Source organism: Salvelinus alpinus, chromosome 1 (genome assembly GCF_045679555.1).
Source record: "Salvelinus alpinus chromosome 1, SLU_Salpinus.1, whole genome shotgun sequence".
In the NCBI taxonomy this organism is placed as follows: domain Eukaryota; kingdom Metazoa; phylum Chordata; class Actinopteri; order Salmoniformes; family Salmonidae; genus Salvelinus; species Salvelinus alpinus.
In genome coordinates, this window is record NC_092086.1 from 51,523,851 (window position 1) to 51,593,469 (window position 69,619).

Sequence of the window (69,619 nt, forward strand, 5' to 3'; positions counted from 1 at the left end):
AGCACTCAAGGACATTCAGAGACTTGTCCCGAAGTCACTCCTGCATTGTCTTGGCTGTGTACTTAGGGTTGTCTGAGGTCCTGAGCGTTCTGGAGCAGGTTTTCATCAAGGATATCTCTGTACTTTGCTCCGTTCATCTTTGCCTCGATCCTGACTATTCTCCTAGTCCCTGCCGCTGAAAAACATCCCCACAGCATGATGCTGTGGGTTCACCATGCTTGACGCTTGGCATTCAGGCCAAAGAGTTCAATCTTGGTTTCATCAGACCAGAGAATCTTGTTTCTCATAGTCTGAGAGTCTTTATGTGCCTTTTGGAAAACTCTAAGTGGGCTGTAATGTGTATTTTACTGAGGAGTGGCTTCCGTCTGGCCACTCTACCATAAAGGCCTGATTGGTGGAGTGCTGCAGAGATGGTTGTCCTTCTGGAAGGTTCTCCCATCTCCACAGAGAACCTCTAGAGCTCTATCAGACTGACCATCGGGTTCTTGGTCACCTCCCTGACCAAGGCCCTTCTCCCCCGATTGTTCAGTTTGGCCAGGCTCTAGGAAGTGTCTTGGTGGTTCCAAACTTCCATTTAAGGATGATGGAGGACACTGTGTTCTTTGGGACCTTCAATGTTGCAGACATTTTTTGGGTACCCTTCCTCAGATCTATGCCTCAACACCATCCTGTCTCGGAGCTCTACCGACAATTCCTTCAACCTCATGGCTTGGTTTTTGCTCTAACATGCACTGTCAACTCTCTCAAGGATGATCAATGGAAACAGGATGCACCTGAGCTCAATTTCAAGTCTCATAGCAAAGGGTCTGAATACTTATGTAAATAAGGTATTTATGTTTTTTTATTGTTAATACATTTGCTAAAATGTCTAAACATTTTTTCAATTTGTCATCATGGGGTATTGTGTGTAGATTGCTGAGAATTTAAAAAAATGTAATCCATAATAGAATAAGGCTGTAATGTAATGACATTTGGAAAAAGTCAAGGGTCTGATTACTTTCCAAAGGCACTACACATACAAATAGACACACACACACGTGCCTCTCTTAGAAAAAAGGTGCTATCCGGAACCTAAAAGGGTTCTTCAGCTGTCCCCATTGGAGAATCCTTTGTAGAACCCTTTTTGGTACTAGGTAGAACCCTTTAGGTTCCAGGTAGAACCGTTTTGGGTTCCATGTAGAACCCTTTCCACAGAGGATCTACATGGAACCAAAAAGCGATCTACCTGGAACCAAAAAGGGATCTCCTATGGGGATAGCCGAAGAACCCTTTTGGTACCCTTTTTTCTAAGAGAGTGTACACACAAACCTCCACACATTTTTTTTTTATCTCTCTCTCTCTCTCTCTCTCACACACAAGCATATGCACACAGACCACAACCAAATATGACATCTTTCTATATCTCTCCCTGGGCTCTCTCCATCTCCTTTTAATAATGTGTGCTGACTAATCAAACATGATATCTCTGCCTCCCATCTCTCTTTGCCCATCTCGCTTTCTCAATGTTGTCCTATGTACCCCATTAGCATTTTGGGTACTCATCAGAACTGTCATAGCATAGAGGCAATGACAAACAACCTCTTGATATCTCTCTCTCCCTCCCTCCCTCACCCACCCCCTCTTTCTCCCACTCCCTCTTCCCATGTCTCCCCGCACCTCTCCCTCACAGCCACCTATGCAGCAGCCGTTCTCTTCCGTATCTCGGAGGACAAGAGTTCTGACTACAGGAAGCGTGTGTCCGTGGAGCTCACCCACTCACTGTTCAAACACGACCCTGCGGCCTGGGAGATGGTAAGCCTCTGCCTCTGACGCCGCCTATAGCCTGGGAGATGGTAAGCCTCTGCCTCTGACGCCGCCTATAGCCTGGGAGCGATCAGCACAAGGATCAGTGGTGGCTGGCCCTGTTTGAACACCTTTAAGGTTCATCTCAGTTGTCTATAAGGGCTTGACTGGCTTCCACCCTTGGATTGCTATAAACCAATCCAATATTTCTCAGATCAGTCATTGCTTCAGGGGAGAACTGTATCAAAATCCAAATACACGCAAGTGGACACGACACAATCGATACCACTCAGTAATCAATCTGTATGTTTACCTTTCATGCTTGCATTACCATACGAATGAATCCCCAATATCTAACTCTATCTAGTGTTTGTACATCATTTCAAAATCTACATGCCTAATGCGCTAAGTATCTCCGAGCCCCACACATCGCCACAGGCTCCCAAAGCTCATTGGATAATTACTGCCATCGAGGCTCACCGATTGGATTAGTGGCAGATCTGGCATAGATTTTAATCAATCACATCGAGCTGGGAACCTGCTGACTCATCAGGTTGTCAAGGGGAACAGAGACAGGGAGGCCCAAAGCAGACAGGTCTACTGTTTACACTACATCCACCATGAGGAAGTATTGAACTCCAAAGGGATAGATTTACTGACTGGGCGTCATTGGCACCAGATGTAAAGTTAACGTCTGCCTCTGTCGTTTTTTAGAAGGGCATTATCCAATAAAAGTATAGTATTGAAGTTAGAATGGTACATATTTACTTGAATATTTCTCAATCTCTCTCTTTCTCTCCAGGCCCACAATGCTGTACCCATGCAAGCTGCATACTTGGCGGATGGTGAGTGTGGACCAGTCCTATCCTACAGTACAGTACACCAATGTAACACCACTGTTGTATTCTATGCTAGATTATAAACCAGGTGGTTCAAGCCCTGAATGCTGATTGGCTGAAAGCCGTGGTATATCAGACCGTATACCATGGGTATAACAAAAAAATGACTATTTGCTGGTCTAATTGCGTTTGAAACCAGTTTATAATAGCAGTAAGGCACCTCAGGGGTGTGCGGTATATGGCCAATACACCACGGCTAAGGTCTGTATCCAGGCACTCCTCGTTGCGTCGTCTGTAAGAACAGCCCTTCACCATGGTATATCAGCCATATACCACACCTCCTCAGGCCTTAATGCTTAATTATACTACTGAAACTAACATCTTACATTACACTACTGCGTTTCACCAAAAAATGTCAAGAGAGAGATAGATCGACGAACCAGAAGAGAGAGAGGCAGAGATGATTTGACACACACGGATTGAAATGGATTGACACCCACACACACACCAGAGTCAGACCTCATTTAGGTTAAGTGCCACTTGATTGGTTTCCTGTCAGTGGCTTTGACGAGTGACAGTGGACTGTGTGTACCAGAGGGTGATCATTAAATCAACGTGCAAGCATTGTCACAGCAAAGTCTGCCCTCGTCTCACTAGTCACGCACACACACATACTTGTACATGATTGGGGGGGGGGGGGAAATCGCAAATAATTGAGTTTCTCTCTCATGTACACACATACAGACACAAGCACACACACACACACAATAGTGAGCATCAGAGAAGAGGAAAAGGAGAGGCACGTGTCTATAGAGAGCCGGAGTCAGATCTTGTCCTTTTCCCCTCAGCAGTCCTTCAAACCCCAGGGAGTGTGGGGGACCCCTGCTGTTTATATAATGCACTCGGCCCCCTGGCCGCACTCCAGAGAGTGTGTGTTTGTGTGTGGGTGTGTGTGCATTCATGTGCGTTCATGTGTGTGTTTGTCTCTGATGTGTCTGCTCCCGCCATGCCCTGGAGAGGGGGGAGGGTGTCAGGGGGGTGGTAATGGGGGGAGGAGGGGTGCACTGTAGGATGTCAGCGGGGATGTCATTAAATTCAGAGGTACCTGTCTATTTCCCCTCTGGTCACATTTCCATGTCATTTACATTTCCATTAACTGGCCATCTATCGTCGTCAAGCGATCTCCCGCACTCTATCCCGCTCTCTCTCTCACACACACACGCTGCTGAGTTGACACCCACACTCTCTTTTCCACTGCACGGCTAATGCTCCTTCCTGTGATTCTCTATAGAAAACACTGGCACTCTCTCTGGTGAATTTATATATTTTTTTTTTTCCCTAGCTCTATCGGTCACTACTATCTCTTTGCAGTCATACAGCGTCTTTCTCTAGCTAATCTTAGGTCTCAGTCATATGTCCTAGTTGTGAATCTCCACTCTGTCTTCCTCTCCTCTGGTCCATCCCTCTCTCATCCATCCCTCTCTCTGCATACAGTAAATCCTCCTCATTTCAATATCTTTAATTATAATTCTGAACTCTATCCCTCATATATCCCCCAGTGTGTGTGTGTGTGTGTGTGTGTGTGTGTGTGTGTGTGTGTGTGTGTGTGTGTGTGTGTGTGTGTGTGTGTGTGTGTGTGTGTGTGTGTGTGTGTGTGTGTGTGTGTGTGTGTGTGTGTGTGTGTGTGTGTGTGTGTGTGTGTGTGTGTGTGTGTGTGTGTGTGCATGCATGCGTGTGGTACACTAGTCACCATCCTTCCAGAGCACTGTGTGTCCTTTGATGCTGACGCTTAATCCATAGCGCAGTGCTCACATTATTAAACAGGGTATGAAATAGCATTATTGGAATAGAATAGAGGTGAAGGTGAAGAGATGATTATTCCTGTTCTTCTTTCCATCCGTCACAGGAAAACGTCTGCTGATGGGAGCAAAGCTCATTTCTGTCTGCCTGTCTAGTAATTTGGATGCTTGCACACTGTCTGTCAGTGTCAATACTCCAAATGAGCTTGCCTCTGTTTGCCTGGATATTCTATATTTGTCTCATTTCTCTCTCTTTCCCTCTCTATCTCTCATCTCTCTCTCCCTCCTTCCCTCAGAGCTGGATGGAGGCTACCCCCCTTATGGCTACTCTGACCTGGGCATGGGCGGGATGCCACTAGAAGCAGAGATGCATGAGCAGTACATGCCTGAGATGGCCTACGATCCCCGACAGGCCTACCCAGAGCCCCTTTAACACACAGGGCCAGGTCAGTGATGTAGATGCTACCCAGAGCACCCTTTAACACACAGGGCCAGGTCAGTGATGTAGATGCTACCCAGAGCCCCTTTAACACACAGGGCCAGGTCAGTGATGTAGATGCTACCCAGAGCACCCTTTAACACACAGGGCCAGGTCAGTGATGTAGATGCTACCCAGAGCCCCCTTTAACACACAGGGCCAGGTCAGTGATGTAGATGCTACCCAGAGCCCCCTTTAACACACAGGGCCAGGTCAGTGATGTAGATGCTACCCAGAGCCCCCTTTAACACACAGGGCCAGGTCAGTGATGTAGATGCTACCCAGAGCCCCCTTTAACACACAGGGCCAGGTCAGTGATGTAGATGCATACACACAGCTACACAGAGCTCCTCTAATGCACAGACACTCACACGCCCAGAATGGCTGTAAAACACAGCTCTGTAGTTATATAGAACACAAATGAATAACTCAACATACCATAATTGCAACGTTTTAAGACCACATGAAACATTGCATTATGTCTAAATAACTGCCTCTTCCATTGAAGGCACAAAATGGAAAGGGTGAAATTGGCGTGAACACCATGGAGGGACAGCTGAACGAGGATTTCACCACAAAGGGAAACTCCTATTTCATGGGGAGACATTGGCCAACCAGGGGCTGTTGTCAGAAAACACAAGAAAAATAAAATAAAAAAACAATAACAAGAATTTAGTGTTCCTCAAAATGAAAAGTTGCTTTGTTACAGTTAATGTGGAGGGAAATTGAACTTTAACTTGTAGATGCTGTGTTGGTTTTAGGCGTTTCCTTGCATATTTACATTGCAGATTATTATTATTTTTCTTCATGTGTATAATTTACATGGCGGTATGCAGAGCCACATACAGTAGTCCTCAACAATAACCAGTAACATTGAGTTCAGACAAGAAGTCTTGTTCGCCATGTTATGAGACCGGTGGCTAATTGGAACAGCAGCGGTCCCTGTGCTGCCTATAACTGTCTATCCCCGCAGTCCAGTCCATGATCCAGACTGCTGCTGGGTCTGAGGTTCCGAGACACGCACCCTCTCCCCTGAATGTGTGTACACAGCCACTCTCTCCCAGTCGAGTGGTCTCCCAGGCACACTAAACTATAACTTCAGCTGGTGCGGTTGGTTCACCTCTGTTCCTGTGGACCGGTCTTGCTCACCAACAGTTATAGACACTCAACCGACACAGTATACATATGCATCGCGGACTAATACATTGTGCTTCAACATAAAACGTGTGTATGATCCAAAACGTCATGTCTGGCAGGCCCGCACCCTTTTACAGCTACTACAACTGACGTTTCCTCAAAGTATGTACGTTGTTGTGGAGGAGGTGTTTTTTAATGTCTTGATTTTTGGGGGGGTTAGGGAGGCGGGTGGGGTGTTTTTCTGAGGTAAGAGGCAGGGGAAGAATGCCAAAGAGATTTATTTTGTGACGATGATAATCATATAGCTTTCTGTTTATTTTCTATTTTGATTGGGTGGGGGGTTGTGTGGGGGGAAGCAGTAATCGTGATCCTGTTGTTTGTAGAGTGTGTGTTCTATAGCGACCCCGCTGCACATTCCTACCTTCCAAACGATAGAAAAGGCAAAGAGAAACGAGGGATGATAGAAGGATGATGTTGATAAGCGATGAGTGTACCATACAAATGAAGGGGAAATTAACACTATGAATATGCATTTTTACAGAACATTTTTAGTTTGAAACTTTTTTTCAAATAAAACAAACTATATTAACTAGCCTGTCTCCTGTGTATTTGTATGGCTAATTGGATCCTATTTAGCCCTGAGGTCATTGTTGCTTTCACTCACTGTCAGTCAAGCAAGGTCCAAACCCCATACATACTATAAAAACCATTGCAGGCTGGTGGTGAAGAATCCAAAGGAAACTCTGTCTCACAGCGCCCTCATGTGTCCCTAAAAGGCAGGATATCTGCCCTCTCAGAGTACCACATTCGGGTTTCAAATAGTAATAACAACCCAAAGCTTATGATAAATATACTGATAACTAACCCCTATTCATCTGTGCATGTAACAGAGGGAGATCGTACCGAATAAACTCAACCACGGCTTGAAACGGTGCCATTGAATCGGATCTGGGTTACGGCTCCACTGTAACCTCCATTACTGTGCGTCACAAATGCCAAGTGAGAACCAGTATGAAATAAAGTGTATAAAGAGAAGGTAGAGATTCAGCATTAATTATAGGGATAGGATTTCCCGGACAACATAAGAGAAAGGAGGCAGTGTGTGTGTGTGTGTGTGTGTGTGTGTGTGTGTGTGTGTGTGTGTGTGTGTGTGTGTGTGTGTGTGTGTGTGTGTGTGTGTGTGTGTGTGTGTGTGTGTGTGTGTGTGTGTGTGTGTGTGTGTGTGGACTTCATACAGTATAGGCCTACTGCCACCAAGTGGTTATTGTGGTAATTCACAGCTGGGCAGGGTGTCTGACATTTCCATCTCACACCTGACTCCTCCACTATTTGGAAAGCATGAAATTGAAGGAAAAAGTCTACAGTGCACCCCAGAATATGAAGATAGGTACAACTAGAAGTTGCCCTCTTGCTTATTAAAGATAGTGTTTTAGTTACACATAATGCAGATGCTTAGATGATGTGTGGTGTAGTTTCTTCCAATCCTCCCCCAACCTTGCATTCAAGAACAAGATTTTCAGCCAGAATGATTGTTGCTGTCATAAGAATGTATAAATTGCCTCATGTAACACAGCATCAGTCGATACCATTACAGAGAAGTTATTCTAGCCTGCCTCCATTTTGATGTACACTCCAAGATCGTGGATAAATGAAGATGTCTCAGTCAGGCAGTTCACCAATGGAGGTGTCATAATACCCATTAAACCTAGCGGTATCATACATTTTTCCCATAGGGGATTTTAGAAACACTTAAAATAAGGGCTGTGTTTCATGTAGGCTTACCCAGGCCTGACGTTTTGATAACCATATAAATCTCTCTCAGACAAGGTGACTTTTATCAATATTTTCGGCTCTATTTACTCTCAGATTCCAAAATGCTAATTACTATCAAAGTAGACTACAAATCCCTGCAGGCTCCTGCGTGTCATCTCTAGCTGACACCTTTGCTAACAGGTATCGTGTCAATTTAAAACGTGCACAAGACACTTCACAGAATTGTCCAATTAAATATTTTTTTTGTGGTATCCAATTGGTAGTTACAGTCTTGTCTCATCGCTGTAGCTCCCGTACGGATTCATGAGAGGAGTCCTGTGGCGTGCCGGGCACATGCATGACACGGTCTCCAGGTTTACGGTGTGTTTCGGAGGACACACGGCTCTCGAGCGCGAAGGGACAAGGACATCCCTGCCGCCCAAACCCTCCCCTAACCAGGACGACGCTGAGACAATTGTGGGGGGCCCCATGGGTCTCCTGGTCGAGGCCGGCTGCGACAGAACCAGCTGCGACTCGAACCAGGATCTCTATTGGATTTATTACTACATTTAACTAACATTAGATAGCATATCCTTTTTGGTGTGTAAATACAGGCAAATAGATTGATTAAAGTCACCTTGTCCTAGAGAGATTTACAGTTATCAAAAAACTGTGAGAAAAAAAATGGGGAAAGCTTGCACAAAACACCCTTATTTTAAGTGTTTCTAAAAAATAAAATAAAAAAGGGAAAAATGAATGGTAAAAAAACGATTGGATCCATTTCCGTTTGACCGCTAGGTTTTATGGGTATTAAACTAATTGTACGCTGTACAGTAATATCACAGATAGATGAGACAGATATTTTCACCAGATGTATGTGAGACAGCCCGTTTGCCGGCAGTGGGAGAAGATTGAGCTCGATGGATTTTGGCCGACATTCTGCTAATTTTCTCATCAATGAAACATTTGATCTCCATAGTTTTCTGTTTCCAAAACCAGAATCTATAACAAACAGAGTGAACTAAGTTTGGTAGACTTGACTTACCTAATTGTTTATAGAGATTACTTTGTTTAGGACGAGTGCACTAGATAGTGGGCGTTTTCCTAATGACCGTCATGCAAATTCAGTAGCGCACAAATGGTCTTCATCCTCTTCTTGGCGGTAGCTAGCTAGCTTGTCCCAAGTAGATATCTAGCTGGCTAGCTAATTCACAAAACAAAAAAACACGTACTTGGCTTAAATAGCTAGAAATTGATTTCTTTGCAAGTTTTCCCACTGCTAGTACTCCTTCTGTGAATCAACTTTTATCATGATAAGAAACATATGTCATCAATAAATACCTTGTTTACTGTAAAATGGAAGGGAAGAAAATCCCCTTTCCAGTTTCCAACAGACGTTGAAAGGTATGTAATAAATAATAAAGACGCATTTGGAGTAATTATTGCATGGTGAGGCACACGTCCGTGGTTGTGTAATCAGTAGAGTGCTGTATCCATGACTACCCATCGAATCAATCAAAGCAATGTTCACTGATAGATAAAACATGCTAGCTACCAGTAATGAAACAAATCTATAGCTGGTTTTAATACAACTAGCATGAGGCAGCATGGCTAGCTAACATTACTGTAGTTTACCAACGTGCCTAGCCATATTACATTCAAGGCCATCCCAGGTTATGCTGCACAATCAATAGAAGCCATCTGTGACACTGGGTCATTGCAAAATAATTTATTGAGTTGTAGAACACCATTAAGTACCTCTTAAATTATGGTTGATGTCTGTAAAACATTGTATAGGCAACTACTTATGTTATGTTACCCTATGATCAGATTAAGTAAGAATACCACAAAATATAGTCTACTATAATTATATGCATCTTCAGAAAATAGACAAAATTCAAAAGGTTGTACATTTATTAAATGCCTGTTAACATGGTGAAAAATATAGAACATATCAAAACCATGAAAGTAGAGCATTTGATCACATTATGCATGCATCCCTTCAATAGGATAATGGTACAGAAAAAACATACACCATGTGAAGCATTAGCGCAGAGCTTAAACACATCTATCAGCTTTAAGATGGCAGCAACAGAAAATGTTTCATAGGATAAAGTGTGTGTCTTTATTCTAAAGTACTGTCGAGAGTACATTAATTCATACAAACGCTGTTCGTCCGTGCTCATCCATGTTCTAGCGATTTCTAGCTCTTCGAGTAAACAAATAACTTACGTCCTGTTCTCTCAGATGCGCGGTCCTGAATGATTAGCTAGCTGAACTAGCTAGTTACTCTGCCAACTTTCTGACACGTGCAGAGTCGGATTTATTGCGCCACAGTTAACGTTAGCTGAGAAATATATAATAGTGTATATATCGAGCTAGCTACTATTCCTCTCTTCTTGCCCATGAGAAATTATAACATGTAACGTATTAAGAGAAGAGCAACGGGTTAGCTATTATTTACCTCACTCAATTATATTTTACCAATAGTCTCCAGTATTGATTCGCAAAATGACAACTGTTAACTAAGTTAGTCGTCATCTAGTTTCTTGTATGTGCGGAGCCCAGCTAATTTAACGTTATTGATTTAGCTAACGTTAACTGTTAACTAACTTAACGTTACCGTTACTGTTCCTCAGCATGTTTTAACGGAAAATAGCTAGCCAAACAGTTAACGCCCACTACAAAACGTTTTAATATCTAATTTGTATAACATGTATAACATTGAACTATATAATTGTAACTTACTTTTCTATCTTGGTGGCGTTATAACAGTCTCAACAACGAATAGTTACTTAAAGTTAGCTACATCAACTCAAGTGTTTTTGTAAGTTTTTAAAAGTTTTTTAAATTAACAAATATCAACAAACAAAAGAGGAATAGTCACATGCAAACAAGCATACATACAAAATATTTACATTGCCAGGAATCCTACAAGCAAATCATATTCATTAATAAAACAACTGCTTTTTCATTTTTCATTTTAGTTAAAGTAGTGCCATATTGTTTAAATTAATTTATAAAGTGAAAAAAAGAGTCAACGTGGATTCAGATAGAAGCCCAATCCTGTGGTTCATACCTGGGCATTTCCTCCCAAATATGTTCTCACTCGCCTATAGTAGGCAACCTAGACTTGCCAAAAGCCCTGAGTGATGCCAACTTTAATCTTTGGCATACTCTAGGACCTCAGGACCTTTTCAGACCTATTTCATCAGAAAACCACCACACTGAAATCCTTTCAAGAGCTTTGCAGTGAATTCAATGTGCCAAGATCCCATAAAAAAATATATATCTTCAAATTAGACATGTAATTTCCTCATTTACTTCCAAGAGGAGGTTTAGAGCTCAGCTAAATGAAGTTGAAACCCTTCTGGTCACAGCACAATCCATTAAAGGCAAAACCTCCTATATCTATAGACTCCTTTCTGAGAAAGGAGGCTCCTCCTTTACTCCTTTGAAAATAATCTGGGAAAAGGACTTGGGTCTGACTATCAGTGATGAGTTATGGGCGGAGGTTTGCGACAGGGTATACTGCTCCTCTACTAATGTAAAACTGAAAGAATCTAATTACACATTTTTGTACAAATGTTATTACACTCCAATGAGACTCCATAGAATGAAAACAGACATTTCTCCTAACTGTAAAAGATGTACCGCTGAAAGTGGAACCTATATGCATGTATTTTGGAGCTGTAGAGAGATTGCCAGATTTTGGCAATCTATACATACTGCTGCACAGAAAATACTAGATGTTAAGTTTGATATGACCCCGTGTATCTATCTTCTTAATGCCCAGCAGGACTTTGTTCTTGATCCTGACAGAGAAAATTTGCTTATGACCATTACATACTTTGCTAAGAAATGTATTATTCTATTGTGGGCCTCTAATACTTCTCCTACATTTAAAATGTGGATTGACCAGATTGTTGACTTTCTCCCTCTTGAAAAGCTCACTTATGACCTCCGCAAGAGACAGCCCAAGTTTGATAGACTCTGGTCTCCACTACTCAACTATATTTCAAATTGGACAGAGTGAATCGGGTGATTAGGGAAATGAGCGGATACAGGTTGTGTTAGGTACTGTAAAAACGAAAAACGAATTATTTGCTTGTCGTCTCAGCTAAGGCTGGAAATAGCTAATAAGAACCTTGAACTTTAAATTGAAAAAAAATAAAGTGAAAAAAGTTAGGTTTTGATTTAGACCATTTGCATTTGTAGATATGAAATGTACCTAATATTATTAGCAGTTAAATTAAATATACTACATCTTTATCAATGTCATAATTTCTGAAATAAATCATTATATCAAAACCATTAAATTGTACAACCGGTGCTATTTTTTTGTTGTAACAAAGTTCTGTATGTCAATCCCAAAAATTCTACTATAAATACAGGCAAAAAACAAATGCAAAATGGTCTTCTCCAATCCACAGAAATCACAATTATAGTCAATATTCAGCTTGAATCTTTCCAAAACATGTTTCACAGGATAAATTCTATGTAACATTTTAAGTTAAACTTCCTTTACCTTGTTACTGATACAATATTTGTTAGCAATTTTCCCTGCTTTCCCCCACTGTATATCACCATAGATATTCGACCAAAAAAATCTGGCTGAGGGAATTGTAGTATCACAAACAATATTTCTAATCTGTTTACTACATTTATCTTTGATGTTAATATTGCCAATGAATATATTTTCATGTAAATCTATGTTACTTACATCAACCACAGAGGAATTAAAAAAAAAATACAACCCCCCTTGGAATCGCATAAAAAACAATTGCATATTCTTTCGGGGTTATTGGAATTCTTAACTTGTCAAGAAATTCCCCATATGAGAGTAGATATCCATCCTCATTCAATAACTGACCAACCAAAATAATTTTATTCTCAAACCAGTTACGAAAAAAATTGACTTATTTTTAAATCGTATGTCTTTGTTGTTCCATAGAAAGTATCTGTGAAGGGAAAAATTGTGTTTATATGCTAACATCCAAGCTAAAAGGGCCTGTTTATGGAATTTGGCCAATTTTACTGGGATTTTATCAACATCATAATTACATCGAAGCAAAAATCAAATGTTGAAGTCCCTCTTCTCCAAATCTCCAGTTCACTGTTATTTTTCACTGTCTTTTTTACTGTTGTTTTTATTTATTTACTTACCTATTGTTTAGATAATACATTTTTGCACTGTTGGTTAAAGCCTGTAAGTAAGCATTTCACTGTACCTGTTGTATTCGGCGCACGTGACAAATAAACTTTGATTTGATCGTCTGCATCTCATTTTGAACTTAATTTGAATATGATGACGATGTATTTTATTGACGCCACGAAGCCATCTGACTGACATCTGATAGACCAAATCAACGCGACTTTGAAAAACCCATCTCGACACTTGATCCCACCTACTCGGCTCATTTTCCTCCCATTGGAAACGACCGGATTTTTTTCCCGACAGGATGTGGTCTATCTTAGTAGAACATCTTTGGTAATATTGCTGTCGCTAATATTTATTATCACAACGGGTGATTGCATTGACAATTCACTTCCTGGAACCACTCGTTGGTGCCCTATTGTCCCCTCCCTGCTCTCCCCGCCCCGCAGATATTTCGCTTCTGCCCACCCCCCCCCTTCCCTCCGCGGGGCGGGGGCAATAGGTAGACCAGAGTGGCTCCGCTCCGAATAAATTAGGGAGTGAGGTGTCTCGCTTTCTTTACCATCTCTAGTACACTGCGGTGTACATTTTCCATCTGCACACTTCCATCTTCACTGCTTCAGCAAATCTGTGCTGCAAGTGAAGGGTGTGAGAGTGAATGCAGGAGTGAAATATCAATGGCCAGCTTGAAATTTATAATACACTTGAGATGAAGGAACTACCGAGAACGAAGAAACAAATATGAGTTAAAACGTCAAATATCAAACGAATGGGCTGCTAAGAAACTCAAGTAAGTGAAGCAATCTAGCTAGCCTAATTAAGCTAACTTGCAAGGGTTTCCAACTCTGGCAGGTTAACCCAGCTAGCTCGCTACAGATCCTGTAGTTAGCTAATATGACAGCCATTAACACATTAGCCGAACATGATAGCCATGATGCGCTCGCGCCATGTATGTAATTTATATAGCTGAGATTCATAGCTAACGTTACGTTTAGTTAGGATGTATCGTAGCCATGCTTTATTACAAGATGCTAGCTAGTTGAGCTGTTGTGTATGGTGCTAGCTAGTTATCCTTTTGCAGCAGGGCCTCCGCGATGGCTTCAAGTTTGTATGCTAATTGGTTAACTAGCTAACCTTAGTTTGTCAGCTTGCTAATTTACATAACGTTAGTCAACTAATTGTTATGCTAACTATTCGCTAATCTGACCTAGCTACCGATGACCAGGTTTATTTGGAGATTTCACACTATTGGATTACTTAACGCTATCTACAGTCGGCTCATTTACATTCCACAGCAGCACTGACCAAACGTTAGATATCTGCTGGCTAGATAGGCCAACTTGCTAATGAAATGAAGACGTCATCAATAACAATGTCACATGAGCCCAGAAGGTTAACATTTATTAGATGGCTATCTAGCTACGTGGTTTAAAATATACCTCTACTTAGCTAACTGTGCTAGTTGACAAATTCATACTAGATAACATTATCAATGGATGAGACTGAAATGTCACTGGATGACTCTGAAACATGTTTTAATGCGTTATTGCAGGTGGTGACAGTTTGTATCTGAGAACCCAGGCCATCCACAAGACTTGTTCAGTGGGTCAAGATGCCGATTCCTCCCCCTCCCCCTCCACCCCCTGGAGGCCCCCCTCCACCCCCCACCTTCAGCCAGGTAAGAACTTATTGAAGCATGGAAGGTGTCACCTGGATGCAAAATGCTTCCTGTGCAACTAACTGTGTGGGTCTAAGAGAGAACTGTATCAAACCTATGATAGGGACATATTTAATGGGTTTGAGCCATGATGAAGGCCTAGCTCCAGTGTAGTTCATATGAATTAGTTGTCCAACCAACTTGACAACTCATAGGTCCCTTTTTCAAAGGGATTTATATTCACTGGTGTTGTGTTGTGAATTTGTTTCACCTTGTGCGGAGAGCACTACTGAAATCTGAAAAAAGCTGTTCTCGTGGGCCCGTGATTGTGCGTGCTATCCTCTCCCTGCCAAGCCCAATCAGAGGATGTGTCTCAAATGGCACCCTATTTGCTTTTTATAGTGCACTGCTTTTGACCAGGGCCCATAGGACTCTGGTCAAAAGTAGTACACTATATAAGAATTAGGGTGCCATTTTGGGATGTACGCAGAGCCCTTCTGGTTTATTCAAGTGATTAGCGCTGCTCGCTCAAGTAATCATCCTCAACATCTAATTCACGCTAATTAATGACTTGATGCGAAAGATTCACGAAATAGAAAGTCCCCTATCAAGAACACGTTCTACCCGGCTAATTCCCTTGCACCAACTGTGACATGGCTTTTTGCAAGCCTGTCAGGCTATGTATAATCTCGGTTAGTTACGGGCAAGTCTATGGTCCAAATAACCCCCCCCCCCCCCCCATCCCAAATTTGAAAGACGCCTGTGAAATCGTGATTTATCCAAAGCACCCGATCTAATGCTGCTCGTTATCTCACGCATCCCATTGTATCATAAAAGATCTACTGTACTGTTTATGTAGTCTGTCCACGAGAAAGGAGGTTATGTACTCGGTCTGTTCTCCGGTAGCATAAAGTGTGCTGTGGTGAGCTAACTAGAGGACACACTCTCTCTCTCTTCCCCTCCCTTCGCAGGCCAACACCACCCCACCCAAGCTCAATCGAGATGAGGCCAAAGGCAGAGGAGCCCTGCTCGGTGACATCCACAAAGGGGCCAAGCTGAAGAAGGTCGGCGTGGTCAATGACAGGAGCGCACCCATCTTAGAAAGTAAGGCCACAGCACCACTAAGGTTCACCCTGGTGTCTCAGATCTACTATTCTGGTAGTGTTTTACTGACTAATCTGATTGGATGGAAGTAAGAAGCACAGAACTGATGAGGCTAGGGTAGTGCATGGAGCACACTCACTGGGGGTCAAGGTTTATTTCGCAGGAGTGAAATGGGAGACCACGAGGGTTATTATACATGTAATAGGTTACTATTGTAATGTATGTAATTTAACCTTGTTTTCCCTGTCCAGAGCCTAAAGGAGGTGGTGGTAGTAGTGGAGGCGGCTCGTCAGGGGCCATTCAGCCAATGGGAGGTATTTTCCAGGCAGGTGTGCCTAAATTACGACCAGTCGGAGGCAAGTATTTAATATCCTAACTGTTATGGTGTCATTTACAAAGATCTCCCAAAAAAATCTGGACCGCTGAAGGAGTGGTCCGTCAAACTTATATCGGGGGGAGGGTTTAGAACAGCAATTGAATTCCCTTCCATTATATTTATTGCTGGCAAGTTTGGGAGCGAGCTAGTTCGTCAAAGCACGATTGCAATAGGTGAAAAATGAGCACTGGTTTTTGACTGCGTAGGTAGGGCAGACTGTCAGGTTTCAGTGTTGTCATTGGACAGGGCTGTAATAGATCTGACACAGGCACTGCTGAAGGAGATTTGCTGATTCACAATAATGAGTTCCCTAACCTGCACGTCTGCATTGGTCTTAGATGTCATCATAGGAAGGGCAGGGCCTTACCATCTGTCAGGGAGAAAATATTAGAAAATGGATTATGATGACTAAAATAACCTAATAATACACTACCGTTCTGTAGTAACTCTGCACTGAGACATGTCCTCATGTTTCTCTGTTCATGTATAAATTCATCTTCATATAAATTGCTGGTGACATGACGTGACTTTTTCTTTTTGGTGCAGATGGCTCAGTTGGCAGGTCAGCCCTGACACCTCCTGGCACGCGCCCCGCTGCTCCTCGTCCTCCTGTTCGCCAGGACAGCACAGAATGCTCAGCCCAGCAGGCCTCTCCCCCGGAGCACTCCCGATCCCAGAGGCCCTCCCTCCCCGACCTCTCCCGCCCACTCAGCGGAGGCAGCCCAAACAGTGGCATGAAGCACAGCTCCTCCGCCCCTCCACCTCCTCCCCCTTTTTCTCGCCGGGGCAATGCACCCCCTGCCCCAACTCAGAAGGCGCCACCACCTACCCCCTCCTACAACCGGGAGAAGCCCCTCCCTCCCACGCCAGGACAGAGGGGGACTTCCCCGGTGCCGGCCCGCAACAGCGCCCCTCTGCCTCCTTCTCCCAACAACAACCGCCGGCCCCCGACATCAGGGGGCTCCTCAGCATCGTCCTCTTCCTCCTCTCTGGGTCCACCTCCTCCCCCGTACCGCCAGCCAATGACCAACGGCCCCTCCAGCCCGGTTAACGAAGCCGCCCCGGAGCTACCTCAGAGACACAACTCCCTCAGCAAGAAGCTGTCGCCCGGACCTGGACACACTCCAACCCGGGGGCAAGCTCCACCCCCGCCGCCCTCCCCCTCCCCGCCAGGCGGACGCCCACCCCCACCAGTCCGTGAGCCCCCCGGCAGAGGAGCAGGTATGTTCCTACTCGTGTGCTCTCCTTGTTCCTCTACCTGTAATGGAGCTGGGTTAGGGCCAGCTTTAATGCTTTCTACTGTTTGTGTTATGCGTAGTTCAGTTACATAATTCGGTCACATTCTCACTGCTGTGTCGCACTATATTTATATTTTAACCTCCATCTCCTCTTGTCAGTCACCTATCATAATGTGAGGCAAGCGAGGAGAGGAGATTTGTTTATTAGTGTAGAAATTAAATGAGTGTGGAAAAAGCTGTGGCAAGGTGTGGCACTACAGTCAGTATGGTGGCATGTCATGACAGGCCTACAGCGTTCCTGTCTTGCTGTTGTATTGTAATGACTGATGGTTAGCCAGTGTGGCTGTTCTGTTATTCCTTAATGACCATATCGTTTGTCTGTACAGCTCCACCCCCGCCTGGGTCGACTCAACGAAACGGTGGTCGGGATGCCCCCCCTCCACCACCCCCCTACAGAGGTAGCCCCTCAGAGCCTCATAGCCGTGGCAAGCCCCCCCCTCCACCCTCCCGTACCCCTGCCGGACCCCCGCCCCCTCCCCCACCTATCCGCAATGGACACCCCTCCATTTCCCGCTCCTTCGTAGGTGAGTCGTCTTCCTCATGCTGCATCACCTGACCTCAAATTCGTTTTCCCTCTACATTAACAACCAACTCTCATTTTGTTAGTCAATCTACTTCGGAGTCTTTTGAAATGTATAAAATGTTGCAGTCCTAGTAAGTATTGAATCTGTAAAAGTGAAGGGAAAACTATACATTTGAGTTGGGTAAAGGGTGAACTGGCTGTATTTTATTTGTCATATAATACATGTTGTATTGGCTCCTTCGGATGGATGACTTTGAATTGGATCAGTACAAAAGAGAGGGTTGAACTACCATCTCTTCCCTACAGTTCTTTCCGTCCTCTCCTCCCTCTTGCCCTTCGTTGACCTTCAATGGCCTTGACCACCAACCCTGACCTGAAACTGTCATCTTCCTAACCTTCTCTCCCTACAGATGACTTTGAGTCCAAGTATTCTTTCCACCCTCTGAATGACTTCCCTGCTCCAGAGGAGTACCGGCACTTCACCAAGATCTACCCCAGCAAAGCCAACAGAGGTGAGGGCTCATTTATCAGTGTGACACAATATGCCAATAAATAATATACACACATTTTCTGGTGCAGAGTACAACCTTTTTTTACATGAAAGGAATAGCAATATTTTCCCATAGGCCTATAGTTTATTGTAACAGCTTTTTTTTGTTTGGCTGTGTCTTTGGCAGTGATGAGGGGAGCTCCTCCTGCACCGCCTGTGGGAAGGTGAACACTGTGAGACCACTTCACTTCTACTGTACAGGAGACAAGGGTTATACACGCGCACACACACACACTACTTTCTCACATAGAACCTACAGCATATAACATATACCGACATGCTTCTCATTTGATAACATTCCATTTCACTTAAGCTCCATAACCATTCACTCACACGCTCGCCCTTGAGAATAGCCCAGGAATATTTGCTATGGCAGTCATGCTCCATTTTGAAGGTGGAGCTGGCAGCTTACTTATGCCATTCCCAGCCTGTGTCCGCGTGGGTGAACTTGCCCTGTTTTGTCAAAGGCATACTTACCCATTGATAGTGTTTCCAGGCTCGTGTGTGTGTGTGAATGGGGAACACTTTGACACTGGTATGAAAGACATCCACCCCCATACCACACAGACTGTTGCGATTTGTCAAAATGGGAGTAAAAAATGTCCTCCGCGTCATCGGAGTATGCGCTGTGAGAGCCCACATCACCATGCGACGGGAGAACACCAGTGACTCTACAGCCTGGTTCTAAGTGTCTAAAGGTGATTGACTTTTTGGGACCACTGTACCCCTTGCTGATGTAGGGAACTGCTACTGTTTGAAAGTTCTCTCCGGTATACAGTTTGTGGAACAGAGACCTGGAGATGATGATATTGGAAAGGCATTATTAGATGAGAGATTCTCTCCAAAAGTGCCAACTGAGTCGGACCTGAACTGGGAACAGCACATACCCCCCCCCCCCCCCCCCCCATCCTTTCTCCCTGCTGCAAGGCTGCCGTGGTTTCTCTTATGAATGGTGGAATGGACTGATCAAAGCAATAGTTTCATACGTTCTCTGTGATTGTTGGCAGTACCCAACACCTGTGACAGTGACGATCGTTGGTTTGTGAAAAAGTCTTCCTGTTTAGAATGATGATGCACATGTATGGGATCTTGCAGCAAGGAATCCCTCCCTCCCTCTCTACGCAGAAGAAAAGACTAACCAGATAGATGCATGTAGTCTTTCTTTTCAGTGTGTGTCTGTCTTGACAAAATGCGTGAGGGGTGAGCTTGTTGTCCTAAATGCACAGCAGAAGGTTTATTATGCCGTCTAACACTAGTCTGGGTCACTGAAACCATTTCACGACAACTAACTCATACCAACACTACAACCCTCACTAGTTCAATGACAGAGCCTTTCAAATGCATTGCATGCTACAGGATGCTGAACCAGTACATTGACACTAAAATACTCAACCTGAACCCAGGCAATGAGTCGGAAGCAATCCAAGAGTTTATTGTTCAAAATTGATAGAGAGAAATTATGTTGAGGGGTAAGTAAATGTATGCTTTCAAATACAAACCTTTTCCTAGAACTCGGCAGGATAAGGTTTGTTGATACCCACAATAGCCACGTGGTGGCAGTATTTTGTTTTTCCATAGGGAGACGTGGGACCTACAGTATATGCTTGTGATGCAGTACCCCTTCAATTTTTCTTTATTAAAAAAAAAACATACAAAGTTGTATTATGGATTTGGCCAGTGTTGAGCGAGAGGGCAGTACAGACCCGTATGTCTGTAACAATTTTGAGATCTTCTGCTGAGGGTCGAATGGACAAACTAATGACCACTTCCATGTTGTTCAACTCAATCCTAGTTGTCTACGTTCTGTCTTTGACAGAAAAAAATGTAATGTAGTCCTTACATTTCTTTGCTTAATGCACTTGTGACCACAAGACTGAAACAAATGCAGGTTGTTACACGGGGAGGTGAACCTTTAAGGCTGGTACCTGTGATTTCTGTTCCTATTGTTTATGTGTTGTGTGGGGTTAGTTTTGTTCCTTATTTTAAAACGGCCCTGCACCGTGACCGAACCCCCTTAAACTGTCACTCACTGTTTATTTCAACCCTTGCTGGTCTTTTGCCTTATTATTCGCTGTAAGAGTCAATTCAGGATTTGTAAAAAAAATAAACTAATCTAAGTTTATACACCTCATATGGTAGTCATGGCTATTGTTCTACTTTTAATATGTATAAAGCTTGTAATATAGTGAATAAAACGGGGATAGGTAACGCCAGGCTTTTGTCAGAATCCAGTGACAAACTGTTAGTCTTCTGCCTTCTGTCCCCCTTTAGATATTCCCTCTCTGTGTCACAGAGGGCCTGTGTGGCCATTCAACAGGAGCAGTATGTACTCACATTGAGAGAACCTCCTTGTTTGTGTCTTCTCATCCCCCATTTCATACTTTCATACTTAGCTTAATCCAGGCCCTGATTCCTTCTGTACATTTCACCCTTCTGCGTCAGACATGTTGTACCAATTCAATTAAAATGTCAGTGATGGAAGAAAAAAAAGTATACTTTTCCTGTCTCTGTCCAGTTCATTGTCATCTGTTATTAGTGACGTTATGCAATAACTTGCCACAGGTTTTGGTTAAAGGGATAGTTCACCCACATTACATATTTATTTTATTTTAGGGGGTAGATAGATTGACTGGAGCTACAATGTCATTGTCTGCATCATAAAAAAAATCCCTTTGTTCCCCTAATTGGAGTAACTAAATGGGCAAAAACCCTTAGCTTATACACTATATACACAAGTATGTGGACACCCCTTCAAATGAGTGGATTTGGCTATTTCAGCTATACCTGTTGCTGACGGGTGTCTAAAATCGAACGCACAGCCATGCAATCTCCATAGACAAACATTGACAGTAAAATAACCTTACTGAAGAGCTCGGTGACTTTCAACGTGGCACAGTCATAGGATGCCACCTTTCCAACAAGTTAGTTTGTCAAATTTCTGCCATGCTGGAGCTGCCTCGGTCAACTGTAAGTGCTGTTTATTGTGAAGTGGGAACTTATATGAGCAACAACGGCTTACCTGCGAAGTGGTAGGCCACACAAGCTCACACAATGGGATCGCCGAGGGCTGAAGCACGTAAAAATAGTCTATACTCAGTTGCAACACTCACTACCGAGTTCCAAACTGGCTCGGGAAGCAATGTCAGCACAAGAACTGTCTGTCGGGAACTTCATGAAATGTGTTTCCATTGCTGAGCAGCCGCACACAAGCCTAAGATCACCATGCGCACTGCCAAGCGTCGGCTGGAGTGGTGTAAAGCTCGCCGCCAGTGGACTCTGGAGCAGTGGAAACGCGTTCTCTGGAGTAATGCATAGTGCCAACTGTAAAGTTTGGTGGAGGAATAATGGTCTGGGGCTGTTTTTCATGGATCGGGCTAGGCCCCTTAGTTCCAGTGAAGGGAAATCTTACCGCTGTGCTTCCAACTTTTTGTGGCCACAGTTTGGGGAAGGCCCTTTCCTGTTTCAGCATGACCATGTCCCCGTGCACAAAGCGAGGTCCATACAGAAATGATTTGTCGAGATCGATGTGGCAGAACGTGGCTGGCCTGCACAGAGCCCTGACCTCAACCCCATTGAACACCTTTGGGATCAATTGGAACGTCTGTGAGCCAGGCCTAATCACCCAACATCAGTGCCCAAGTTCAGTAATGCTCTTGTGGCTGAATGGAAGCAAGTCCCCACCGCACTATTCCAACTTCTAATGGAAAGTCTTCCCAGAAGAGTGGAGGCTGTTATAGCAGCAAAGGAGGCCCAACTTCATATTAATGCCCATGATTTTGGAATGAGATGTTCAACGAGCTGGTGTCTACATACTTTTAGTCATGTAGTGTACATACTATATACAATTTACGGACACAATGTATTTTACAATAGTTATCTTGTTATTTTTAGTCCCACCCTTCAACCCCTCCCGGCTATCTCTTAACACCATCCAGTTTTGATTTCTATTTTCTATGTTTTTCAACTGTGCTGTGATGTTTCACAAAAGTTCTGAACCTTTCTCATTAGGTTCTACAGATTGTAAATTAAAGTTTTTTGGGGGCTAAAAGTATTATATTATTGATCGATTGACTATGACTTTTCAAGTCACCCATCAGTGCTATTTGCAGTTACCTGTAGGTAAATGTTGCAATTCTTCAGTTATTCCTGTAACCTGCATCCAGAAACAAGCTACAACACCAAAACAGTAAATCTGCAGAGCTGGGATGGTTGTATTCCCTATATACAGTGCATTTGAAAGTATTCAGACCCCTTGACTTTTTCCACATTTTGTTAGGTTAAAGCCTTATTTTAAAATTGATTTACATTACAGCCTTACGATTTATTTAACAAAATGTGGAAAATGTCAAGTGGTCTGAATACTTTCCTAATGCACTGTATATAATATCCTATTGGTTGCAAAAATGTTGTATAATTTAAATTGAAAAATTCTAAGTTTTGAATCTTTTTGTGTATATGCTCATAAACCATGTGCCATGGAATCGGTACATCGAAAATCTCTTCCCAACTATTTTGCCATCTTTTTGACACAGTTGTCACTTTTTTGATCCTTACATTAAATTGGTCAACTTTTTATTTAGCACTTTCCTTTAATCAATTTTGGTCTTTAATGCAGGGCCGACAGACATGTCCCTTTCTTTTTCCCAGTTCCACCTGCCTCTTCCATTTCTGCAATAATGCTGCAATGAATTAGTTGGTTGTAATTTTGGGTAGAGCAGACATTTCCATATATTTTTGTTAGCTGCATGTGTGACAACTCCATGCAATAAGTATATTTGAGTTTAGCCATAATGTTTTATTATTTGTTCTGTCTTTTCTCTTCGATTAAGCTGAAATTACAACCAACTTTCTACAGTTTTTAAAAAAAATAGTAATATTTTCGAGATAATTACATTTTCAAATAACTGAAAGTGAGAGGTTGTAATCTGAATAAAGGGAAAAAGGTCATTTCTTGAACAAGGGGTGAGACATTCTACTAATCTGTTAGAGAACCAGTTCAGATTTAAGTATAACTTTTGTATGACTGAAGCCTTTGGTGAGAGGTCTAATGCTTTAATATTTAATCATTTCTGCCCCCCGAACCATGCTGGTTAAGTGTACCTTGAATTCTAAATAAATCACAGACAGTGTCACCAGCAAAGCACACCCACACCACCTCCTCCATGCTTCACGGTGGGAACCACAGATTTCGGAGATCATCCGTTCACCTACTCTGCATCTCACAGACACGGCGGTTGGAACCAAAAATCTCAAATTTGGACTTATCAGACCAAAGGACAGATTTCCACCGGTCTAATGTCCATTGTTTGTGTTTCTTGGCCCAAGCAAGTCTCTTCTTATTGGTGTCCTTTAATAGTGGTTTCTTTGCAGCAATTCAACCATGAAGGCCTGATTCACGCAGTCTCCTCTGAACAGTTGTTGAGATGTGTCTGTGACTTGAACTCTGGAAAGCATTTATTTGGGCTGCAATGAGGTGCAGTTAACTCTAATGAACTTATCCTCTGCAGCAGAGGTAACTCTGGGTTTTCCTTTCCTGTGGCGGTCCTCATGAGAACCAGTTTCATCATAGCGCTTGATGGTTTTTTTCGACTGCACTTGAAGAAACTTTCAAAGTTCTTAAAATTCTGCATTGACTGATCTTCATGTCTTAATGATGGACTGTTGTTTCTCTTTGCTTATTTGAGCTGTTCTTGCCATAATATGGACTTGGGTCTTTTACCAAATATGACTATATTCTATATACCACCCCTACCTTGTCACAACACAACTGATTGGCTCAAATGCATTAAGGAAAGAAATTCCACAAATCACATTTTAACAAGGCACACCTGTTATTTGAAATGCATTGCAGGTAACTACCTCATGAAGCTGGTTGAGAGAATGCCAAGAGTGTGCAAAGCTGTCATCAAGGCAAAGGGTGGCTACTTGGAAAAATCTAAAATAAAATATATTTTGATTTAACACTTTTTTGGTTACTACATGACTCCATATGTGTTATTTCATAGTTTTGATGTCTTCACTAATATTCTACAATGAAGAAAATAGTAAAAAAAAAGGAAAACACTGGAATGTATAGGTGTGTCCAAAATGTTGACTGGTACTGTACATAACTTTAACCATTGTGTAAGAAATTCTCAAATTGATGTTCCAGGCATTTATAAATAAATTCCAGTCATACATTATCAAAAGCCTTTTCAAAGTCAGCTATGAATACCGGGGCCTGGTTTCCCAGATGTTGCATAGTGTTCTGTTGTGTCCAGTGCTTATATTATCTCCAATCTATCGTCCATGTAAAAAACCTGTCTAATTAGGATTAATTATATGCACTATGCATTTTGCCAGAATTTTTGCATCATAACACTGAAGTGTAAGGGGCCTCTGATTTTTTCAATGGACTGCATCTTTATTTTTACCACTAGGGTCATGTTTCAGTAGTAATGAAATCAGACTACCTTGTTAAGTATCTGATAACCACTCCTGTAAAAACGGTAGATTAAAACATACTAATAACGGTCCTCTGAGTACATAAAAAAAGGTTTGGTATATCTGAACTGCTATCCCATCCATCCCTGGAGTTTTCCCGGACTTAAAGGCTTTAATTGCATCAAGAAGTTCCTCCTCTATAATTTGGCCTTCACATGAGTCTTTCTGTACAGATGTTAATTTTACATTATTAATAGAAGAACATCCATACAATATTAAAGCTGATCCACCACCCCCCAAAAAAAAAATTTTATAATCTTTGGTTAGTGGAGATGGAAGAGACTGAAATGAAAACATATGCTTAAAGTACTTTGCTTCCTCTTTCAAAAAATATGGTTTGGTGAATCATGACTGACCATAATTTTTAACAAGTTTCATTGAATTATTTTTGGTAGCATTTCAACTATGTTGAAGATTAAAAAATAATTTGGTAAATTTTTCCCTATATTCTATCCAGTTCACTTTATTTTTTATAATATATTACACTTGATCTTTCTTGAATAAGTTTGTCCATTTCTTTTAGTTTGTCCTCTAACTTATTCTGTGCTTCTATGGTAGAGTTTCTATTGCTATCTATCTGTACTGTTTGTCCTATTTCCTTTGTTAATATTAACTCTTTTGACCTAAATTGCTTTTGTTTTAAAGATTAGTATTGAATTTCCTCCAAAAGGCACATTTAAAAGTGTCCCATTCAATAAGGCTGGCCTTGTTAAAAGTTAATATGTGGAAATTCTTTCCTTCTTCATGCGTTTCAGACAATCGGTTGTGTTGTGACAAGGTAGGGGTGGGATATAGAAGATAGCCCTATTTGGTAAAATACCAAGTCCATATTATGGCAAGAACAGCTCAATCATTCTATGTGTGGCCGCTCTGTGAGCCAATACTGTATGTTAAGTGAAAATTGAGAAAGAGGCAGTAGCCAAGGTTAAAATGACAGAATAACCCAACAGCACACAGGTGTCATCAGAAGAGGCTTTATTTAGGTGCGTAGTATCCGAGACCAGAGTGAAGGGCCTCCCCATGGTAAAAAGAGCAGATCGACTCCCAAACCCTCAGCCCCTACCTCCTAAACAAGTGATCAGTGTAAGCAATATAGTGATACTTCCATCTAGCCCATCACAATGGGCAAAGTGGAGGTCTTACTACATTACCACCTATCCAAATCTCCCAGACCTACACATTGCCTAGGGGTTAAGGGTTGATTTGACACAACTGCTCGGATATAACCTTGGACTACGTCTAATGACACATCTGAGTTTCGGGAGAGATGACTGTAAACACTGACTTCTGTACAAAAACAAACCCCCACGCGAGTCAAGATCCCTCACCCCAGGCCTCCCAGTCGCTTAAGAAAAAAAAAAAAAAAACTGAAGAAATATGCTGTACAATTCATCTCGACTACAGTAGCAGACTCCATTTCAGTCTCCATTTACACCCGTTCTCAGATTTACAAAACAAATAAAATAATCTCCTTGCATCTTACATAAAATAGAGTCTCCATATTATTTAGCTATTTACACATAGAATATTTACATTACAGCTTTATCGTACAGGCATTGCCAGGCAGCCCTCCGCGAAGGTCGCGACCCAGGGGTCCTGAGAGAGTTGCAGGCAAACAAGTGGTGTCAACGTCACTGGGTCCAGTTGTTCAACTCCATATACTTTCTATGAGAAAATTCATCAATCAGCATATTAGAAACTATGGTGCAGTACAACTGGCCATGATGATGGTACCATGCCTATAGAATAAAACGGGCCTTGGTTCTTTTGTTGAGAGTTCTGCGACAATGGCTTTGTTAAATTGCGATAAAAATGATATTGAACTGAACTATACTGAACATTTTATACAATCACAAACAATTCTCATGCTGAAAATGTGCCCTGAGGTCGGGCAAAAGTGCTTTGTTGTTACAAATTTTGTTGGCCTCCCATCATCTGTACATAAAGAAGGGTTTGTCTTGTGATGGTGAACCTGCGGCCTCAGTCTGAACCCCCCAAAAGGGTGGAACAACTGACTCAACAACTGACTCAACCAATGAGAGAGATCTTTGACGTGGGGAGCCAATAAGCCTGCAGCACATCATGGGGTTCAGAGACTTTTCATTCCACCATCACCCGAAATACCACGTCTTCTTGTGACACGGTGGAAGCTTTTGTTCAGAGGTATAAACTCTGGGTTTATTTTAGCCCAGAAGTACTAGTAGGAACTAGCATAGGAGTATATCTTCTATTATCCAACTGTCGCTGACTCGTTGAGGGCTGCCGCTGAGCTGTCGGTGGTAAGTGCCCATGTTGGCTGGAGGGGAGGGGTCAAGAGTTAGGTTAGAGGTCACGGAGTTAGATTGTCTCACATCTGAGTACTTCACAAAGAAAAGGTGGGACAACAGTAGGAATACAGTCTGTCTGGGGGTCAAATGTCAAAGAGACTTCAGTTCAACTGGTCTAGTAAAACAAAGCCGGCCTTTCCCCATTTGGGCTAACCATCCTGGTTTGGGTAAGTTCAGAAAGGTCCAGTTGGGGAAGGGGGTTTGGTGGCAGTGCAAACTGGACAGGCTTCACTTGGACGTGAAAGCAGAAGCATGACTTGGTGTTGGGGAAACAAAAACAAATCAAATAAAAGCTTACTATTCATTTATCCTCATTTTCTGTACAAAATGGCTGTCCAATCTGCTAGTCGAGTCAGTCCTGAAACCTCGTGCCCTCCTCACACAACATGCTCACAAAGTCACACGCACAAGGCTTCAAAGAAAAGAGTTCCAGTCATTTTTCTCAGCCGTTTCCAGCCGTCTGAGTATTGTACACAAAATCAGCAGTGGCTCGTGACAAGCAGACCGGGAAGGAGGCTGGAGGAAGCCAGGAAAACAACCAGCATAGGAAGGTTACAAAAATGGCTAGCTGATTCAGCCAATCAGGGTTGAGACCATTGAGGGCAGAGTTGCAATGGAGAAGGGGGGTAAGGTGGGTATGGGGGCAATCTCCCTCTTTCTCGTCCCTCTCCCACTCATTCGCACTTTCTCTCACATGTCTTTGGGCTCTAGCTTGCAGGACATTTCAAAGAGCAGGTTCTGATTGTCGATGACCTGCAGCTGGCGAACGTAGGCCTTGGTCTGGAGGTGAGAGGGGGAAGGCTCTGCATCCAGAGCTATGAAAGAGAAAGAGGTCGGTTCATTAGTTAAACATACCCCCAACAAAATAATTTATGCAGTAATCATATTCACCCCCCGGGTCAAATTTGGCATGCAGGTGGTTTTATTTGTACCCCCAATTTCTTAGCACAAATATATAGGTTGGAGCTGATTTCCTGGTGTTGTTAGACACACACACACACACACACACACACACACACACACACACACACACACACACACACACACACACACACACACACACACACACACACACACACACACACACACACACACACACACACACACACACACACACACACACACACACACACACACACACACACACACACACACACACACGTCTAAAACCACTAAGAAATCAGCTCCAAGTTATTTTAATTTAAGCAACTCTTTCGCAAGTATTCCCACTCATAACAGAGGCACGTGATTGTATTCAAATCAAGGTAAGGTTTTAGTCAAACATATATGTTTAAGATTCTTGAGGTCAATTTGCAGTCTACATATTATTTGTAATTATATTCCATCCCCCGACCACCCGCTCAATAAAAAAAAATGAGGCCCAAGGCTGAATCTAGTTGATGATCCCTGCTCTAGGTAGTGTTAAACCCACAGACCCACAGAGAAGCTGCTGTGGCGTGCAATGTCCTAATCTCACCACCGGATGGCGGCAGAAAGCCCTACTATTTCCACTTGACCTAACAAGAGGATAGCAGCAGCATCTGCTCACGACGAGCCCACACAACGCAGCAGGCAAAGAAACTGGTTTGATTCAGTTCTAACCAACAGCAAAACACTTTTTGTCAGGCAGGCTAACAATAGCCACAATTTGTCCTTTCCCATTCTGGGCGCAGAAAATCCTCCTTGGATGTGCCGTTATCCTCCTCTGTGCCACCATCACAACAGCAGCAGCAATCTATAGGATTAGATGGCCATTTACTCCAGAGCCCAAAGGGCCATTTTGAAGTCATTTCGTTTGGGGGGTTTTCAATGGGTTTGTGAATGTGGTGTATGCCTGAATGTAGCCTATAGCTGTCGGAGAACACAAGGTTAAACGTATCCCTGTGTGCTCTATCTCGCTAAGCAGAAGTAACCTATGCGTAATGGAATCAGATGACCATTGGCAAAAGTCACTCAGCTGGACAGAGGGAGAGAGAAAAAGAAAGGAGAGATGGGGAGAAAGAGAGGGATAGAAATGACGGGGTAATTCAAAAGAGCGACCCCTGGGTCACCCAACGAAGCACTCCATACAGTCCATTAGGGTACAGTGGTAATCTCAGACAATGTACCGCCGTAACTAAGCCCTCTAGGATTTACGCATCTAAGCACAGATTCATTATAGCACTGTGTACAATATAATACAGCCCTAAAAAGGGTTTCAGCACTTCCTGTAACTGGTCTGAGTATCCTGAATGAAGGCTATGGAATATTTCAGAGTGAAAATAAACCCCATTTTGAGAAACCCAGAGTGAAAATAAACTCTATTTTGCTGCTTTCAGGTAGAAGCTATTCAACTTCAGGTTCTACACGCCACAGTTACGTCAAGTCTTGTTTGTGTTCTTTACGTCACAAAGGAGCTTAAACCTTGGAAGCCAGGTGAATGAACGTGTCCTCTAATAGACAGAAGTTGTAACTAGATCTAAAGTAAAATACAACAACAACAAAAACATTAACCCAGCCCTGGCTTAGGTTCTGGTCTCATGTTTCGAGTTTCAAATGTCACGTACACTAGTACAGTGAAATGCCTTTCTTGCAAGCTCCAAACCCAACAATGCTTGAATCAATATCAATGTAGCTGTAAAAATAACATACGGTACAGTACCTTGTGTTATTTTAGTGGCGTTTAACATTGTGTGGCGTTTGTCATTAGCCAGTGCACTGTGTCAGTAGTGTTATCATGAGGAACATTCCGATTTTAAAAAAATATCTAGATTAGCATCTTTCTACATATAATATGCTTGTACAAGTGAAGAATCTTCAGCGGGTATAAACCTCTATGTGTTGTCTTGTATGTAGATAGGCCAAGTTGCTCATGTGCTGAGAAACCTCTCTTTGTGCCCCATGTCAATAAATATACAGGAATAAGAGGGCGGAGATGACCAATGTTCTACTGGGTTACTGAGTGTCTTTGCGTAGGGTCTTATATTATGTCAGCAATCTCTTGTGTGCGTCGATTGTGTAACAGCGTTAGCTGGATTTGTGCGAAACATCAATGGTCTTAGTGTGGCTAACAGTGCCGTGCTTTACTCAAACTAATGAGCGTAAGGCACGGCTTGCTAAATGCTTCTGAGTAGTGCACTAGCACGATACAAATTAATTACACTGACTCTTGGGGATGCTGCCTCTAAAAATAGTGGACCGGTCTGTGAGTTAAGTTACGTAACGCTAGACTACGCGATACCGACATTATCGAGTGTTTAGCATGTCATGCCACGTGATAATAATGATATTGAACATTTAACACGCTAGGTTGTGCGATAACCATATCACAGTGTTTTGAGCTGCACTCTGTGAGGTGATAATGTTAATGGGTGTTTATGCACACTAGGCTATGTAATGGATGATAATGTTCAAGTGTTTACCTCAACATAATGGCGTGGTTAGCACGCACGGCGGTTTGTCAGACAGTAATATCATTATGTGTTGAGAATGCCTGTGTGTGTGGCGGTGGTAGTGAATGGCGGTTGTGTGATTGAACGGCCCTGAGGGCTGTGCTGTTCTAAACAGATGGTAGGGTGGAGCTCGGCTCCTTCAAGACTATTCTTAACAGACAGGTGTGCCTGTGGCCATTAGTGCTTACCTAGTTGAGAGCTCCTGTATCGTCTGATGCTCCTCACCATCTCTGCAACTTTATGCTGGAAGAGGAGAGGAGACGCGTGTAGTTAAGACAGTACTCAGGGAAACCAGGGGTGGTTGACCAGGGAATCCCGCTGATTGTGCCGAATAGAAAATACATGTATTTCGCTGGCTATTATGTCAATGGCTGAACGTACACTCACCATCTTCTCAAAATTGACAAGCTCCCCATGAAACGACTTGCAACTCTCGTGGAGGAAGGTCAGATCTGAGAGAGAAAAAAGAGAGAGAGAGAACGAGAGAGAGAGAGAGAGAAAGGTAAACACACAGTGAAGGCAGGGAACAATTATGTAATGGCTTGTCGACACTCGCCCCAGCGGCTGCCCTTGTCTACCGGTGCTTTAGCCCACAGACGGAGGAGAGGTAGGACCGAGAGAGATGAGCCAAAGAGTCAATCTGTGATCCCTCAATAGGAACTGGAATATGCGGGTGCTGGGTGAAGGGGGGGGGGGGGGCATGTATAATCGGGACGCTACGCCCAGTCAGGAGGAATGTTCTGAATGCTGCTGATGGAGCTAGACCTGGGGAGGGAGGGTGCGTGGCGGAGGGAGGGAGGGAGGTGAGGCGATACGCTAATGTGACTTTTTTCACCCCTGGACTAAAGATGCTATGAGCGGAGCTTTATGAGCTGCACACTGGACAGCAGGCACACCTTCTCTTCCAAACCGACACACATATACAAAACACACACACAGAGCAGATGCACTTTGCTAACCAACTCTCTATCACACAAACACACAGCAAGCATATGCATATTCCTCCCTCACTCCCCCACCACACACAGAGAAGTCAGATGCACCTTACTCTTCAACACACACACGCCTGCTTGAACAGTTATTTAACCACAGAGATTAACGGCTAGCATTCTGAACTAGCGAGCAGGGTACCAGGAAGCCCTCACTGAGCTGTTAGGTTACGCACAATAATACACTCCTGCTATAACATAACATCCATAACATTTTGAACATACTTCACCTTGCCACCCAGGTTAGAGTGAAATATCATAGAGAAGAATGAGAGGTTGTACACGCATTTAAAAGGTGGTACGCCTAGAATTTCGCAGAATTTCTCCCCTATGTGGAAGCTAGGTGAATTGCTACAGCAATAGGCTGCATTCAAAACCAATCTCCCCCTCTTCCCAAAGTATTTTACTTTGGTTTTGGTCCACCAGGTTCAAACAGCTGTAAAAACGATGTTTTTTATTATTGAAAAGATATTTCACAGCGATTTAGATAGTACAATGATTCCCTACAGTATCCAGTGCTTGTTTTCTCAAACTGAAATTGAGCGAACAGTGTAGAATATTAGTAACCAGGACATGACGGAGCAATTTCTACATGGCCACTTGACCTGGTTTCCACTAGACAAAACACAGCCAAAATAAGCTTTCCCATTTTGACAACAGACGCCGCTCCTGCAGGAGATATCAATAGATGAACATCACAGAAAATCACAACACTGGTGGGTAAGTTACTGTGAAACACAAATCATTCCACTATTGCTGCAGACATATTATGGACATTTTCTGATGCAGATTTTTTTTAAATCCTATGTGTTGCACCATTAAGAAACATTCAGCAATACATATAGCAATGCTTATGCAGTATGCTAAGCTGCTATCCAGCAGTTATGTGTCCTATCCATAGAGAATGATAGAGTACTCTAGTGCCCAAAAGCCTGTTTTAGCATGGGCAGCGCCATTTTGTAGTCAACTGGGTGGGACTTGTTATGGTTTAAAGGGATAGTTCATGGATTGCTGTACCTTGTCCATAGACTGCTTACAGGGTAAGGAAACCAATGTGTTATTTCTTCATTTGGGTGAACTATCCCTTTAAGGGAGGATCACATACTTCTAACCAGGTCATCAGGATGGATCAGCCAATTAATTATACTTGTGCGTAAACATTCCATAACTGCAGGTGGCAGTAAAAAGCCAACCTTGGTTTTATACATGTTCAAACAACACACTCCAGATGGGAGTATGGACCCTTTCAGTTTGTTTACCAACTCATGAAAACAGTACAAGAAAATTGACTACAACAAAATGGAGATGGCCTCAATGGCGCTGCCTGTGCGCTCACAGACGCCATACTGGGACAGATACAAAGATGAGTCCTCTATCATTCTCTATGGTCATATTATGAAAATGTGGAAGCATCTAGCTGTGAAAGCAGTCGACCTGGTAGCCATAGAGGTTGGTTTTTACAGTATGTACATTGTCTTGAACATTTGTCTTGTTTAAGTTTATGGTCCTCTGTAGCTCAGTTGGTAGAGGGTTCGATTCCCGGGACCACCCAAACGTAAAAAGTGTATGCACACATGACTGTAAGTTGCTTTGGATAAAAGCCTTATTATTTTACATGAACATTTTAGTCATTGGGCAGACACGCTAAATGACTACATTATATTAGAGCCTGGTATACACAGCTTTCAAATAGAAAACATTCCACACGTTTTTGGTGTCTAAGTGACATTGACAAGAGATTTTATACCCAAGGGGGAGGAGAAATGTACAAAGAGAGCGAGATAACGAGAGGGAGCGACAACGAGACAAGCACACACTAAGTGTAATATACCACCCATTAAGGAAATTGCACACACACAGTGTTATGGTGTAGAATAATGTAAGTATATATTGTATGTAGTCTATAACCAATCTATTATCACAGTGATGAATACAGCTAGCCTATAGAATAACGGCAGTGGTATTTTGTTGATCCAATTTCTGAACAGATCCAATTCTTTGTTGATCTAAAAAGAAATATGAGAATTCCCTTGAAATGATTAGATTTGAAAAAGTGAGGAATGGAGAGAGAGAGAAAAAAATAGTTTACACTCAAAGCGGGGCACGTGGCAATGGAGGAGGGAGGTCAGGGGGGAGGGAGGTCATTATGGAGCTGATCACCTGTGGAGGAAGTGTGTGTTCTCAAAGCAGAGAAATGAATGCCACCTGGTTATGTTGAGACAGGATCCCATGTTGTGTTAAGAGGGTGTGAGAGCGGGAGAGAAAGGAAACGAAAGAGAGAGAAAACGTGCCTTTCTTCGATAATGAGGGACTTCTGTTAAGTCGGCGCGGTAGGTTATGAAGTGCCTCAATGCCGATGTGTCCCTCAAGTATGTGCTCATGTTGCATGTGTGTGTGTGTGTGAATATGCTGGATGTCTTTGTACGTCTATATATGTAAGTGTACGACTGTGAATGTACCGGAGTCTTTATTCATTCCTCAAGAGGATGTAGAAGTATGTTACATGTAGACTCCAGCATCGGCTACATCTAACATGAAACAAGTATGATCGTCGCATACTTGTGTTGCCCAGCAGGGAGACGGCATGCTGAGCTTTGTGTTTGTGCAGGGTTGAGGTAGCCTGAGTACCATTCTCTTCGGCTAACATTCCAATGCCATTCCAAATAACAAGGAGTAGCAAGGAGTGGAATGTTAGCTAAAAGAGACTGGTACCAGGCTAGGGTTGAGGGAGAGATTAACTATGGGTGTTAATTAGCAAGGCGGGGCTCAACGGCTGCCTTCTAGTCACACTACACAGCATTGTGTGTGTGTGTGTGTGTGTGTGTGTGTGTGTGTGTGTGTGTGTGTGTGTGTGTGTGTGTGTGTGTTAGAGATGTTATGAGCTCACATCTGGACAACATCTGGGGGGGGCGCTGTGTTTGGGGGGGGGGGGGGTTGTAGATGTTTGTGCCCCTGTTTTCACTTTTTGCCGATGAACATATGCATTTGGGTAGTGGAGAGAGAGAACTACAGTGTTTGTGTGTGTTTACTTGCTGTGTATATAGTGTATGTGTGTCACAGGAGGTTGGTGGCACCTTAATTGGGGAGGACGGGCTCGTGGTACTGGCTGGAACGGAATAGGTGGAATGGTATCAAATACATTAAACACGGTTTCCATGTGGTTGATGCCATTCCATTTGATGCCATTCCATTTTAACAGACATTATTATGAGCCATCCTCCCCTTAGCAGCCTCCACTGGTGTGTGTGTGTGTATGTCTGTCTCACCTTTGAGCAGCAGTGGTGTGAAGGGGATGAGAGGGGGTCTGAGGCTGCCCATCAGGTCTCTGTACGACTTGTGGTTCCTGGATGGATCCTGAAAAACAACATGTTCACTCACTCACCCTTCACTAAATGTGCCTTATAAATGAACCCATAGCCACATACAGATTGGGGTAATTTACTTTTTGAGGTTAGAAGACCTCTTAAGAATCTTGACTGACTGAAATGGAACTTAGCCCAACCCTGATATACTGTAAGCCCATATTATAAGGACTCCCTTAACTGTCCCCTTGGAGACCCCGAACAGCCACTCACCGCAATGCTCTCAAACTGCTGGAACTGCTTCCTGAACTTCCCAGGGAGGCCCTGCCACAAACCACAGACAAATAGTCCCCAGAGTTATAAACAAATCCCTACGCCAGAGTGTTTGCTGACGTGTCAGCCTTATGTGCATGTTGACTGTGTGTGCATGGAGGGGTGTGTATCACAGGAAGTTGGTGGCACCTTAACTGGGGAGAACGGGCTTCTGGTAATTGCAAGAGCAGAACCAGTGGAATGGTATCAAATACATCAAACACATGGTTGCCATGTGGTTGATGCCATTCCATTTACTCCGTTCCAGGAGCCGTCCTCCCCTCAGCAGCCTCCACTGGTGTGTGTGTGTGTTTTACCTCCCAGGTGAGGCGAAGGCGGCTGACTGCAGGGTTGTCCAGCCCCAGGACCACAGCTAGGAAGGACAGCAGGTCCTGCTGCTGCTTACACCTGGAGTACATTCACACACATGTTAGATATGACTAGACAATAACACACACTTCACCATAAACTAACACCATAAAACACACTGTTAGGAATGACCAAACAACACTACTTGGCACTAATCTAAACTATTATTGTGGCCATACACACTATTAAAGCATATATCATCAACACAGCACACCTAGTTGTAACATAATTCAATAGGACTGACAGACACCCGGAACTCACAGAGCTGCGATCTTGATGAACTTGCGGAGGAGCTGCACCCTCTTGGGCAGCGACTGGCACTGCAGGATCTCGGTGGCGACCCAATGCTGCACCTCGCTGCATCGCTGCAGTACCAGCTCGAGGTTGAGGGGGCGCCAGCGAGCCTGCTCGCCGTGGAACACATAGCACACAAACTCCACCTGGACATACCAATGAAGAAACGTACAATAAGTCTAGAGCATCGAAAATGTAGGTAGACGACACACAGCATAAAAAGTTGTTATCGTTGCTAACTTCTTTTGCAATTATTTGGCAGAGGTTCTGCCCAGTACTATCAGCTCCACCAATCACGGACCTCATGCACGCAGCTGAAGAGCTCCCAGTCAAACACCACCAGCTGAGTGGCTACCTCCTCAGCACTCATGTCATGTAGTTTACTGTCGCCGGGCGACCAGTGGATCTCCTCAGGTAAGGGAAGCTAAAGAGAAACAAAACATTTTTTAGGCTTCTTACCAGAGAAGCTTTGGACTAAAACACCATTGTTTCATCTCCTTGGCATATTTTTTTATATTGGTAACTTTCTGAGAACTATAATGAATCAAAATGTAAACAATGTTTAGTGCTATCCAAAATGGCCACCAGCCAGAGCTTTTCATTCCTCTCCATTGTTAAGTGATAACTCGTGCTCTAGGACTCACCAGGCTCTCCAGCTCGGAGGGCTCGCAGGCAAACAGGTGAGTGTTGACTCCCAGGGTGGTGAAGACGGCCTCGTCGCTAGGCCGGAAAGCGGCCTTCTCTGAGAACACAACAACACAGATGAGCTCACACATCAGCACACACGCAATGGATTAGTGGAGATTCCAGTGAACACATAACAAAAAGCACACAGAGACATGCCAGAACATCAACAAACTGTTTTCATCTCCATAGAGTCAAATCACTTTGGCAGCTTAGCTCCGAGCAGTGGTGGGTAGTCGTTTGTGGATTTAAATCTAAACCTCATTTGTGGATGTAAGCATCGCTGTTCAAACAATCATGTCAAAGCTTGCATTGTCTGATTGGGTGTTTTGGTTGTTGCTGTGTTTTTTGTCCTGCAGAACGCAAATCAAAAAGTAGGCATGGCGAGAAGTAATCGTAGGTTTAATGTATACAGTAGCTGTGTGTGTGTGGGCCAGTGTGTGTTTGTGTGTGGTCCTACCCCCGGCGGAGGTGACAGCCACCAGCAGCAGGTTGCCAGGTTGGGTTGGCTGGTCTTCGCTGTATTGCAGCTTCTCCCTGACCAGCGCCAGGATCTCCCCCACGCGGCACGACAGACGGCTGCGGATCGTCACGTACGAGTGGTCCGGCGTGTACACCCTGCAAAAGACTGTGCGCGCGCACACACACACACACACACACACCCTTTTTAACTTCACCCACATGGCTCTAGTGTGTACAACATCTGTCCCATATCCTCATATCTATTGGCCTGTATCTGAAGACCTTAAAGGAAAATACCACTCAAAAAACAATATTTTTTGCCTTTTTTATTTTTTAAATAGTCCACTGTTGATACGGTCCCAATTTTTTTTGCATGTGAGAAATGACATTTTCAAGATATAGAACTTTCAAAATACAGAAAGTGTCACAGTAGGATGCGTTTTGCATCACATCCTGTCTCACTCACTCTCATCTGATCCCCGGAAGGCCTCTCTGGGCTGCAGACAGGCGTCGATGCGGCGGAAGTGGCGGAAAAGAGGACGGACCTGCTTCTTCCGAATCTCCTTGTCCTCCTCGGAGCTGCTTAGGAAAACACAGTAGACGGTCTGTCAGTCTATGCATCCTTTCAAAGCCAGCTAGTTTGTAATTGGCTGTGATGGCTTGTGTGCCACAGTGGGATGGATCCAAAAGGTCTGTATGTACCGTCGCCTGTAAGCAAGTAGATTGTAATTAATAGGGGCCAGAGTTCTTCCTTACAAGGTCAAGGTAAACTCCTAGCCCTATTTATAGGGGAAGGCACCACAATAGTTACAGTGCAAGAAAAGCCCGTGCGAGCTAGGAGGCTATAGGAGAACCCAAGGCCATTAAGAACAACCTATTACACTAATTAACAGTGATTGTGCAATAAAGGCTTTGACTAAACCAAGAGGTGCGACACAGCAACATCCAGCTGCAATGCCTTTCGCAGCCCCAGAATACCAGAAACGCTAGCAGACTGGTGATAAAAGACGAGGCTGCGGGCTCGGTGTGTGTGTGTGTGTGTGTGTGTGTGTGTGTGTGTGTGTGTGTGTGTGTGTGTGTGTGTGTGTGTGTGTGTGTGTGTGTGTGTGTGTGTGTGTGTCTGGCTGGGGTGGATGTGTGACTTACGGGCATTGGAGGATCTCGGTCCAGCGCTGAAGCTTTAGCACGTCTTCCACGAGCTCAGGGAACTGACTGAGTTGTTGGACTGCACACAGATACAGCTCCTGAGGCAGAGGAGAGAAATGACTTTCAGAGAGCGAGTGCACTTTGTGCCTCTGTCTGTGTGACCACCAGCACTGTGTGGGCAGTTGCAGTTCGTCACAAGATGTGCTGCTAGACAGAGAGAAAGAAAGCCAGACAGAACACGACAGAGAGATAGGTAGACGACAGTGGAGACAGAACGGAGCGGTGTTAGAGGCCAAGGGGTCTGTGTGAAGGAAACCGACAGAGATGTGTTTTTAATGTGAATATAGAAGGAAAGATCGAAGAGGCCAAAAGCCTAATTTCCCAAGGTGTGTTCAGCTGAGTCATTTCCGTCACCATGACAACCTGGGCGGCCCTAACAGGCTGCTGCCAGAATCAACACTCCACACACAGCTCCCACCCAGAGAGAACGCCACAGCAGACTGCCTTGATGCCAGGCTGCTTGGATGGAAGAGCAGGTGTGTGTGTGTGTGCTTGTAAAGTGTGTGTTTAACACTGACGAGTTGTTAGATCGCACGCCATCGTCCTGCTGGATGGCTGTTTGTGTGTGTGTATCTGTGTGTATGTGCGCACGCTTATGTGCATGTGCATGCGTGTGTGTATGTATTCCATGAGTGTGTGCTGGACCAGTACCTTGGGGAAGCTGTTGGACCTCTCGCCCTCTTCCTGCAGCAGTTCTCTGTATGTGTCCAGGTAACGGAAGGCAACACTCAGCACAGCCTGCTTCCTCTCTGCCCCGTCCCAGCTGGGCCAGCCCTCCCCTGCCTTCCCCTCGACACCAAATCTGAACCCAGAGTCAAGGGGAAAAAACGCCACAGAGACAGACAGACAATATCTACTGATGGCTGTCATTAGGAGATTGATATTGAAGTTGGGGAAGATATGGAATCATTTGGAGAAAGCTATTTTCTACTTGTTTACTATCCACACCAAAATGATTTATATGTCATACTAGCAAAGGATACACACACACTTTGTAATTCTATCATAGTTGCACAACATCGGTTACGAATACATTCACGCACACACCACACTGACAGAAGGCACACATTAAATTACCACTCACACAAGCACATGCAGACGCTCAAAAACACCCTGTAGAAACTCTAATAAACTCACTGAAACACACAGCTGTAGAACCATGGTCACCTGACACGCAGATGGAAAAACACTGTATTTCAGTGCGGTGCTCAGAGTCAAACAAGCAACTCGTAATTACAGCTTAGCCAGAGCAGAGCGCTGTGTGAAGGCTCAGACACACCCATCCATTGCCCCCACACACACACAGACACACACACACACACACACACACACACACACACACACACACACACACACACACACACACACACACACACACACACACACACACACACACACACACACACACACACACACACACACACACACACACACACACACACACACACACACACATATTTTCCCTCCAGCTCCCAGCCACAGCAGGAGGAGAGCATCTTAGCAAATAAAGCAGTAAAGAGTTTGAAGAGCTGCAGCACCAGAATTAGTGTGATATTGGGATATTTTTCATCCGGTGACTTGAGGTATACCATCATGCGTCATACACCATCATACGTGCGCATGCATGCAGACACGCATGGGGAAACCTGACATCCTATCCTAAATATAAAAAGGGACTACCCACCGGACTCCACGGCTAAACTGAAGGGGCCTACCCTGACACCCTCCTCTATTTCAGACCACAATCCAAGTTCACCACAGGCCTGTGACCTACAAACTCACACGCTGAGCAGTATTTACTAATGCCTTGGATGACATTCCAGATCTAGTCATCCTATATCTATGATCCCCTGTTCACCTGCTTCTCCCAGCTCCAGAAACCGCAACCTAACCCTAAGGCCAGCTGCTGGGTTTATATTGCACTGCAGTATCTTATTCTCTCGGTTTTGTTCTATTGGGTTGTGTTCTATTGCTGGTGTGGGAGTTTGGCCCCAGCCTCCACAGTGGCTTGGAGTCCCTCCAAAGCTCTTCAACATAGCCGGGGTTCTGGGCTTTGATCGCTCAGCCACTACAAGTGTAGTGTATGTGTGTGTGTGTGTGTGTGTGTGTGTGTGCGTGCGTGCGCATGCCTTTTGAGTGTGTGTGAAGGGTCTGGGATGAGTTACTCAGGGAGAGTGACGTAAAGGGAGGAATTCTCAGTGTTCCTAATGGAATGGGAGGTAGCATTTGTTTTCATTTCCAGAAGGAAGCCAAACGTGTTTCCACAACAAAAGATCTGATTAGGGCCAGCGAGACCGAGGGAGAGGTGTGGATGGAGAGAGGGAGAAGAGAAAAAGAATAGGTGGGAGAGAAAGACAGCAGGAGGGAGGAGGAGAGGGGAAAGGGTTAAGAGGTACAATGGAGAACAGGCTGGATCATTGATCATGTGTAAGAACACCCCCCCCCCCTCCATACACCCCCCCCCCCCCCCTCCATACTCCCCCCCCCCCCCCACACACACACACACACACACACACTGGGGCGTCTCACTAGGGCCCAGACAAGCTGCATTAAGGGCAGCGAGGCATGCGGACGGTCTTTCCCAGAATGCCTTTGTGTTGCAGTCTCCGTCGAGAGTCCCATTGTCGTCTGGAGGGCCGCTCAGGCCTCTAAAACACACAGCCAGGGTCTTCAGTGAGGGAATGTAGGTCAGACACACTGAACGGGGGTTCTGGGTGAAAAGGGGGTGTAGTGTCCGTCCACACTCCGACAAACGCACAAACATAGACCACTATCCCTTACACACAGACAGACATGCACCGACAGAATCACAAATGCACACAGACACACATAACATCTAGTGGAATACTTACTGTCTCATCACTAAAGATGAATGTCTTTACTTACAGTACGTACACCCTTCAAAAAAGCAAGCGATCATAATGGGGGGGAAAGGAAGCTATCATAATGGAGGAAAATGAAGATTCTAAAGCCAGAGATAGGCAGGAAAATATCATTGCTGTAAATATGTTAATTGTAGATAGGCAGAAGCCTCATATCATATGTCTTGGTCCACTGTAGTGTAATAATATGGGAAACGGAGTTAGCCACTAGGCAGACGTTAAGTAGTAGTGTGGCTCATTGCCAATGAATGCACTACTACTGCGACCCAAATCCCAGCTCTGCGTCAGGGAACGTTGCTCAACTTTACTGAACCCCCTGTGGTGGTGCCAAAACAGAAACACTGCTCCTTGGCTTGGTGCAGACGGGAGCCAGAGGAGTTGTTGTTACTAAGGGGTTTTCGGTTCTTAAACCTTTGGTCGAGCGCTCCTGCCAAGTTACGAACAACAGTACTGGATAATCTTACTCAAATTGAGCGTCGGCCTGACTGAGTAGCCTAATATGGCTTTGATACTGTAGAAAAGATGAATATTCATAAAGATTATGATTTTTTTTTAAATCGGCTAATTTGGAAGAGCTTTTACTTGAACACTGTGTGCATGTTCCATTAAAAAAACAGCCCTTGCTTTTCACATAGCGAACATCATATGCTAGGCTACTTAACATGTTGCTTCAAAAGACAAAGCAAACTTTTTCTAAAGCAAAAAAAATCGGTGTCAAGGCTAGTTCAGTGCCATTGTTTATATTAGCCTAGCGAAGTAGCGGCGTTGAACAACAAAACACCATTATCTTGGCGCTAACGGGCACTCGGACAGGAAACCAGAAGTGGGCCACCCTCGCCTTGCACAGCGGATGGGAGTGCTCGGACCGAGTCTTCCTGCGTCCCAATTCTTCCTGGGGATGTCTGGGAAGGGTGTGCAGGTGTGTGTGTGTTTACACATTGGGGCTCCCAGGTCAGGCTAGGCCAGGAAGGAAAGGGAAGGTAAAGGATACTGCTGGAGTAGGACCTGCTGGAACCTGTCTGAGGCCAGGAAGATGGGGTGTGTCAACATGAAGTCATCCAGGAGGGTTTCTGTGGAAACGAGAGAGAGAGAGAGAGAGAGAGAGAGAGAGAGAGAGAGAGAGAGAGAGAGAGAGAGAGAGAGAGAGAGAGAGAGAGAGAGAGAGAGAGAGAGAGAGAGAGAGAGAGAGAGAGAGAGAGAGAGAGAGAGAGAGAGAGAGAGAGAGAGAGAGAGAGAGAGAGAGAGAGAGAGGTAGGGAGACAGAGGGAGAAAGGATAGAGAATGGAGGAAAGGGAGAGGAAGCAGAAAATAGGCAGGAAAAAAGAGTAAGAAAAGGATTATGAAGAGGGGATATTGGGAGATAGGAGAGGAAGAGAGAGCGGGAGAGAGAGAGAGAAAAGCATGTTAATTATGCATGGCTGTGCTTCTACAGCCGGTGCAGCTGTAGCTCCACTGTACTTGTTTAACCGGTCATGCCCCGAAAGCTCAAATTTGATTATTGTGTCAGAGAGAGATAAAAACGGGTGTCTGAAATCCCTTAACGTCACCTTTGTCTGCTGTTAAATCCCTGGCCCTGGCGCAGCGCAGGGGCTTCTGCTACTGGGCTAAGATAAATCCTGTCTCAGTGAAACCGCCACCTGGTCCTCTGTGCTCCAATTCAGTCTACAGTCTATAGCTCTACACACCAGAGGGGAGGCAATGTGGTGGCCTCTATTTATAAACCCTGACTAGGAGTCTCGGACCGGCTGGACTGCGGTTAAATCGCCCCAATCCCACTAAATCAGATGAGATTTCAATGACTCGTGCTGTGTGGTTATTATTATTATTGTTATTATTATTTCAAATGACAACAAACGAGGCAAACGAAATTGGAAAGTGTAGGCCTATTTCCTCTCTGGTTAGGGGAAGTTGTTATTCTGGAAAAGCAGTAGACGGAGTGTGGAGTGATTGTTCCCAGTGACAGGATATACTTTCCCTAGTTTACTGCTGGTGTTATGGGGATAAGCAGGCTAGTGGATACTTAACCTCACAGGGTCAGACATATGAGCCAAAGAGTGTTGCATTTTACAGACAGATATTAACACACTGACCATCAACAAGACACCACGCGCACACTAGGGGTGTGAGGATGTTGACAATGTAGGCCTGCAGACGTGTCTGTTCAGGATATAAGGTTTTGATGAAAATGACTAGAAGCTGCGGCACAAAAAGGGGCGCCCCACATTTCATTACCCAGAGTGCATCATTAAGAGAGCACTCACTAGCCGTTGCTAATCAAACTGCCCCCATGCTCGATCCCAGACTGAGACCGTCACAAACGGAACCCACTGACCTCTGAGGACAGAATTTGGCACACGTTGGAGCGGGGCTGGGACAGTGGAATGGCAATACCTGCTTTGAATTCATAAAGCATAGAAAGCATGGAGGTGTTGCTGTTCGATCACTACTAGATCAAGACCTGTTCAGACCGCTCTTCCTCCTGGCTATTCTAACTATATTTCAACAGGAAAGAAAGACAAACACTGTGTGACATTGGATATAGCGAAAACTACAGAACCAATTCTCTGCATGTGATTCTATTGCTTGATTGTAATAGAGGCTTCTGATCCACTACATATGGGAATTAGGCACTTCCAATGAATGTAATATATTTGTCGGTGTCCATGTGTGGATGACATTTAAATATGTGTGCTTGTGTGGTATTGTGCGTGTTCGACTGTGCATGCTAGTGTGTGGCTGTGTGTGTGTGTGTTAAAACGTGCTAGTTTGTGGGCTAATGTGTGTATCTGTAGTCGTTGCGTGCTGCAGCGAGTGAGTCCACGCATCGTCGACCTCTTGGCAGTACTGGTTTCCCACAGTTGCCTGGGAGATGCCACGTTGAGTGGCTGCAGTGATACTGAGCCCAGAGAGCGAGAGAGAGAGTGGAAGAGCGGCAAAAGATGAGCAGAGGAAGCAAACAGAACGATAAAAAGAAAGAGTATGAAAGTCAGAAGACAGGCAAAGCAAAGAGAGAGGAGAGGAAAGAGAAAGCGAGAGAGCGCGAACGTGGGTGGCGGGGGAGAAACAAATGGGATGCAAAGGAGAGAGAACCAGAGGAAAGAGAGGAGAGTGCATGAAAGAGAGAGAGAGAGAATAAGAGAAAGAAGTGAGTGAGTGGGTGAGGAAGAGTGGTGAAGGGCCGCGTTTCTCAATCACCTTCCCCATCATTATTCCCCTGGAGCTCTGTGTGTGACCACAGGAAAATAGCACATCCTTTCAACTCTACCTGCAAAGGAACAGCAGGGCGCTACAGAGCTAGCTATGAAGTGCAGTATGGCAGAGGAGACCATAGAAACTAATCGCATAGAGAGGACACATTCCCTGTTTGTTTCATGTGTAGCTTACATGCTAAAGTCTCATAGTAAGAGGCCAGCATAGATTAGAATGTGAGAGAAGTCATCATGTTTGACTTATCCAATATGGCTGCCGGGCTCTCGGGCAGGTTGCCACTGTGTTTCATTGGTGATGTCTGTTCAGGTCATTCACCTTCTAGACGAGGGGGAAGACCCATTGTTACAGGCTCTTGGATCCACACAGTGGTAACAGAGAGAGATGGCCACTGATAATCTCCCTGCTCCTCTGTCAAACTAATACAGTGTGTCCAACCTCTACGACAAAGAGAGACAAATAGCATGTGCCGAAGATGGATCGGTGCACGTAACAGGGTGGGGAGACGTTTTCCCACTCTCCCTCTCTCCAAAGCCTGTTCTCTCACTTTCTCTCCTCCCGCCACGTATTCTGCTGAAGCTTAAAGTGCAGAAAGTCTCTGGCTCAGATTAGAAGTGAGCACACTGCTCCACATGACAGGAGTGGGAGAGAGGAGCAGAAATCCAACTCCCACATAAACACAGACACAAAATACATACGCCCAGAATCTCAAACATGTGCACCCCCACGCACACGTTGTACATGTACACATAAACGTGCGTGCACATTCATACAGAGGTAAATTATTCCTAATGGACACTACACATAGAGGCACGTACACAAACTCAACTAATTTACAGATGACAGACTCTCTCTCATTCAAACAATTGTGCATGAATAGAGAAAACAGACAACAACAAAAACACTCCCTCCCTGCAATGCCTCTGATCTCAGGGTCAAAGCACTACTGCCCACCTCCCACAGTCTGTGCCTGAATCCAAACGCCAAGAGGGCTGTGGAGATGTGGGGGGGGGGGGGGGGGGGGTGAAGTGGGCAGAGCATACAGCCTTGAAGTACACCCTGTCCTTCATCCCCCTTTCTCTCTGGCCCTGCAGGAGGCATAAAGGCTGGGAGGGGAGGAGTGCACACTCCCTTCAGGGGTGGAAAATGGCAGGATGGAGCGATGGAAGGAGGTTGTGGTTCAAGTCACAGCTGTGGACCACCTTATACCAGGGCGGAAGGGGGAGGAGATTTAGCCTCATAACAACAGGTCTGGAGACCGTTCATAAAGCAGCAGCTGCACATGTGGTTTGGATCGGAACCAGTGGGACTGATTCAAAAACAAGACATTTACTCCTGAGGTGCTGACCTGTAGAACCCTCTACAACCACTGTGACCCTGCTGATCATCTATGAACATTTGAACACCTTCATGAACAATCTGTCCTTAATGGCCACGTACTCTTATAATCTGCACCCGGCACAGCCAGAAGAGGACTGGCCACCCCTCAGAGCCTGGTTCCTCTCTAGGTTTCTTCCTATGTTCCAGCCGTTCTAGAGAGTTTTTCCAAGCCACCATGCTTCTACATCTGTATGGCTTGCTGTTTGGGGTTTTAGGCTGTGTTTCTGTACAGCACTTAGTGTCATCTGCTGATGTAAAAAGGGCTTTATAAATCAATTTGATATTGGAGAGGCAGAAAGGCAGATTTCAGCCCATCCCTAGCTACCATTCGAACCGAACTAGTCTGGTATGCAGTTATATAAACTGTGGTGCGTATCCCGTTTCTATGGTGACCTTATCTCTTTGACTGTACTCTACCTTACGATGCGCATACAAAAACACACACCCTCTCAGCTCTCTCTTAAGTGTTTGGGTTTCAGCATGAAGCGGTCAGATGGAGAGGTAGAGAGTGTGTGTGGGCGAGTGTGTGTACTCTGCATCTGCCTGTGGGCGCTTGTTCCACTAATCTGGTGCATCTTCCCCACGCCAACTCCCATTCTCCACCTCCAAACACAGCCGTTGAGATGCAAATGAACACCAGGGCAAATATAAAACACATACACAATCCTGTGTCGATATGACAGAGGAAAAAGTCACACACAGATATGCATGGACAATCTGGATATAATAAGTAACCCTAAACCAAATGGTGACAAACACAGACACGCAGAAGTGGTTCCCTGCTGTTCATAGTAACCTAATTCAAACTGCACCCAGTAGCTACTCTGCGGCATCCCCTCCCCAACCGCAACCTTCCATTTTGGGCAGTGGAGAGACTTGTCTGGCCACTCGCTCCAGTGAGCTTGCGGCAAGGCTCAAATATGCACCCAAGGCCATTCAAGTTGAGGCAATGCCTTTGCCAGTCACATACTTGAAGGTTGTGGTTTTTTCCCTACTGTCTTTTTACTGTTGTTTTCATTTCTTTACTTACCCATTGTTCACCAAATACCTTTTTTGTTGTTGAAATTGCACTGTTGGTTAGAGCCTGCACGTAAGCGTGTCACTGTAAGGTCTACACCGGTTGTATTCGGTGCACGTGACAAATGAACTTTGACTTGACTTTCCCACCACTGTGGCTAATGCTATAGGACACATTCATACAGTACCAGTCAAAAGTTTGGCCACCTACTCATTCCAGTGTTGTTGTTTTTCTAAACTAGAATAATAGTGAAGACATCAAAATAATAACACATATGGAACCATGTAGTAAACAAACAAAAAAAGTGTAATCAAAATATATTTTATATTTTATATATCATCCTTTGCCTTGACAACTTTGCACACTCTTGGCATTCTCTCAACCAGCTTCGTGAGATAGTCACCTGGAATGAGTTTCAATTAACAGGTGTGCTTTGTTGAAAGTTAATTTGTGAAATTTCTTTCCTTCTTAATGCGTTTGAGCCAATCAAACAGTTGTGTTGTGACAAGGTAAGGGTGGTATACAGAAGATGGTCTTTTACCAAATAGGGCTAAGTCCATATTATGGCAAGAACAGCTCAAATAAGCAAAGAGAAACGACACTCCATCATTATTTTAAGACATGAAGGTCAGTCAATTATGAAAATTAAGAACTTTTAAAGTTTCTTCAAGTGCAGTCGCAAAATCCATCAAGCGCTATGATGAAACTGGCTCTCATGAGGACCGCCATAGGAAAGGAAGACCCATAGTTACCTCTGCTGCAGAGGATAAGTTCATTAGAGTTACCAGCCTCAGAAATTGCAGCCCAAATAAATGCTTCACAGAGTTCAAGTAACAGACACACCTCAACATCAACATTTCAGAGGAGACTGCGTGAATCCACAGCATTCTGCAGTGATACGCCATCCTATCTGGTTTGTGCTTAGTGGGACTATCATTTGTTTTTCAACAGGACAATGACCCAACACACCTCCAGGCTGTGTTAGGGCTATTTGACCAAGAAGGAGAGTGATGGAGTGCTGCATCAGATGACCTGACCTCCACAATCACCCAACCTCAACCCAAATTAGATGGTTTGGGATGAGTTGGACCACAGAGTGAAGGAAAAGCAGCCAACAAGTGCTCAGCATATGTGGGAACTCCTTCAAGACTGTTGGAAAAGCATTCCTCGTGAAGCTGGTTGAGAGAATGCCAAGAGTGTGCAAAGCTGTCATCAAGGCAAGGGGTGGCTACTTTGAAGAATCTCAAATATATTTTGATTTGTTTTGGTTACTACATGATTCCATATATGTTATTTCATAGTTTTGTCATCACTATTATAGTACAAATAAAGAAAAACCCTGGAATGAGTAGGTGTCCAAACTTTTGACTGGTAATATATATATATATATATATATATATATCCGGATTTGGAAACACTGCTCAAATGTTCATTATAGGTCCACTGTAATAACACATTTTTGTTTCCAAGACACTCCCACCAAACAACACTAGGGGTCACACCCCAAATGTCTAAGCCACTGGTTCTCATCCCTGGTCCTGGGAACACAAAGGGGCGTAAACAATATGCCCACATGGCGTCTCTCTCTAGTACACGCCCCTGTGACAGAGCTATAAAATAAGTGCACATGTACAAACACACATGGCTGCCACGGGAAACACCCTTAAATCAATAGACTACACCAACAAAAAAAAAGCCTAGATGTTTTTCCTCAGTTTAAGTCTTTGCCCTTCAATGCAGCTGCTGTGACCTTTTGGCTGCTTTTCACACGTTTAAAGACCATGTTGGAACTGAAGGTTGGGATAGATGGGTCTCTGTTTGAGCCTTTCTAACAGCAGAACTCCAGAGATGGCTACTGCAAACATATGCCTTTCACCCTTCCTCCATTTCTCCAACCGCACAATGCTTTTGTTGGAAAGTTTGAACTATTAACATTTTGCTCTACACACTGTGTGGTCAGAGCATACTCTCAGCTACTTGCCCAAGCCTCCCCAGCTTCTCCTTCACCCAAATAGCAGATGTTCTGAAAGAGTTGCAAAACCTGGACCCGTACAAATCAGCTGGGCTAGACAATCTGGACCCTCTCTAAAATTATCCGCCGCCATTGCTGCCACCCCTATTACCAGTCTGTTCAACCTCTCTTTCGTACCGTCCGAGATCCTTAAAGATTGACATGCTGCCGCGGTCATCCCCCTCTTCAAAGGGGGTGACACTCTAGACCCAAACTGTTACAGACCTATATCCATCCTGCCCTGCCTTTCTAAAGTCTTCGAAAGCCAGGTTAACAAACAGATCACTGTCCATTTCGAATCCCACCGTACCTTCTCCGCTGTGCAATCCGGTTTCCGAGCTGGTCACGGGTGCACCTCAGCCACGCTCAAGGTACTAAACGATATAACAGCCATCGATAAAAGACAGTACTGTGCAGCCGTCTTCATCGTGCAGCCGTCTTCAACCTGGCCAAGGCTTTCGACTCCGTCAATCACTGTATTCTTATCGGCAGACTCAACAGCCTTGAATTCTCAAATGACTGCCTCGCCTGGTTCACTAACTACTTCTCAGATAGAGTTCAGTGTGTCAAATTGGAGGGCCTGTTGTCCGGACCTCTGGCAGTCTCTATGGGGGTACCACAGGGTTAATTCTCGGGCCGACTCTTTTCTCTGTATTTATCAACGATGTCGCTCTTGCTGCGGGTGATTTCCTGATCCACCTCTACGCAGACGAAACCATTCTGTATACATCTGGCCCTTCTTTGGACACTGTTAACAAACCTCCAAAAGAGCTTCAATGCCATACAACACTCCTTCCGTGGCCTCTAACTGCTCTTAAACGCTAGTAAAACTAAATGCATGCTTTTCAACCGTTCGCCGCCCACCCGAATAGCATCACTACTCTGGACGGTTCTGACTTTGAATATGTGAACAACTACAAATACCTAGGTGTCTGGCTAGACTGTAAACTCTCCTTACAGACTCATATTAAGCATCTCCAATCCAAAACTAAATCTATTTCGCAACAAAGCATCCTTCATTCATGCTGCCAAACATACCCTCGTAAAACTGACTATCCTACCGATCCTCGACTTCGGCGATGTCATTTACAAAATAGCCTCCAACACTCTACTTAGCAAACTGGATGCAGTCAATCACAGTGCCATCCGTTTTGTCACCAAAGCCCCATATACCATCCACCACTGCGACCTGTATGCGCTCGTCGGCTGGCCCTCGCTACATATTTGTCGCCAGACCCACTGGCTCCAGGTCATCTGTAAGTCTTTGCTAGGTAAAGCTCTGCCTTATCTCAGCTCACTGGTCACCATAACACCCACCCGTAGCACACACTCCAGCAGGTATATCTCACTGGTCATCCCCAAAGCCAACACCTCCTTTGGCCGCCTTTCCTTCCAGTTCTCTGCTGCCAATGACTGGAACGAATTGGATTTTTTTTGTTGCTGAAGTTGGAGACATATCTCCCTCACTAACTTCAAGCATCAGCTATCTGAGCAGATTACTGATCACTGCAGCTGTAAATAGCCCATCCAATCTACCTATCTCATCCCCATATTGTTTTTATTTACTTTTTTGCACACCAGTATTTATACTTGCACATCATCATCTGCACATCTATCACTCCAGTGTTAATTTGCTAAATTGTAATTACTTCGCTACTATGGCCTATTTATTGCCTTACCTCCTCATGCCATTTGCACACACTGTATATAGACTTTTTCTATTGCGTTATTGACTGTACGTTTGTTTATTCCATGTGTAACTCTGTGTTGTTGTTTGTGTCGCACTGCTTTGCCATATCTTGGCTAGGTCGCAGTTGTAAATGAGAACTTGTTCTCAACTGGCCTACCTGGTTAAATAAAGGTGAAATAAAATAAACAAAAATAAAATAAATAACAATTCACCTGCCATAGTGGCTTCATGCCTTCTCCAAACCCTCTCAATTTATCACCATGTAGCATGTACATCATCCTCTGGCCCTTATGCTGGGGACCATTCTGGAGAGAGTATGCTTCTTGACCCTGGATTGAGTGTGTGTCCCTTAAATGTAACCTGACAGTTCCCATGCTAGTCAATTCTCTCTCTCTAATACAACTGTTCCCAAATCAGATTCCTAAGCCTGCTACGTTGATTGGTCTGCCATCCCCTGCGATTAGGCCTGTCCCCGGGTCAGTATTCAGTGTTACAGGGGGAGGTAAAGAGGAAGAAGGGTTGATATTACTGCCGCTGGCTAGCGGCGTTTCCCCCAACGTGCTCGGGGCCATCTGTGCGCGAGCGTGTGTGCCTAATGTTGCACACCGCATGGCAGAGATAAGAACCACCGCTCCGGTCACATCAAAGGATGTCAAGTGGCGAAGCAGTTCACCAGGGTAAGTCATAGTCACTACCCGGCTGGCAAGGCTGCTGCAACCCGACTCCCTCTGGATGGTCAAAACTAGTTAGTACCAAACTGCCAACTGAGAGAAAGAAGCCACTGCACTGATCTACTTGTCATCATGCCACCTGGATAAGCTAGTAGATAAAGAAGTGATGATTAGATGAGAACATCCTTATGATATAGAAGCCAGTTAACAAGAGTATTTTGCTCAGTCTCTCTGTCCCCCTCTTCCTCCCACTGGCTGGCACACTGTCCATATAGTTTATGAAACCTCTATTCAGTCTCTCCCAAGTCTCATGTTCTCAAACACTCATCTCCTTCCTTCCTGCATTCCCTCTGTTTCTCTTCCTCCCACTCCTCCTCCTCCTCCTCCTCCTCCTCCTGCTGCTTCCCTGGAAGTGCTGGTTGCCATGTGAACAGGTGCTGTGCTGGAGAGCCTCTTTTCCACGCCGGGCACACAGATAGACATGCTCCAACCCACTCTCAGACACATCCAAGCACACGCTCTTATGCAAGCACATCAACGCACACATCCATCCAAGCGAAAAAGTACAGAAATGCAAACACATGCATCCAAGCGCACAGACATGCACACGCAAAAAAACATACAGAGTTTCAAAACACATATACACACACACACACAGTAAGTAAGGCAAGTCAATCATCCCTGGAGCGCCCCATCGTGCTCTCCTCTCCACAGTGGTCAAGGTGCGTGGGCTTGAGAGAGGAGAGTGCAGGCATGTAGAGAGGAAGGAGGCAGAGGAGGGTCAGCCGTCCCTCCTCTCCTTATGTAAAAGCATCCAAAAGGAGTGGGCACTAGGCAGCCGCTTCACTTTTAATCCCTCTTTCTTTCCATAAAAGAATCATCAGAATCCCTCCCACACAGCCCAACGCAATCACATTTTCTCTCTGCACTTAGTCCCTTTTCCTCCGCTCCCTTTCGTTCCACAAGACTTCTCAGCTGCGTGGCTCAGAGTCTCAGAACAACTGCCTAAGGAGTGCGTCGCTGGACGTGGAATGCAGAGCAATGAGAGCGTCAAGCAAAGTCAAAGTCTAGTTTAAACATCGCACTTGGCTTTGTGAATAACTGATGTGGAGCTTGATACAAGACGTGTTCCCTCTGCATTGCAAGTGTTTCAAAGCCAACATCAAACCCCCAAGTCCTCGTCATTCTGCAAGACAAACCAGCCATGTACTGTTCTGCACTGTAAGCAGCTGCTGCTGCATCTCCACTGCCCTGACCCCCTCGTCTGTATCGACCATAGCTATTTTAACCCATGATTGTACCCATGGGTGACTGGTATAAATCTCTACTACCTGTTTAGTTCCGTGCTTTTACATGTAATGCTACAGTATACTAAGAATGTGTACTGTCCAAATACACAGGATGTGGAGTGGAAAATTCCCCTCTTTCTTATTACGATGGTAGTCTATCCATCTGTTTTCATTTGGACTATTTATCAGACAACAATAGTGGGAATGGACTGTAGACGTGTGGTTTCCGAAGTTGTAACACGTATCACGAGTCAGACGTGGCTTCATTAACAGATTGTTTCGATCTTGACTTCCACTGTAACTCTGCGAGACTGTACACAGCTACAAATTGCCTAACCCTTGCCTCAACACGCCTGGTGCTAGAACCAATAGCGTGGTTGGACGAGAAACGAAACCACAAGGTAAACACGGTTACATAAGAGCGGTGCCGTTGACCTCGAAAGGACGGGACTTTTCAGGGGCTGTCAAAATGCTTATAATCTGTTCTTTACCTGCGGCACTGTGTCTCTCTCTCACACACACACACGCAAGCAGAGGGCAGTGAGTCAGAGGGTTTATGGTGTTCATCTGGAGCGCCACTCGGTCAACACTGATCTGGGACTGCTGATATGGACAGCCTGGTGCATAGTATCTCTGTGAGAGCACTGTGGTACGCAGTGGTAAAAATGCTATATGGTGTGGAGTACTCAAGTCTGTCAGGTAGAGTGTCATATAGGAGTGTGTGAGACAGGGGGTCATAAGGTTGGGGAGCATGCAGTGTTCGGGTCGTAGTGGACCTTGTTGACATTGTTTCACCATAAACACATTTGCATCCAACAGACACACACACACACACTTCCTAATTAGAAACATTTTGACTATAAGGCAGGATCAAGATCCAACCTAGATCCATAATCCAAAGATTAATTTCTGCTCCACATGAAAGGGTGGGCAGGTCCGCTATTGTTAACTAATCCTGGATTAGCCACGCTTTTTTACATATTCCAGAACATCCCCATCCAAACAGCAGCGAGCTTGGCCCTCCAAGAAACAGGTTAAACGAGATTAAACATATTTAAACCATCTCGGTTGTAGTTCACTAAGTGTTTATAACACTTGAATTAAATCAAAGAGAAAAAATGAGTCAGACAAATAAAAGTCAAACAGAATAGTGACCTTTTGGAATGGACCAGATGAACTCTCATGAACCCTCTTCAGCCGTACGCCAACCAAGTCCGCTGTGTATTTATTTGTCAAACTCAAAGCATACATAGATCAGGTTTAACATCAACTCAGTTATCACTCAAATCTCCCATTTTGATTCATTCGGGAATCAGATATACATTCTGTAATCACATCTGCCGTTTCAAACATGACTATTGGCTGCCCTACAAAGCCAATTCCATCTCTAGCACTGCGATGCTGCTTCTTTCTTCTTATGAATGATGCAGTGGAGATATGTCTTGTTCTGTAAAATGCTGTAGGGGGAAATTGACAGAAAAACAACAGCGGCGCGAGAGAGAGAGAGGAATTCAAGCATGCTCAGTCAGTTTAACAGGAACATACAGGATGACCCGGGGAGCAGGTCAGCGAGGTCAAGGGGTCATAGGACAGGAGGTACACTGGCTTTGTAATGCATAATGGGGGATGGTTACCCGCAAGCAGAATAGTTCTAAGAGAATTTACTGGAGGTACATTGAACCCTTATGCACTATATGAACCTAGGTGGAGCAGATTCCTCCTGCAACAGAGCAACAGGAACTGATGTGGATTATCACTAAACAGTAGGTCTCAATATGTGTCCTCCACGCAGTAAATTGCAGGTGTTCATTCTGAGACATTTCCTGATCATATGCTATTGATCTGTTCATTGTTGCCTGTAATAATGCCTGACGAGCACATCACAGTCGTACTTCATAAATCTATTGGATTTTCCAGAGAGATCTGGCAATTGTGTTACAGTGTGTGAAACCCACATCATGCACTAACCAACACAACAGATAAATTGAGCAGAATTCAAGGATTGGCTGGGAGGAAAATCGGCATGTTACACAGGAAGCCTTGGCAATCTACCTTGGAAAACTCTGTTAATAAATCCTGTTACTGCATGACTTGTTGAGATAAGCAGTGGGGGGGGGGGGGGGGGGGGGGGACTCACAATGAGATGCATAGTAAAAATGGACACACTGGAGGCTTCACTCAAAGGTAGATATTGACAGCGGTGGTGTCATCTAATGCAGTGTATCACTCACCAACCATCCCCCACAGGATAGGAATAAATCACATTATAACCACTAACCTACTTCAACAACATCAACAGCTTGGGAATCTTCTCTGGCACCATTCCAATAACCCATCACCAATCCCCATCACATACATATGTTTATGGTTGCTATATTACAGTGTATACAAATCTGGGCTCCGCGTTGCGTAGGTTGCTTTCTAATTGTAATCCGTTACAGTTACCTGTCCAAAATTGTAATCAGTAGCCTAACTTTCGGATTACCCAAACTCAGTAACGTAATCTGACTCAGTTTAAGATTACTTTTCCCTTAAGAGGCATTACATCCAAACCTCACTGACTACATTGCGTGAGCGAGCGTTGCAAAATAAAAATGTACACATACATGTTATTTAATCGTTTCACCCATACAGCTCGCGTGCGTGAACGAGCGTCTGCGTAGCCAAGCGCTAAAGTAGAACTTGCTTCTATTTGAGACGCTCCACGCAAGGCCCACTCCAGAATAAAACACATTGTATCGTCCGCTCTTTAGCTGCCAACAGAAACATTGTCTTTTAGGATGAGAATCATGACCTCGTTTTTAGAAATAAATAAATAAGTGCACAAACTCAGCAGCCAATGTGCGAAGACTAGCGCTTTCCTCCATGACTGATTATGAAGCAGACAGATTCCATATGAAAGACATGCTACTACTGTAATAGGCAAGTGCAAATGAGCTCAATCAAAATGTTTTTGTTGAATAACCTGAACCCTAGAGGCTATACATTAGATTTTGGACGAGTTTCGTTTTTGGTTTAAGTGTCACAAATGTAAAGCGTAAATATGATTCATTTGGCGAGGTCTTCTTTTCTGAGGGTGAGAAACATCTGGACCATCCCTTTTAATAACAGGTTTTTATTTTTCTTAAATGAGGCCAGACGTTCTTATGTAACCGTTGAATCAGATAATATAACAAGGCAATGATGGGACGGAACCACCGCCTAATCCCTAATTCTACAGCCTGGAATAGATCACTGACTGAGTATTTGGGGTTTATGTTATTGTTATGAGAAAAAGGAGAAAATAAGCAAAAGCTTCGTTATTTTCAATAGCCTATGTAGGCCTATAGACTAGGATATAGCCTAATCAAGGACCAAATGGTAGTTTGGGGTTCCTGGGTGGGCTACATTCCTTTTTACAAGTGAATTGCTTGGCTAATTTGCAAAAGTGAAACGCAAGAACACCATGACTTGGTGTGAAAGTTGAGGCATTAGTCAAACCACTGAGTGTGATGATTCACAGGCCAATAGGTGGGTGCCCTGTGTTGTATAAATGCTGTTGATTGACAAGGTCAATTTACCTGTGCAGTTGCCATATCGTTTGCCCGCCACACTGTCCAGGAGCGCCAGCGCCAGGTTGTCCGGTGTGTCCGCAGGCAGCGGGGTCCAGCTCGTGTCCAGACTCGCCTCGGAGCTTTGCTCATCGCTAGACAACGACGGGCTCCTAATGTCCGCAGTGGCCGAGGGCCAGCACGGTGCTTCCTCAGTGTCCGGGCTGAACACCTCCCTGGCCGGACCGCTCTCTGGAGAAGTTTCCCTGAAAAACGGAACCACCCGAGACAGGCTGGCTCGCCGCCGAGAAGTGCCAGTGCCAGTCGCCTTCTCCCCAAAGCCACCAGCTCGAGTGAGCGCCGTTGTCTGTTTCTTCAAAAACTTTTCCAGGGGCTTCATTCCCGCCGGCATTTTGATACAATAGCGCAATAAGGCTTTCTTTCGATGGTGATTGATATTAACTGAATACCTCTGCAGGAACTAACGTTGTGACTACATTATACAAGCATCCATGCGTAATTCTATTGACCAGTCTTCGTAGTAAGCTCTTACATGGCGATAATTAACCCATTTGTCAAATCATGATTTTAAAAGAGCAGTGTAAAAATCCGATTTGTGAAGCAGTCTATCGACATTGGCGAAAGCGTGCTCACACACGACTGCACGTTCTGGTTGAGTAGCTTTTATCGCAAAATATCCCAACCTGCTCCACAACAACCGCTCCCTGGCGTCTCCTCCACCTCTGCAGACGTTTCGGGCGCGTCAAGGAACAGTGTTTGTCAGTTTCAAGCAGCGGCCAAAATACACTGGATGACGAACGCAAGGTGCCGAATAAACACACTCTCAGCAGAGTACAATGAGATAAACTGAAACAAAATATAAGGATAACAGCGGGGGTTGGTAAATAGGCGCCCCAGTAGCTTTTTACCACCGACAAATGCGACGCGTCTCTGCCGCATGAGGTATCTCTTGCTGCTGGCGTCAAAGCAATCTACTGCAGTAATATCGCCAGTGGGAATGGCCTCGGCTCCTCCGTATGTGTGGAAGCTTGTTCAGATAAGTAGCAGCCGTTTCCCTCTCCCCTTCTCCGGTTGAATGCTTCTTGAATGCAGTGGTTCGAGCTCTGTGTGGACAAACACACACTCCCTCCCTCTCTCTTTCACTCAAACTCTTCGCGGGTGTGTGTATGTGCTGGATTTTGGACCGCTGCTATATCAACTCGCCCACACCCTCCCTCCCTTCCTTCATCTGCAGTTACCGTCAGTGCTCCTCAGTGCCCGCTGAATGGCAGCTGCTCACCAGGGCCGGCTCTAGGCATAAGCGATATAGGTGGTCGCCTAATGCCACCGGCCGCTAGGGGGCCACGACCAACAAAAACAAACTTACATTTTTTTGGGGGGGGGGGTCTTAACTTACTGTTTAGGGTTAGAATAGTAATATACACAAGGGGCAATTTCGAAATGTAGTTGTGCGTCAGCAGTCTTCCTCTAGTTATGTCAGTCACTGACAATCACTCAATTTGCCCATGTCAGCTAAAAATGTTTTGATTGATAAGTTATTTTACGCAGCTATCTAAACTTGTAGTAATCATGGCCGAATGACCAACCGGGCACTAAGTGTACGTTTCAAGCAGAGAAACAGGTGATACTGTATCAGTTGACAAGTCACTTAGAAACAGTGATCTTGTGCAATGTCGCATGGAGCAGAAATGGCATACAACACCATGCAACGTTTTTACAATAGCTACTTTACAATACCGCTATTTCTGATGATTTGTCCTACGTCCTGTATAAGGACAATGAAACTGTAGGACTGACATATTTCTCAACATGCTCACAACCTGCCATTGGATACAAACATGTTTTATGGTGCATGTCAAGTTAGTCAAATACTGTATGGAAAATTACACCGAATGCACAAATCATTAGGAACACCTGCTCTTTCCATGAAATAGACTAACCAGGTGAATCTGGTTGGAAGCTATGATCCCTCATTGCTGTCACCTGTTAAATACACTATAACTAGTGTAGACAGATGGGAGGAGACAGGTTAAAGAAGGATTTTTTTTTTTATCATTAAGACATGGATTGTGTATGTGTGCCACTCAGAGGGTGAATGGGCAAGACAAAATATTTAAGTGCCTTCGAGCGGATATGGTAGTAGGTGCAAGGCGCACACGTCCGAGTGTGTCAAGAACTGCAATGCTGCTGCGATTTTCACGCTCAACAGTTTCCCGCGTGTATCAAGAATGGTCCACCACCCAAAGGAATTCCAGCCAACTTGACACAACTGTGGAAAGCATTGGAGTCAACTTGGATCAGCGTCCCTGTGGAACACTTTCGACACCTTGTAGAGTCCATGCCCCGACAAATTGAGGCTGTACTGAGGGCAAAAGGGGGTGCAACTCAATATTAGGAAGATGTTCCTAATGTTTTGTATACTCAGTGTATGTTTACCATCTTCTATTTGTTCTATTCAGTGCTTCAAAAATATGCTTTGAAATGTGTACCAAAAAAAATTGGCATTAATACGTGTCACATATCAGTTTGCAAACAAAGTTAAAAACAAACATGGTCTCTTTTTTGCTTTCTCCAAAATTTCTCCAAAATGCAGGTGTGTCAGCCTAGCTCAGTGCTTTCTGTGGTGGTGGGGCAGCAAGCTGAAAATACATTGTGTAGGGGTTGGTAATGTTCTCTAGTTGCGCCGTGATTGGCTCTGTGTTCTGTCACTCATGGGCCGCAAAATCTACAGGGTGTGCTAGAGAATTCAAGCCCCTTGGGTGCTGCCATAGAGTTACATTGGAAGTGCCCATCCAAGAAGGCTCAAGGTCATTGGCCACAGATAAAATGATGTCAAATCACATATCTACTGTAGCTTTGATTGGACTGATCATGTCAACATTATACTTTCAAAATCTCAGCTAGCAGTCATCATGAATCAAGTCAACAATCTACTGGCAAATTCTTTTCAATCCTTGTCATATGAAGAGAAATTACAGATAAAACGTATCGGTGCTCATTGGCCATTGGACATAAACACAAGTTGGAAATCGCAAATATAACAATGAGTGGTTTGGAAGGGATCAATAGCTAACTCCAAGCCTTGCAAAGCAATCACTAGCCTGCTATTCAGTGGAGTGTATGTGTGGTCCAAATCTGGGTTTATGGGTCTCTTTTCTAAATTTTAAAGGATAAATATTCACATGCCATGAGCCAGAAAAGGTTGAATACGTTCAAAACAACTGGAAACTCGGAACTGGGAATTCTCAGACTTCACTGAGTTCAAGACAACTGGGAACTCAAAAAAACGAGCTCTGACTTGGAAAATACATTTTGAACGGTCCTCTAACTCGGAATTCCAACTCTGGAACTCTGGTCTCTTTTTAGAGCTCCGACCTGAAGATCACAGACGTCATGATTCAACCTTGTTTTTTTCCTATTTCCCAGTTGTCTTGAAAGCACCATAAATCCTGAGAATGCCAGACTTTGATGACAAAATTTGCCCACGAAGGACCGCTGCCCACCTTCCTGTCAAAGTGAGCACATCACAACAAGATGAGTCCAAAAATGTATTGTATGCTGCTGCATAAATTATGTAATATGCCAGGGAGATAAATATACTGTAGCTAAGAAAGTGAGACTAAGTGTATGTTGTGTAGTAAGCCGTTAGTAGCCCATGTGCCTCACCCTAATAATTTGGTCCCTTTCCCCCTCATAACTTAGCCTACTGTTTTGATTTGGTGGTGCACATGTAGCCTATAGCCTGTTTTAGAGAAATGTAATCATTGAATATTGTAAGAGCCATCATTGTCTGCTAATATGCCCCCTTTATTTATCCTATGGTTAGAATACTGAAAGAACGGCCCATGTTCTGAATTCTGTCGTTGTACATTTCAAAAGTGCTGAACAAATAGTTACATTGACTACGTCCGTCCTAGCTCGCTCGTTAATGTCTTAATCGAAATTATGGATTACCTCTTATCCGCTCGTCGTTCCCTGATGCCATAGTTTGTACATCTCAATTTTCAGTAGAAACCACATTTGTTTAAGCAAGTCAGCCATATCAGCTATGTTTTTAACAGTTTGTGGGCATCATTTGTCATCGTTATAGTGCAATTAATGTATTGTTTAGTGTTGTGTTGTGGGTTTGCTGGCATGCATCTAAAACATTTCTGGGGATTTTGCCCCATCAAGATTTACTTGCTAAAATCGCCACTGGATGTATTGGTCACTACACTAAATGTTCTGATGGTATTTTACTGACAACTTTGATTTCGCATGAACGATGTGTGAAACCCCAATGAATGCTCAATCAAAGGTTCGGAACATAAGATAGGGTTTAGCGTTTCTTATTAGTTTTGAAAATTCACCACATACTTGTGAAAAAAGCTAAAAAAAATAAAAAAAAATGAAATGAACATGGCAGAATGTGTAGAATTTTATGAAATTAGCTTTAAAACTGAAAAACTTTCTCCACCCATGGCAAAATGTGTAGAATTGCAGTAAATAATTTCTCTCTGCCGTCAAAAGGGGGGCCACTAAAATGTTTTGCCCACGAGGTGAGGGGGGCCTTCAAACCAAATCTTGCCTAGGGTCCCCAAAAGGCTAGAGCCCTGCTGAAAACACACGTGTGTGGCAGGTTAACCCTTTATACACACCGGTCAAGAACAAGACAGTTCTATAAGTCAGTTGTAGAACAAGACAGTTCTATAAGTCAGTTGTAGAACAAGACAGTTCTATAAGTCAGTTGTAGAACAAGACAGTTCTACAAGTCAGTTGTAGAACAAGACAGTTCTACAAGTCAGTTGTAGAACAAGACAGTTCTACAAGTCAGTTGTAGAACAAGACAGTTCTACAAGTCAGTTGTAGAACAAGACAGTTCTACAAGTCAGTTGTAGAACAAGACAGTTCTATATGTCAGTTGTAGAACAAGACAGTTCTATAAGTCAGTTGTAGAACAAGACAGTTCTATATGTCAGTTGTAGAACAAGACAGTTCTATATGTCAGTTGTAGAACAAGACAGTTCTATATGTCAGTTGTGCTGTCGTCTTGCTCTATCTCCTATTTTGTTGTGGATATGCCTATTTGCTCAAATGGCCCATTGTTAATTGTGGGTGGATGGGTGCTGTCTATATGGGCAGGTGGCAGTCATAACCGGTGACAATAACAGAAGAGCACATGGTTCCAAGGCAGGCACCTAATATAATGCACCGCGGATTATTGGGTTGTTATTTTCCAGCTCAGTGAGGTACGATGGACATGGTAACAAATATGCCGTTATGTTAAAGAATTGAATAAATTCATATTGCAAGGGCTGAGGCGTCAAAGAAAGAGCATAGCCTAACAGACTGTTTGTGAAGAAGTTAGGGGTTGGATGGAAGCCAATTAATCAATTATTAAAATGACCATTCACTTATTAGATTTAGTAGTTCATTAAATAAATAACTCAGGGATTGATTAATTATTAATCTAAGCGCAATTTATTTGACCTTATTTCAGAGAAAGCCTTTCTTGGTTAAGTTTCATTCAAATTTAATTTGCTCTGTGTAAACCGACTACGGCCATTTGAATAGTAGTAGTGAAAGCACTATATTGATTCTACTAGAACATAGGACTGCTAAAAGATTGGAAAATAAAGGTCAGTGGTAGTAGGCCTGTGTAGTAGTGTCATTGATTACTACTGGTGTTGCGTGTGACTTCATTACTCCAGTACTTGTGGCTTGTGATTGAAAATCATTCAGAATGTATTTTTGGAATCCCCAATTGAGTGATATTGATTGTGGTAGCCTATTCGGTGTAACAAATTAAGTTATTAAATCATGTTTGTATAAGAAAATGAGTGGAGCTATGAAGAGAGAACAACAGAGCGTGAGGCTTAAACAGCAACCAGCAGCCGAGGCACTCATGATGAAATGGAACCTTATCAGGTGTCGCTTATGGTTTCATCACTATCCCGTTGATCAACTGGACTGCATGAGGAAACTGTATACTCACTCTGACCTGCCGCATACTCAATACTTTGTTTCAGAGTAAATGCGGGATCCGATTCCAGCCACCCGCGGCTGACTGATCCGGCTCCATGCCTATGCAAGAGGTCTTTCCAAACAGCGAGCACACAGGTGCCATACAACACATGTCAGAGTAAGAGAGCTCATGGCTGGGGATATTGAAAAGCATGGCTTCTCTTCTCAATAACATGTACTAGGGGCATCGTTTCTCTCGCAACCTACTGCATACTAGCTCATTCAGGCTGTTGCCTGGACAATGAGGCAATGTAGAAATATCTTAATAGCTGCCAGTTAATTTCTTCGCAGTGAACGGCAAGCAGTGTGTCCCGCTTTAAAATGTCAAACAAGACAGTGCCTGACAGTAGTAGTGAAGCCTACCTCGCACACAACCAACCACAATGTAGTTGAGTTTTTAGCTGTGGGATCGTGCATGGATTTGCAAGCCCCCTGAGACAATAGTTCTGATTGTCTGGTCTCCTTGAGGAATGACCTCATCCTTGTCTCTGGTTCCTTCAGCTCAACCCCACTAGCTGTCTCTATTGACACAAGGCACTAGCTCCCTAGCTCCTGTCTGTGAGTGACAGGAGCGCTTACACACAGAGACCACAGCCTTCCGTCACCGCTGGCAATATGCCAAGCTCAGCGACGTCTGTCCCGGAGCTGTAGGGATGTCGATGGGGGAAGGGATGGGTAACATGTGTACTGAGTGACTTGTCTCAGGGAAACCCCTCTGCCCCACATCACTGACACAGGAGTGGAGTCCCCCACTCACTCACTCACACTCTCTCTCTCTCTCTCTCTCTCTCTTCTCTCTCTCTCAACTGGGCACATACTGGTTGAATCAACAGTTTCCAAGTAATTTCAATGAAATTACATTAAACCACCGTGGAATAGACATTGAATTGACTGACCTTGGAGTTTAGCAGTCTATCGTGAAATTCCAGTCTTTTCTTTAAAAGAGAAGGACGGGCTCGTCCTCTTTAAGACTTTGTTCCTCTAAGTTTATTTTGGGCTTTTCCTAATAACATATACATTTTCTTACTGCTCTATTTCCAGAAATGCCCTGAATTAAAAATTATTCACACCAAACAATAACTCCTGTCGGTAACTATGGAGACTAGGTTTGACCACAAAACTATGATGCAGAGCTATGTTGCGTTAGTAGTGATTGCAAGCATTGCCCTTGGTCACAAGGTCATGTTACTTAATGAGGATACGGTATACTGTACTGTACTTCCACCACATGGGGCTGCTGAGAGGAGGACGTCTCATAATAATGGCCGGAACAGAGCGAATGGAATAGTATCAAACACCTGGAAACCATTTGTTTGATGTATTTGATACCATTCCGCCTGTTCCGCTCCAGCCATTACCACGAGCCTATCCTCCCCAATTAAGGTGCCACCAACCTCCTGTGACTTCCACATCCATTCAGCCCTGGCTTTCTGTTTCTTCTCTCCATCCTCCTTCTCCACAGGAGGTGGAGGGGGTATGATATTTGTGCATCTGTAACTTTCTCACTATTCACGAGTCATTCAGAAATATACGTAATCATGGTAGCATTCACATTAATGTAGAAGTGTTTAGAAACATATTCTATTCGTATGTACCATAAAAGTGACTCCAAAATGACAATACATTATTTCCCATTAATTTCTATTGGGCACAAAGTAATCTGAAACACAGCCAAAATAAACAGCAAATGCATCCAACAAGTTTGTAGAGTCACAAGCTTGATGTACTCAGTGCGTGCTATGAATACGGGACCAAATACTTAACTTTGTACTACTTTAATACACATATTAGTGCATTTTTCACAATACTTTTGATTATATATAGAGCGTGTAGGTGGGACGTTTCATAATAGTCTGTTGTATTGAAGTCGTATTGAATAGTTATATTGATGCATTACTAATGCACTGGTCCAGTCTGAATACATGGACGTTTCTAATTCACACAAACATTTAATATTATTCACAAGATGCAAAGAGAGAGTGAATCATCGCTGACCAAAAGCCTCACAACAACCGCTGTGAATGGTGTGCTGATCTTGAATAACCAGATAGCCTGAAAATGTCACATCATCTTATCCTACGCTGCCTGTAGTGCTGTTTCCCCTTTGCTGCCTTACATTTGTCTCGCTATGACAGGTAACCTCCCACTGGGCAATTTCAATGAAATAACGTGGAACCAACGTGGAATAGATGTTGAATTGACGTCTCTGTCTAGTGTGCTAATTCCTAATTTGACCCTCCAGAAATTTTGCTGCTGTCAAAAATCCACCGATTTAGCTAGCAGGTGCAGCTCAAGTTGTTATCTGATACCTCAGGAGTGCTTGAAAGAGGTATGGCTGCAATGGATTGCTCAGGAAAGGTATAAGGTAGCTTCAAGTTACACCAATACTGTCAACTGTAAAATATTGTCACATACCTAAAATTATTCTCTTCACCTTGACTGACCTTGGGAGTTTCGCATTCTATCGGGAAATTCCAGCCTGTATTTGAAAGAGAAGGATTGGCCGCGTCCTCTTTAAGGCTTTGTTTCTCTAAGTTTTTTTTAGGCTTTTCTTATTAACACATACGTTTTCTTTCTGCTCTATTTCTGGAAATACCCTGAATTAAAAATAATTCCCACCAAACGATAACTCCCCTCGGTAACTATGGAAACAAGGTTTGACCACAAAACTATGACTCAGAGCTATGTTGCGTCGTGGTGATTGCAAGCATTGCCCTCAGTCACAAGGTATGCCATGCTACTAAATGAGGATACGGTTATCATGTTACTGTACGTCCACATCCCCTCAGCCCTGTCTTTCTGTTTCTTCTCTCCATCCTCCTTCTCCACTTCTGCTTTCTCTGTAACTGCCTGGTCTGTGAGACCACTGGGTATTTCCACGAAGGAGTCCCCCTGCACTCCCAAAAGTAGCACTTGTGCTTTACACTTTATTACCGTACTATGGAGGAAACCAGTTTCTCCACTCTGGCTTATGAAATCAAACGGCTTTAAGGGAAGCACAGAGGTGCTAAAATGTGAATGAACAGGCTGGGAGGGAGAGGAGCGGAAAGGGGCTGGGTCAACCATGAGGTTACTTGTCATAACCGTCATTTACACTTACCACACACTCGTGGAAAATGTCACATGGAGGATCTAGTATGATCACCAGATTAGCTGTTATGGGAGCACTGCCCTTCCGATGGTGAATGGTTTTATATGGAGCTGAGGTCAGCAAGGTCACGGGGTCACATATAGACTTTTATTGACACACAGTTGCCAGAGCTATAGGTTTTGAGTTCCACCTAATGTCCTTTACTGTGGATGGTCTGTTTGGTGTGGTCAAAAAAACATTTAAAAGCAAACTGAGCAAAATATCACTTGTGTTCAACTGGATCAGTATTTATATCATTCTGTTTTGTTATGAATGACTGGAATCACCTTAGAATCCATAATTGCTTTGTTGTCTCAACCAATGTGGTTATAGTGGCACACTTGCTTTGTACCTCAGGACATGAAAAGATATTGAATTGATATTCACTGTGGCTGAACAACAGCGGGACAGACGTTGCCGTGGCGATTGCGTAACCCTATCAGTCAGGGACTGCATTGAATGTGATTCTCAGCGGTGCTGTGCCTCTCCTCTACAATGTGTCATCCACCAAGATGACAAATGACCTAGCGTGCCTAACGCACTCGCTCCACTCCACTCTCTGCTCTACTGATGGGCGGACATAGTTGGAGGGAGGGAGGCGCACATCTGCGATGACTCATCTGAACAGCCCCCGCCCTCTTTTCCACCCCCAACCCCCCCCCCCCCTGTCCGTCCCTCTATCCCCCATACCACTGGCACAATGCTGTCCTTATGCCATGTGCGAACCCCTTTCTCCACACACACACGCACACACACACACACACACACACACACACACACACACACACACACACCCCTCAGGGCGCCAGGGGCTACACACACAAACAAAGCCAGGAGAGAGCCACGCCCCGCTGAGAGATAAATGAGGCCGGTCACCTGAGTGTGTCTGAGGATGGAGATCAGCTGGCTCTCCTCTGGGTATCTGGGAGGAGGGAGGCTGCTCAGCCCTCTGGGGCCGTTCCACAAAATATGATCCTTAACTCCTCAAACAGGCAGACTCCCCCCTTCAAGCACTCTGATATATGGAGCTTTCACTTCTCATTCTCAACACCCACCGCACCCCTTCATCCATCCCTTCACATCCACCCACACATGCACTCCAGAAGTCTATCTGATGCTGCATATTTAGTTGAGAGCTGCTAAATGTTCTGTCTCGGTCGCAAGAACAGACAGAATGTTCGTTATGGCTCTGGTGTTTTGAATTGCATCTCCTGATTTCAGCCCGGCTAAGATGAGTCAGTTCAGACAGTTCCAATTCAGAGTCCTTCAACAGTGAATAAACTCACACATACTGCTCGAGTAGCCTAACGAGTTGTTACTAATCTCTTATTATTATTCTCATCTTTCTTTACCGGTGCTATATAGAATCTAAAAGGGTTCTTTGGCTGTCCCTATAGTAGTACCCTTTGAATAACCATTTTTGGTTCCAGGTAGAACTGTTTTGGTGCCAGGTTGAACTCTTTTGGGTTCCATGTAGAACCCTTTAGAAAGAGGGTTCTACATGGAACCAAAAAGAGTTCAACCTGGCACCAAAACAGTTCTACCTGGAACCAAAAATGGTTCTCCTATGGGGATAGCTGAAGAACCCTTTTGGAACCCTTTTTTCTAAGTGTAGGATCTTAATTTGAGCCAGTTTTCTACAACAGGAAATGTAAATTATGTGAATTATAATTCATGGCAAATTTTTGTAAGTGTTGATAAATTTCTCAACCTTTGCAAATCAAGTCTGACATTTTAAAGTGGAAATTGCAAACGTTTGAAGCGAAGCCTTTTTAATCCTTGAATACACTTCAAGTCTGCATTTCCTTCTATGAAGGAAAATTCTCAGCAGCAAAAGAGTGATCAAATTAATATCCTACATCTGTATACTCACACACCATAGGGTTACTGCTACTTAAAAAATATATATATATTGTGTACACTGTATATAGACATTTTCTATTGTGTTATTGACTGTACGCTTGTTTATTCCATGTGTAACTCTGTGTTGTTGTTTGTGTCGCACTGCTTTGCTTTATCTTGGCCAGGTCGCAGTTGTAAATGAGAACTTGTTCTCAACTGGCCTACCTGGTTAAATAAAGGTGAAATACATTTTAAAAATTATAAAACTGGCAGTCAGCGAGTCATCTTGAGGCCTATTCAGTGTCACAACACTAGACTTCAGATCATTCCTACATTGGCTCAAACGGGACTTAGATGTTCAAGAGGGGTCATCAAATGATCTACCTACCTAAACACAGCCCTAAGGCTGTTTTTAAAAATATATTTCTGTGTTGGGAAAGGGGTGAACAAAGAAGATAGAAAGAGAGGAGAGGAGCAACCTCACACTTTACACTCCCTTGCGCACTAGTGTGACAGCCTGAGTCATTTTCTATGCGTCTATATAAAAGTGAGGAAGAAGAGCAGCATCTGGGCATGTGATGTGCTGCCCTGACAATCACTCATTAGCCGGAGCCTTACAGACACATCATTTGTCTATGGATGAGCAATACAGAGCAGCAGAGGCTGCCGTGAATCATGCCTGACTTTATTGACGTGTCACACAGACACACACACAGACACACACACACACAGACAGACAGACAGACAGACAGACAGACAGACAGACAGACAGACAGACAGACAGACAGAGACAGACAGACAGACAGACAGACAGACAGACAGACAGACAGACAGACAGACAGACAGAGACACACACACACACACACACACATGGATGGGGTGTTAGGGGAATGCATCATGGTGACATCACCACCCTTGGTGGCAGGGTGCTTTGTTTGGCCTGTAACTGCTACAATGGGGCGGGAGGACGGGCCCCGCCTCCGCGACGCACACCGCGATGCCGAACAACAACAAGGACGGGGGACCCTGCGTTAAATATACAGGACTGTCAAAGATGGGCCACTAATAATACATGTATGCACTACTGCATGTTAGTGGAGTTGGCAGGTATCGAGCGGGACACAGAATAAACTCTGGTGGTGCATATGAAGGCCAAAGGGGCCGACAACAATACAACCAAAACAGAGCCATTCACTTCAACTCTGCCCACACAAGTAGAGAGGGCCGGACACAAAAGAGGGAGGGGAATCCATATGCAACACATTCATCAGGCACCGGAGAGGAATAACGGGGCCTGGGGTAGATAGTGAGGGAATAAGGGAAAGTATGGGGTGAGGGGGAAGTGGTTTGTGGGTTAGGGGAAAGAGAGTGGTGAGGGGAATGGGGAAGAGGGGGGGTGAAAAATTGGATTTAGGAAGAAAACAAGATTGACAGTTAGGGAGAGAATAGGATTACAGCATGATACCATAGTAACAACCAGCAGAAGAAGAAGGTCTGCATGAAAGTGGGAAAGAGAGAGAAAAAAATGTGGAAATGGGTTTGTGAGAAAATGTTGGCCAGCTTCGTTGATTGTGTGGGAGGTGTCGTGAAGCCATTTCGTAAAGCTAATTAAAATGCACAAAACATCAATGGCAAGAATAATTCATTTTTTTCCAACTGAGCACGATTACATAAGAAACATGGCTGAGATCCCTCCCGGGCCAGAACACAAGCAGCAGTTTAGAACTGTCAATCCAATACCTCACATGGCAGCTGCCTCCATGAACAACATGCGATGAAATGAGTCGCTCGTCAACTGCATTAAAAAGCATGAGACAGAGCATGCTATTGGACAGCATAGGTGTGGAACGAGACAGCATTGTAATGTAAATGCTGAGCGCCTTCATTCCAAATGTACTGAATACATTAGGCCACATAACATATTAAAGCAGGGGATGAGTAGTACGAACTATAGGCTTACATCCTTAATGAATGAATACCCGAAACGGAGTCCAGTATCTGCAATACAAGTTTCTGTGTGACTCATAATATGGCTGGGTGTTACAGAAAGATTCACTTTGATTCTACCAGTGGCTGAGTTCTCTATTTCTGACTGTACGCACATAAATATTCACAAGGAGGGCGATTGGTGGTCCGTGTTGGGGAAGCAACTCTGAAAACACAGTTTAACAAGCTACTAATTACTTCACACTGGAAGAAGTTACACTAAAACTTCCCTTAAGAAAAATATGCTTTTAGTATTTAGTATTTATCAGAAGCCTATTAAAAACAAAAACTGTTTCAAGTAAAAATTTGTCAGGTCTGATGTCGAAAATGAATGGAAATTCTTGCCTACTTCACACATATTTTATTATATTTTTGCAAAATAAGTAGTGTGTAGTTCCAGTAGCTAGCTATACTGGTACATGGCAAAAAAAAGTAATTAACTTCTGAAAACACTAACAAGATTAGAATTTAGTTCAACTACCACCAAGCTACTGCAAAATGTAGTTAAATTACTAGTTGAACTACATGTAGTTTACCACTCTCCAACACTGATGATGGTGAAAATGCAGTGTGGAGAGTAATGAGAGTCTGAAACGATGAGATGTCTGAAACAATAAACATTCAATACCTTTCTCTTCTCTCTAATT

The 69,619-nt window shown here is 44.0% G+C and overlaps 3 protein-coding genes across 8 annotated transcripts in view; 2 read left to right on the forward strand and 1 right to left on the reverse strand.

Moving 5' to 3' along the window:
- Window positions 1–6,627, forward strand: part of LOC139579603 (junction plakoglobin-like) — a 61,612-nt gene extending 54,985 nt beyond the window's left edge. For all 3 annotated transcript variants that reach the window (XM_071408376.1, XM_071408393.1, XM_071408384.1), the window contains exons 13-16: window positions 1,670–1,791; window positions 2,585–2,627; window positions 4,717–4,866; window positions 5,407–6,627. In XM_071408376.1, coding sequence (XP_071264477.1) covers window positions 1,670–1,791; window positions 2,585–2,627; window positions 4,717–4,853 — 302 coding nt within the window. In that variant the 3' untranslated portion in view covers window positions 4,854–4,866; window positions 5,407–6,627. The remainder of the gene's footprint in view (window positions 1–1,669; window positions 1,792–2,584; window positions 2,628–4,716; window positions 4,867–5,406) is intronic.
- A 6,863-nt stretch (window positions 6,628–13,490) lies between these two features.
- Window positions 13,491–20,948, forward strand: LOC139579630 (WAS/WASL-interacting protein family member 2-like). The gene is made up of 8 exons (XM_071408448.1): window positions 13,491–13,735; window positions 14,498–14,623; window positions 15,574–15,706; window positions 15,958–16,062; window positions 16,629–17,303; window positions 17,707–17,904; window positions 18,314–18,415; window positions 18,581–20,948. Exons 2-8 carry the CDS (start codon window positions 14,558–14,560, stop codon window positions 18,619–18,621), a joined length of 1,320 nt encoding a protein of 439 aa, XP_071264549.1. The 5' UTR covers window positions 13,491–13,735; window positions 14,498–14,557; the 3' UTR covers window positions 18,622–20,948.
- Window positions 20,949–25,896: 4,948 nt separating this feature from the next.
- LOC139579613 (rap guanine nucleotide exchange factor-like 1) lies at window positions 25,897–57,255 on the reverse strand. Of its 4 annotated transcripts, none has more exons than XM_071408409.1 (15): window positions 56,021–57,255; window positions 42,186–42,264; window positions 38,964–39,114; window positions 38,253–38,350; window positions 37,573–37,688; window positions 37,105–37,272; window positions 36,605–36,702; window positions 36,262–36,384; window positions 35,928–36,106; window positions 35,615–35,705; window positions 35,259–35,309; window positions 34,950–35,037; window positions 31,076–31,146; window positions 30,883–30,937; window positions 25,897–28,078 (listed from the first exon to the last, which is right to left on the reverse strand). In XM_071408409.1, the coding sequence occupies exons 1-15, from the start codon at window positions 56,400–56,402 to the stop codon at window positions 27,954–27,956; spliced, it is 1,875 nt and encodes a 624-aa protein (XP_071264510.1). In that variant the 5' UTR covers window positions 56,403–57,255; the 3' UTR covers window positions 25,897–27,953. The 4 variants fall into 4 exon arrangements, with proteins under 4 accessions (XP_071264510.1, XP_071264516.1, XP_071264526.1 ...); XM_071408415.1 differs by having other exon boundaries at window positions 37,573–37,685; window positions 56,021–57,253; XM_071408425.1 differs by having other exon boundaries at window positions 31,082–31,146; window positions 56,021–57,253.
- Between the last annotated feature and the right edge of the window lie 12,364 nt (window positions 57,256–69,619).

What these genes read in the sequence shown, in the direction of transcription:
- LOC139579630 (XM_071408448.1), top strand. Translation starts at nt 14,558, where the DNA reads ATGCCGATTCCTCCCCCTCCCCCTCCACCCCCTGGAGGCCCCCCTCCA. An exon ending in CACCCCCCACCTTCAGCCAG is followed by an intron (nt 14,624 to 15,573) that starts GTAAGAACTTAT and finishes CTCCCTTCGCAG; the next exon opens with GCCAACACCACCCCACCCAA. An exon ending in TAAATTACGACCAGTCGGAG is followed by an intron (nt 16,063 to 16,628) that starts GCAAGTATTTAA and finishes TTTTTGGTGCAG; the next exon opens with ATGGCTCAGTTGGCAGGTCA.
- LOC139579613 (XM_071408409.1), bottom strand. Translation starts at nt 56,402, where the DNA reads ATGCCGGCGGGAATGAAGCCCCTGGAAAAGTTTTTGAAGAAACAGACA. An exon ending in CAGCAGGTCCTACTCCAGCA is followed by an intron (nt 39,115 to 42,185) that starts GTATCCTTTACC and finishes CTCTGGGTTCAG; the next exon opens with ATTTGGTGTCGAGGGGAAGG. An exon ending in GCCTTCGCCTCACCTGGGAG is followed by an intron (nt 35,310 to 35,614) that starts GTAAAACACACA and finishes GGTTTGTGGCAG; the next exon opens with GGCCTCCCTGGGAAGTTCAG.